Source organism: Lygodium microphyllum, chromosome 10, assembly GCF_053477565.2.
Source record: "Lygodium microphyllum isolate KBCC chromosome 10, Lygodium_microphyllum_v1.1.10, whole genome shotgun sequence".
In the NCBI taxonomy this organism is placed as follows: domain Eukaryota; kingdom Viridiplantae; phylum Streptophyta; class Polypodiopsida; order Schizaeales; family Lygodiaceae; genus Lygodium; species Lygodium microphyllum.
Genome location: NC_141144.1, coordinates 156,517,224 through 156,589,312, shown reverse-complemented (window position 1 = coordinate 156,589,312; position 72,089 = coordinate 156,517,224). Strand labels below are relative to the sequence as shown.

General features: G+C 38.7%; 2 protein-coding genes across 8 annotated transcripts; both read left to right on the top strand.

Annotated features, from left to right (window-relative positions):
* The first annotated feature begins 42,146 nt into the window (after nucleotides 1–42,146).
* LOC148030721 (uncharacterized) lies at nucleotides 42,147–43,119 on the top strand. The gene is made up of 2 exons (XM_087687067.1): nucleotides 42,147–42,271; nucleotides 42,399–43,119. Exon 2 carries the CDS (start codon nucleotides 42,406–42,408, stop codon nucleotides 42,940–42,942), a length of 537 nt encoding a protein of 178 aa, XP_087543193.1. The 5' UTR covers nucleotides 42,147–42,271; nucleotides 42,399–42,405; the 3' UTR covers nucleotides 42,943–43,119.
* Nucleotides 43,120–48,885: 5,766 nt separating this feature from the next.
* Nucleotides 48,886–65,327, top strand: LOC148030720 (uncharacterized). 7 transcript variants are annotated; one of them, XM_087687063.1, is made up of 4 exons: nucleotides 48,886–53,433; nucleotides 53,499–53,891; nucleotides 54,050–54,434; nucleotides 63,071–65,327. In XM_087687063.1, exon 1 carries the CDS (start codon nucleotides 51,362–51,364, stop codon nucleotides 52,499–52,501), a length of 1,140 nt encoding a protein of 379 aa, XP_087543189.1. In that variant the 5' UTR covers nucleotides 48,886–51,361; the 3' UTR covers nucleotides 52,502–53,433; nucleotides 53,499–53,891; nucleotides 54,050–54,434; nucleotides 63,071–65,327. The 7 variants fall into 7 exon arrangements, with proteins under 7 accessions (XP_087543189.1, XP_087543188.1, XP_087543187.1 ...); XM_087687062.1 differs by lacking the exon at nucleotides 63,071–65,327 and adding an exon at nucleotides 55,065–61,561; XM_087687061.1 differs by lacking the exon at nucleotides 63,071–65,327 and adding an exon at nucleotides 54,558–61,561.
* The last annotated feature ends 6,762 nt before the right edge of the window (nucleotides 65,328–72,089 follow it).

Genomic DNA, 72,089 nt, shown 5'->3' with positions numbered 1-72,089 from the left:
CAATTACTTCTTGCTTCAAGAGACCATTATACAAACATCCTCAACAAATGCCTCACGTCATCCGTCTCTTACATTGAACAGCTCACAATTATCCATGTTGAAGTAGACTCCTTTAATCTCTACTTCTAAAGATATGGAAGCAATGCAACTTGCTCATGAGTTAGGATATCAAAAACATTTCATAAATGGTAGTGCAGCTAAACGTTTTATACAAAATCTACAAAATTTGTATTTTTCCAATATACACGATGTAATAAGAAGGCGCTGACTCTATATGGACTAATTTTGACTTTCATAATAGATATATCCCTTACATTAAAGGCTTTTACATGGCTATGAAATATATGCTTGTTAAAAATTTAAAGTGTTTTATGTAATTACCTTGGTGTTTCTAAATACCACCAATATCAATGAGAGAATCTACTTGATGTTTTTTATTGTTTCAATAACATTAGTTAATTGTGTTGAAATTTCTTATAAAGTGGTTTAAATCCTATTTTGTAATTTATGATAGTCTACTATACAAACATACTCAGCAAATGCCTCGCATCGTCTATCACTTACATAACAACTCACAATTATCCATGTTGAAGTAAACTCCTTTAGTCTCTACTTTGAAAGATATGGAAGCAATGCAACTTGCTCATGAGTTAGGATATTAAAAAAAATTCATAAATGGTAGTGTGGCTAAATGTTTTATACAAAATCTACAAAATTTTTATTTTTCCAATATACATGATGTAACAAGAAGGCGCTGACACTATATGGACTAATTTTGACTTTCATAATAAATATATCCCTTACATTAAAGGATTTTGTATGGCTATGAAATATATGCTTGTTAGAAATTTAAAGTGTTTTATATACTTACCTTTGTGTTTCTAAACACCACCAATATCAATGAGAGAATCTACTTGATGTTTTTTATTCTTTTAATAACATTAGTTAATTGTGTTGAAATTTATTATAAAGTGGTTTAAGTCCTATTTTGTACTTTATAACCATCTACTATATACAAGCATACTCAACAAATGTCTCACATTATCTATCACTTACATTGAACAACTCACAATTATCCAAGTTGAAGCAGACTCCTTTAGTCTCTACTTTGAAATATATGGAAGCAATGCAACTTGCTCATGAGTTAGGATATCACAAACATTTCATAAATGGTAGTGTAGCTATCTACAAAAGTCGTATTTTTCCAATATACATGATGCAACAAGACAATGACTCTATATGGACTAATTTTGACTTCCATAGTAAATATATCCCTTACATTAAAGGCTTTTGCATGGCCATAAAATATATGCTTGTTAAAAATTTAAAGTGTTTTGTGTAGTTACCTTGGTGTTTTTAAATGCCACCAATATCAATGAGAGAATCTACTTAATGTTTTTTATTCTTTCAATAATATTAGTTAATTGTGTTGAAATTTCTTATAAAGTGGTTTAAGTCCAATTTTGTACTTTATGTCTTAGCTAACAAATAATTCTTAATTGATAATAAAATTTATGTCTATTTCTTTGGAAACACAAACCATTGGTCAAAGGCTAAATCTTTAGTCTTAGAAAAATCATAAACTTCTAGCTTGGTATATAAGTCTTTATTTTATGATATGAAAATTCATTTAGCTAGTCAAAGTGTGAAACTAGTTAATTATGGCCAAAGTCAATATCCATCTTGTCCATATATTGTCAAGATAGATAGAAATTTGTAATAAAAGATATTTATATATCATGCATATACATACCAAAAATATAAATGGGGTGAGCAATTATTTGACATACTTGTGTCTATTGGTTTACACAAAAAAACAACCATCGCATCATAGGTTATCCAAACTTATTACGATATGGTATTAGATTAAGTTATTAAACCACACCTCGTTAGTGGTGACTCTTTTAAGGTCCTAGTTCATGAAACTTATACATGTCACTTTAAATGATGCTATATCTAAAAGAAAAAACTCGTATTATAATATCTTCAAATCCATAACATTATAAATTTTGGCCCTGATAATATATTTTTATACAATGTTTAAGGCTCTTGTATTCTAAATTCTCTCTCCACTCCATCAAACCTTTGTATTCTTACATTAAACTTGGAAATTTCCTAGGTATATACTAGTTAAGCCTCCTTGATGTTTCCACCACCATACAACATCATATTTTGTTAGTATGCTAGAAAAGATAGAGGTGAAATCCAAATCTCGTAACAGCCACATAGCTTACATTCATCATTTAAGCTCTCAAGATGTGTGATCTCATATTTGTAACATACAAAGTGCCCTTTAAAGATAAACATAAACATAGTGCTCTCTTTCATTCACAAAAGTAAGACATTCATTCAAAGTGGGACTTGGGAAATTCCCAAAATCTCTAATATGGTGTTCCTTTCAAAAAACGCAATCTTTAGAAAGATCTTGGAGTTCTTCCCTATAGCCCCATAGAGCCTTTCAAGCTCATCCCACTTCTCCTTGTTGGCAGTGGAGAGTTGGTCAATATGTTGAATTAAAGATTCATCCAAATGAAGCATGATGATGGCCTGAACCCTTTTAGCATCTTCTACATCAAGAGAACTAGATGGGTCAGTAACTTTGGTCCCTTTTATGAAGGGCCAGTAGCCTCGTTCGATCATTTTATATTTTACTAGGTCTTGCCAAGGATGGAAATCTTTTCCATTGAACTTGCAAATTTGAGACCTTACATCTGCATGGGTGTTACCTATTTCCTTGAGCAATAGCAGTGTCTAATCCTTTACAGGTGGCCAAGTACAAACCAAATAGCAGAACTGATAGCCCTACAAACAATAACCAACTTTAAAGCTGTAGAGATGAAAAAGGTTGGAAATTATACATATGTAATATCTCAAGATATGATTTTGGAGTTCATGTTCTTTGAATAACCCTTGATTTAAGCTTTACTATTTTTCTAGGTTTTAATGAGGTGAGTTTTGACTGGAGTTTAGGCTCCTCCTGATAATGTGGCCTATTGGAGGAGTTCTTGGTGGAGCACGGCTTATCAATCAACTCTATGCTGTGGGATGAATCATAGGAGAGCACAATAACACTCATTTCTCTGATTTACTAGTAGCAACTCATAAGGAGCATCAGTTGAATTCATTAGTAGTGCTAAGAAGCACTCTTACCAATATCCATTCTAGTAATCATAATGTAGGTTGATCTTTATACCCTTAATATTGTCCATGGAATGAGAAGTACTTTGTATTTAAGCTCCATAGGGCAGGAAAAAATCTTGACAAGTGTTTTTCAGTTATTAAAATCACTATTGATAATGCCTAGGTTGAGAAAAAATGAAAATGAGTGAGCTTGAAGCTCCCTGGCTATGGTTGCCAGAAACCCATAGTTAGGGTTTGACTGATTGCAACCACCACAGGGGGAATTTCTCCAAACCATCTTAGAGGGAGATAACCTAGTGGGGGGGCTTTGAAAGTCCTATGGTGGCCCTCATGATTTCGCCTTCTACAGGAGGAGATTCATCTTGTGGTAGGTCACTGTCAGAAACTATGCATCAAATTTGTTTGCTACAATGTCATCCTTTTGCATGGCCAATGTGGGGGTTTGTGGTGCTAGGCTGCTACATCTTGAGCTAGGAAAGAATTCCTTAGAAGAGCCCTTGAGCTTAAACCTCCTCCTTTTTTCTCCCCAAGTCTTCCATCATAGGTGGGTCTGGTTGTGGATATGGTGACATGCTTTTACGAGCAAGGTTTGAAGATGAAGAGGAGCTAATGGAAGATGAAGAGGATGACATGACAGGTGCTGAAAATGACTTTAAGATAGCATGGAATGAGTGTGCAACTGCTGTTATTGTAGGTACAGATCTGAAAATAGCAAGTACATGTATCATAAATGCAAGTACAATTGTTAGTAATGCAGGTACAACTGTCATTACAGCAAAGACAACAGGTAAAACTGATGTAACAAGGATTTTAGCAGTAAGAAAAGAGCTTACAACCATGGAGAAGAGATGGGCAGTAGAGAGAAAGCATCATCTGTGTTATGCTTTAATAAGAACGCAATTTTTGGAAAAGTTGTATAAGGATGATTGGCTGAAAATAGGTCAATATCTCAATGACAAAGAAGGTTGAGTGGTTTGAAGTTGAATTCAAAAGGATTAAAAGAAAAGCTTATGGGTTTTTCTTGAAAGACGGATATTTATGGAATCATGTAAAGAAAAAGAGAGGAACCCCAATAAGTGTATTAGAAGATATGGCTTCTCAACAATAGGTGATGTAGGATCATGAAAGCTTATAGATTGGACATAGAGGAAATCATGCAGTGTTTGTCAAATGTATTCCATGGTAAAGCATAAAGATGGGTTGCAACCGATTTATCCATTGTCTATGCATTACAAATGGGTAGTTAATTTGGTTACCATGCCTACATGTTTATGGAATATGAGATATCTTGTGCTTGCATGAGAACACTTGACAAATCAGGTGAAGGTTGAGCTCTTAGTACAAAGACTACTCAAGCATTTTGCAAGTTCTTATTAGAAGAAGTTTTTTGCAGCTATGGTTGTGTTGGTAAAGTAGTTCCTAATAGAGGAGAATTGGACGCGGATGAGGCTTTGGATATCAGGTTGGCTTTAACTTTAGCCTGTAATCCTTAAGAAAATGGAAAAAGTGAAAGGGTTCATCAACCTATTGTTGGAAATTGCGAGGAATACGAGAGATGAAAGGAAGAGAGAAGAGAAGAGAGATATGAGACACCAGAAGTGGAACCCCATAAGTGTGTCAGCTGAGCACACATGATAGGAATATATAGAGGGGACCTGGGGCGCTATATATAGATAGACTATATATAGCTAACATCTATATATAGCTAACACCTACTATCATTAAGGCACTAGCAAATTCATGCAAGGACAGAATGAAAGAGTGGCCAAGAATGTTACCCTTTGCTTTATGGGCTAATAGGACCACTCATAGTGCAGTTACAGGGTATATACATGCTGAATTAATGTATGGACAACAGCCAATCATGCCTATTGAGGAGATTGTTGCTACTTGGAGTGTGCTACCATGGAAAGAGGGTTTAAATAGAGAAGAGTTGCTAGTCCTACGCATTAGACAGTTAGAAGAAGGCCTGAAGACATTGAGACAACCATGAAAAAGCTAAAGATGGCAAGGATCAAGAACAAGAAGAGGTTTGACAAGTGACACAGACTTTGACCATGAGCTATACAGGAACAGGACTGGGTGCTGGTTTATGACAACAGTTTGGAATATCAGCATAGTGCTAGTCGGAATATTTCAAAGCAGTGGTTTGGTCCCTCGGGGAAGTTACTATATGTATATCCTCTACATCACGTGTGTTCAAGGCTTATTTATAAATATCTTTATCTGTGAATTTTTTTTGAATAAAACATAACCATTTTCTATTCAATTTGTAAATAATCCCTATATATTGCACCCTTTTGTATGTAAAAAATGGTATTTTAAAAATACATTATTTTGAACCCACGTGATGCACACATATATTCATGAGTAACTTATTCGAGTTTGGTCCATATATGGTAAGGTTTGTTTTTCTAGTGGCTAGAAAATGTATCAAGCTCTTTAAACATAGGGAGTCTTCAACATATAAGTTGAAGGAGTTGGATATTAAGCATGAACATGAGAATATGGAAGAAGAACAGGTAGAAGATGAAGGCATTGACATGGCAGAGGATTCTTCTTCTAACACTACAGATCCATAAGACTTTGGCACATGCCGGGAGATGTGCAGGTTAGGAGGGGGTGGATGTCATGGGATTTTATGTTTACAGTGTGAAAAATTGAGATGTTGTGGATCATGTAAGTCTGCATACTTGGTCTACAAGAGCTTCAAGATAGGTTACACGACACAATACAGTGACTCTTTAAGTTCATTTTTCTTGGATGTCACTTAGTTCAACAAGTCTACTAGGTTTGAACACGGGACATGGTATATGCCTTTGTTAGTGACTTAGGTAACTTAAGTATGATGTGTGAAACTTTGGAGTTATGTGGGAGAGAACAGGGCCTTCAGCGTGATTTGCGGCATTCTCTCCCACATAAGTCCGAAGTTTCACACAGCATACTTAAGTTACCTAAGTCACTAACAAAGGCATATACCATGTCCTGTGCTCAAACCTAGTAGACTTGTTGAACTAAGTGACATCCAAGAAAAATGAATTTAAAGAGTCACTCCATTATGTCCTGTAACCTATCTTAAAGCTCATGTAGACCAAGTATGCAGACCTACATGATCCACAACATCTCCATTTTTCACACTGTAAACATAAAATTCCATGATAATTCCAAACAAGTGGGCCCAATTGAATGTTCACCTAAGTGCATGTGCATCTAAGTACACATGAGTGCTCTCAAGTGCATACAACTACACGCAAGAGTATGTGGGTATAGACAAGTGTATACAAGTGCACAATGATTGGCTTAGTGTAGCCTTACATATACTAGTTTTAGGTATCATTACAAGGATACGGAGGCATAGCGACGGCACTTTCCGACGCAAAATAGCGGCGTCGCTATTTGCGTTGCTATTAGCATCGCGACGCAAATAGTGACGATGCTCAGATGAAAAATACAGGCCGAAACCCGAGCGCGTTATTTTGCGCGAACAAACGAAAGAGAGAGCGAAAGGGAGAGCAAACTCCATCTTGCATTTGAGAGGGAGAGGGAGAGAAAGAGAGAAAGCGGGAGAAGGAAATCTTCTCACCGCCACCGCCACCATTCGCGAAGAAGAGGAGGAAGTGTACGGAGGGCGAAGAGGAGCCGCTGTCACGAAGAGGAGCTACCGAATCCATCCTTGGGCCTTTACGGTGAGTGCATTGTTCCTTCTTGCTTTGTTTTTGTTTTTTATCTTTTTCTTTTACTTGTTTTTGTTAAAAATCATGTGTATTGAGAGAGGGAGAGGAAGAGAGAAAATGAAAGAAGGAACGAGAGAGAGAGGGAGAAAACATTAAACATAATAGGGAAAGAGAGAAAGAGAGGGAGAGGGAGAGGGAGAGAGAGAGAGAAGGAGAGAGAGGTTGTTGTTATTGTTGTTGTTTTTTTATTTATTCTTTTCTGTTTTTATTATTTGTTGTTGTTGTGTTTTGTTGTTGTTGTGGTAGTCGTAGTCGTCGTAGTCATGATTGTAGTAGTAGTACTAGTAGTAGTAATAGTAGTTTTCTTATTTGTTATTGTTGTAGTAGTAGTAGTTTTTTTTCTTTTCTTGTTTATTGTTGTTTAGTTTTCTTGTTTGTTGTTGTTATTGTTGAAGTAGTAGTAGTTTTTTCTTCTTTTCTTGTTTGTTGTTATTGTAGTAGTAGTAATTGTTGTTGTTGTTTTTTTTTTCTTCTTTTCTTGTTTATTGTAGTGGTAGTGGTTTGTTGTTGTGGTAGTCGTAGTCGTAGTCGTAGTCGTTGTAGTCGTGGTTGTGGTTGTAGTAGTAGTAGTGGTGGTGGTGGTGGTTTTTTTGTTTGTTGTTGTAGTTTTTTTTCCTTTTCTTGTTTATTGTTGTTTAGTTTTCTTGTTTTTTATTGTTGTAGGAGTGGTAGTAGTAGTAGTTTTTTCTTCTTTTCTTGTTTGTTGTTGTTGTTGTTGATTTTTCTTCTATTCTTGTTTATTGTAGTGGTAGTGGTAGAGAGAGAGAGAGAGAGAGTTGTTGTGGTAGTCGTAGTCATCGTAGTCGTGATTGTAGTAGTAGTAATAGTAGTTTTCTTGTTTATTGTTGTTGTAGTAATAGTAGTTTTTTTTCTTTTCTCATTTATTGTTGTTTAGTTTTCTTGTTTTTTATTGTTATTGTTGTTATTGTTATTGTTGTAGTAGTAGTTTTTTCTTCTTTTCTTATGTGTTGTTATTGTAGTAGTAGTAGTTGTTGTTGTTGTTGTTGTTGTTGTTTTTTCTTCTTTTCTTGTTTATTATAGTGGTACTGGTAGTGGTTTGTCGTAGTCGTAGTCGTAGTCATAGTTGTGGTCGTAGACGTAGTCATAGTCATTGTAGTAATGGTTATAGTAGTAGTGGTGGTTTTCTTGTTTGTTGTTATTGTTGTAGTAATAGTTTTTTTTGTTTTCTTGTTTATTGTTGTTTAGTTTTCTTATTTGTTGCTGTTGTTGTTGTAGTGGTAGTAGTAGTAGTTTTTTCTTCTTTTCTTGTTTTTTGTTGTTGTTGTTGTTGTTGTTGTTTTTTCTTCTTTTCCTGTTTATTGTAGTGATAGTGGTAGTGGTAGTGGTAGTGGTAGTGGTAGAGAGAGAGAGAGAGAGAGAGATGTTTTGTTAAAGAAAATTGGTAGTAGAGAGAGATATATGTTTTGTTAAAGGAAATGAGAGAGGGGGAGGAAGAGAAAAAGGAAGAAGGAACGAGAGAGAGAGAGAGAGGGAATAAACGTACAGCATAATAAAGAAAGAGAAAAAGAGAGAGAGATGGAAGGACAGGAGAGAATGAATGGATAAAAAACAAAGAGAGAGTGGTGGCAAGGTCCGGTGAGGTCCGGTACAATACCACGAGACGAGAAACACTCCAACATATGTTAATTTGTGGGTGGGTGGAGACTTTACATACGTTAATTTTTGCTGAGTTACAAGAGAAGAAATCCCTTCTCAAATAATTTAAGAAAGAAAAAAAGAATGATAACAAAAACAAATTGTTTGTCGTAACGTAGACAAAATGGAAAACAATGAAGGTCGTGGTGCTCAAGATCGTGAGCGTATCTTAATCAATGTGTCCCATGTCCTTGCTCTCAATGTAAGCTGGCAATTAGACGAAAACATCGATTGTCTATAAAACACGTATGACGCTTCAACGAGTTTCAATCTGAGATCATTGATCAGGCGATCTTAGATTTTGAGCAAAAGATAAGAAAAGTTTATATCAATCATGCATTGTATTCGCAAGCTAATTCAATACCATATACAAAAAGATTGGGTGTGGCTAGTAAATTTTCTATCCAGGGAGGTGACATCTCGTCCCAAGGAGGAATGCACCCTTTGCGGCCAGTTAGAAGAGTTCGTGGGTGTGCGATGAATGGAGTGCCTGAGCCAATCCACCACTTGGAAGGTACTACCCAATCTATACCGTCAATACCAGAGGAGACAGACAGCCTTCGAGACTTACCTACAATCTTGGAGCCTGAGATGGAAGTGCACACATGCATGCACATGTGCGTCAATGTTAATGTTAGTATATGCTAGTTTTAGTGCAGGCATGCTTAAGTGTACTCAAGAATCAAGTGAATACAGTGCAATGCAAGTACACAAGTATATGAGTGCACACCATGTGTGTGTCAATGCAAGTGCAAGGTTGTACACTATTCAATGCTCACAAAGATAGAAGAAAAAATTCAAATTCAACCAAGATTCATAGCCTAGAATTTAACCATAGTATTGACCTTAATCAATGCAACACATGTAGTATATCTCAAGCCTTGTGTATCAAAGGGATCTATCCCTCTTCCCACAAAATCGTTCATAAATGCAATGCACTCTCTTGCCAAGCAAATGTATGCATCAAGCATAAATTTAAGTGTAATCTTAGCTTTATAGGGGCTAGACTAAGGTTCCCTTTGGCTCTCCTCTTGGTGGCTTTTCGCTTCATATGGTAGTCTCTTTCAATTGCTTAGTGGCTCTTGTTTCTTCTCAACCACTCCTCTTTCTTTTGAAGCCCCCTAGGTTGTACTCAAGGCCAAGCACTTTTGCTCCTTGCATGCATGATAGATGAAGAAGGAGATGGTAAAGTTGTTGAAGATGATTCAAGAGAAAGGGCATATGATGAGGTTGTTAGAGAGCCTATGGATTGTAGAAAGCTTTGACATGGGCTATTCTATGATAAGTACAAGAACAACAAAGATCTTTGTTGTGGGAGAGACCAGTAGGAACAAAGCAAGTTCAAGCACAAGATCGTTGAAGCAATGGGTAGCCATGAGATGTTTGCCTTGCAAAGACTTAAAGCTTAGTATGTGCAATCATAGAAGAAGATGTAGGCTACCTTGCTAATGCAATTCACGGCAATAACAATCACAATGATGGCACATGCAAGTCATGTGTTTGCTGCCCCCTATGATCTACACACCATGCTTTCTTCCTTGCACCCTATGGGTTGCTCTTTGGAAGATTGCTCATCAAGTGATTGGGCTTTGATGAAGGAGCAGAAAGAGAAGATAATAAGGTTGCTTGTGCCCCAATGATGGGCTGAATTAAACACGTAATGGGTAGCATCATCAAGCACTAATTCTTATTGGTTTTCAGGCGCTAACAAGGTAGCATGCTCTTGGTTGTGTGTTGCCTACTTTATGGTCAGTAAAGGCTTGATTTATGTTTGCAACAACTCACAAATACTTGAGCAACTCTTCAGCAATAGAGAGATCAAGGATAGGAAGGAGATTCACCATGTGGGCAATCAACAAACACTTCTCCTAATTATGTCTTCTATCTATTTACATCTCATGAGTAGTATAGGTCAAAAGCTTGCTATTGCTACCTTGGCCTTAGCTTAATCCTTGCAAGAAGGAGAATAGATTGCATCAATAGGTTATAGCAGAAATTGTGTAGTAGAGGTAGTTGTTCTACATGTGAGCAACAAGGCTTCTCTTCCTTGATTAAAAAAAGATAGGGTTAATACCCTTTGAACTCAAGCCTAAGGTTTAAACCAAAAAGCATGATTGCTTTCCCAACATTGTTGCTTTTTCCTCTTATTTTAGCTTTTCTTATCTATTTCTCTCCTTGACATGGTGAACCAATCATTGGAAATATTTTCCAATTCAACTAGCTATCAAGGCATGCTATAGACCAAGTCCAAGCCCCAAATATATGCCTTGTCATGCATTGGGAGGTTTACTCGTAAAGAGAGCCACAATAGTTTTCGTATTAAAACGAGAAACATTTGCATATATCTTGTTGGCGACCAAAACCACGTTTTAGCACACACAGGTGACTAGAAAATCAAACAATAGTTATGGATTTGTTTTGATGCAACTCTCGCATCCGTCATGGGTATCAGTAGAACGATCGTCAGGTTTATGGTGTCACTTTGATGATTAGATGAAGAGGTTTCCCTTCATGCAACTTCCAAGCCATCACAATTTCACTTGCCTATGCTTGCAAGTGATCGAATGCTACTAATTAAGGTGCCATTGACTTCAATACTCTCTTCCATGGAGACAGTTCCTATTGCAAGAGTCTCATCACCAATGAGAGCTTGGACCACACCTCCCAAGCGATTAAGACGTGGCCACGTCCTATTAACTTTGATGTGTCATTTGACTCACTCGTCCAGACTTAATTAGACCATGTTCTTTCACTTTCTTTATCTTATACATAAATTTTGGCACAAATTGCTTATCTATATCTATACTATATGAATTTCAATATAGCTTTGGAATTTTTTCAAACGTGCTTTTTTGAGGTTGAAGAAACAATTGAATTTGGAATGCGGGTTAATCGTTTGGCTGCTGGCGATCATTAGGCATTAGGCAATAATGATTAGTTAGAGGCCATACGTCGTAATGAGACAGCGGAGGTTGCGGAATGATAAATCCGAGTTAGTGGGACTTGAGGATCTGTTTGTGTAGCGGCCGCGATGGCGGTACCGGAGGCGCGTCGGTCTGCGTCTCTGAGTGGCGGGTAGAGACTATACGTAGTAATGAGACGGCGGAGGTGGCAGAATGATGAATCCCAGTTGGTGAGACTGGAGGGTCTGTTTGTGTAGCAGTGGAGGTGGCGGTACCGGAGGCACGCCGGTCTACGTTTCTGAGTGGTGGGTAGGGTGGACCTGTGATACGGCGGATTGAATTCCTGACGGTGCGCCAAGAGCTGACGACTCGCGAGCTTTCGGTTGGTGGAGAAAGCTGTTTGCAATGTGAAGAGGTAAAAGCCATGCGCTACATGCATTTTTCTCATTGTCTCTCTCTGTGCGCAGTGGTGCAGGCGGCGGGAAGGATGTGGGTGCACGTCTATGGTGGCGACATCGGAGGTGGCGGCTCCTCGGTGGTGAAGAAGCAGCAAGAAAGCGAAGTTCACAATGTTACTTCTCGGCAGTTGCCACAAAACGACCTACGATTCCTTGCGTACAAAGGAAACACTACTTTGCGCATCGAACATAGTTCACATAAATCACTGTAGAGGTCAGGACAGTGGAACAGGGGCATCTTATCACGTCGCTGAGAAAGGCAAAGAAGACCCGGAACAGGCCTCAGAAACTCGCTCTTCAAAATGCATGCCGGTTAATATATCGATCACCAACTCGTTAAGTAAACAACTTGCTGCAATTAAGAAGCTTATGATGAAAAGCAATGAATGAGAGAGAGAGACAGAGAGAGAACGGACGAAACAATCAGCGTAAGAAAAGACCGTGCAACAATTGGTAAGAGCAGAAATAGACGGACGTCGAAAGTCTATCATATTCATGGAAAGATGGAATACATGACACTCGGTGAGATCAGCATGACAGAAGACGTCCACCTTGTGGGCAAGGTTTAGCCAAGGGTAATTTTTCAACAAGAAACTTGGCAGACGTTACAGTTGTACTGACAACGGCCAGACCGGGAAGAGAGGCCACGGCCTTGCACGCGACCTCCGCCGCCACCGCCGCCTCCGCCACCGCCAGGGTTGCGTTGAGAACTGCCACCGCCACCGCCACCGCCTCCTCCTCCGCCAGCCCGATTAGAACCCCCACCGCCGCCTCCACCACCACCTCCAGAACGGCTGCCGCCTCCTCCTCCTCCTCCACCACCACTGCCCCCTCCCCCGCCTCCGCCTCCACCTCCAGAACGGCTGCCGCCTCCTCCCCCACCACCGCCCCCGCCTCCGCCTCCCCCACCACCGCCCCCGCCTCCGCCGCCTCCTCCTCCTCCGCCACCGGTATTGCGACCTCCTCCTCCTCCTCCTCCTCCACCTCCCCCTGTGTTCCCACCTCCACCACCGCCTCCTCCGCCTCCAGTGTTACCACCTCCACCACCGCCTCCTCCGCCTCCAGTGTTACCACCCCCTCCCCCGCCGCCTCCGCCTCCACTGTTCCCTCCACCTCCTCCGCCGCCTCCGCCACCACTGTTCCCTCCACCTCCGCCGCCACCTCCTCCCCGGTTGCTACCTCCCCCTCCTCCTCCTCCCCCCCGCTCCCGCTTCCCCTCCCCCTCCCTCTACCAAACCCGAACCCAAATCCCCCGCGCAGCTCCCTAAACCCCTTCCTGCCTTCTTCTTCTTCTAGCACCGTGCCGCAAACACTCGGACACCTTAGCACCACCCCTGCGCATTTGCCCTCGCCTAGACACTTGGCATACTCTACGCCGTCCTCCGTTTCGTGCAGCTCAAAGCTGCCTCTGGAATGCTTGTTGTCATTCAAGCTTTGGCCTGAATTGAGTACGGAAAGAGCGAGGCAAAGGACTAAAGCCACTGAGAGAAATGTTCTCGTAGTTGCCATTCTCAAAGTTACTGAGAGGGTTCACAATCAGAGAATAAACACCGGCTGGTATTTATAACGATGTGAGGGAGAGGCTCGACTGTGCAAGTAGGTACCAGGTAGATAAGATTGTGCAGGAACCACCCGGTCCCCACTCGCCGCGCTGCTAGAGAGTCGACCCTCTCCAACTATGGCACGGCTTTGGCACCGAATAACCGATGAGAATCTGGGGTGATAAGTCCACGGACCACGCCTACTACGCGGTATACGACGAGACGCTGATTTGGCGGTGCGTAGTCCGTGACAGTATTGTCGTTTACTTTCTTAAATGCACCCTTGACTTCTCACGTCTCAGTCACCGTCAGCTGATCCGCTCTATCTTAGAGCCCCTTCCCACGCAGCGCATGCCGGGGTTTCGGGCGCCCCACTAGTGCCACTAAAAAGCTGTCCCGCCATAGTGGTATTGGGGACCCAATAAAATAGGGCCATCTAATCAACCTAGCAAGCTGATGAAAGAGGGCAGTGACACTGGAGCCATTCCATGGTTTAAAAAACGACTTTTTGTTGCAGGTTAATAATGCTCCACAGAAGCTAACGAACCTCATCTGAAAGCCAAAGTGGAGAAAGTTGCAATTCTTTTACTTGAGCTAAGAAACAAGATCCGATAAAAGAAGAATGAAAAGTCTTTTTTGTATTACCAGTTGTTGCCCTATGATATCCTACAATTGGCAGCTTCTTTGTATTGAAGCATAAATTCTCTCTATCTTAACAACTGTTGTAAAAAACCTTTTTTTCATTTAATACATATTTCAAGCTTCCTCCAAAAAAAGAGGCAATGACATCAAATTACTTGGAGTGCTTACCTACACCAGCTTTTAGCCTCCTAAATAGCTGTTGGCAATGTTTCTCTTGCCATGCATGATGCACCATTATTCATTCCTACAATGGCACCTTCTTCTATTCTCTAACCTATGGCCACCATTCATGGTACTTGATGCCACGACAAGCCCCTTTCATTTTTCGAAGGAAGGTGTTGTATACATGTAGCCAGTGCAATCCTCTTCCACAAGTCTTTGGGTCTTCCCTCTACTACATATGTACTGCATGTCATGCATTCCTCTTCATCGATTGTTGCATGCCTATAAATATCATTCTCTTACATCACAGATATTGTTTCATCTCTAACATTTTATGTTATAGCCCTAATATGATCTGTCCTTAGCTCAAGAGGCAAAAATTATATTCGCTTCGCTTCCATTCATTTTGCCAAATATTGTGCCTATTTCATCATGCAAACAAATTGCTTAAAGTAGGTCCAAATTTCTCCTACACAAATAAATATTGTTGTTGATGTTGATGTCTTATGTGTCGATAATGTGCTTATTTCCTTATGTATCAGTAATGATGATTGTTGGTAGGCTTTGGACAATTAAATTAATGAATAGAAGGTTAAAAAAGATTTCCTCTATACATCAATGGAGCGAGAGAAACGATTTTGTGTGTCTCTAATCTAGGCAATCTAAACAACTCATTTGGTGTATTGAATCACTTAATGGCCAAGCAAGGTTATAAATCGCATGGTCTTCCAAATGGGTTTCCAAAAAGGGGGAGGGGTGTCTTGACAAGCAACCCTCTACAACCTCCTCTATGAAAACTGAGTCTCCTCACAGTTGAGCTTTCACGTAGCCTGTGTATGCACAACTCAATGCTTATCTAATGCCACAAAAATCCCCTTTCATTCTTCTAGGTAAGATGTTGTATAGCATAGCTAGTACAATCCTCTTCTACAAGTCTTGGGGTCTTTTTCCTACTACATATGTGTTACATATGATGCTTTCCTCTTTATCAACTATTGCGTGCCTATAAACTTCCTTCTCCTCTATATCATGGGTATTGTTTTGCCTCTGATTTTTCATGTTATAGCCCTGATATGATCTATCCTTAGCTCTTGAGAGCCAAACATTCTATGCAATTTGCTCCCATTCATTTTGCTAAATGATGTGTCTATTTCATCATGCAAATAAATTTCTTAAAGCAAGTTAATGTGTATTGTTCCCTATGTATCATTAATGTGCCTAATTCCATGTGTCATTACTATTGCTACTATTGATTTCAAATATGTCATTAATGTGCCTATTTTCTTTTGTATCATAAATGTCAATTTCTAGTAGGCTTTGGAAAAGTAAATTAATGAACATAAGGTTAAAAAATATTAGCTCTACATATGAACTACGGGGGAGAATCAATTTTGTGTGTCTCTAGGTAGTCTGAACAGCTCATTTAGTGTATTAAATTGCTTGGCAAACAAGTATGGTTAGAAATTTCCCACTCTTCTAAATTGGTTTTCAAAAAATGATAGGGTCTTCACAAGCATCCCTCTATAGCCTTCTCTGTGCAAATTGTATCTCTTAACAAATGAGCTTTCACATAGACTATGTGTGCATGACTCAATGCTTGTGTCCTAATTCTTTGTTTCAAAATTGAGTTACACCTTGCTAGGCATGTAATCTATGCAACTATGCATATAAGTTAAACATGATATGTCCCTCTGCTATGAGGCAAGTGCTATTCAAGGGATTGGTCTTTGTAAGCTTAAACAACAATAAAGGCTACTACATTCCCAACATTTTTAGTCTCATGCATGTACTTTTTTCTTGAGTGAATGAATCCCAATTCTTAGATAATAACTATCTATGTGTCTTTAATTAAAGATGTGATCATACTTGTCTTATGTGTTCTGTCCCTTGTTTTGTAGTTATGAGGTTATTCAAAGTAGCCGCTTGATTCTACTCTAAAATCGCTTCATTGTTAGATGTTTTCCTTCACTAGTGCATGCTTATTATTGTCGAATATTCTAACTGTAGGTGACTATATTAGATTAACTTAGTCTTTTACTTGTATGCGATTTCTTTGATGCTTCTAGCTTTTCTCTTGCTTAACTTTCCATTACAAGTCAACATTGTAGTTCAACACTATTGACTAATGGTAACACCATGTTCAATGCATCTTGTTGCTTCTAGCAAGCTTTCTATCATTGTTATTGTCTATTTCTAAATGTCATTGAAGGAAATCCTTGCAAGCATATGTATTAATTTTTAGTTGTTTCAAGTGCAAGTTGAACTCATCATTTGGCTAAGACTTGCTTATTATATTGGAACTCAATCAAACTAACAATTGCACTTGAACTTTTAGCAAGTTAAAGACATCCTTGTGACTTGGACAACTTATCATCTTTGCTTATTCATGTGAGCTTGCTTCAATAATGGGCATATCATCATTCAGTAAATCATACGCATGCATTGTTGGGAATTGTTCTCAAAACTTTATCATTTTATTGAACTAACTTTAGGAGTGCTTGAGTATTTACAATTTCTTTCTGACTAGTGTGAAGTCTCCTTCAATAAACTACCTATTTTAGCCTAAACATATCTCAATCCATGCACTTTCTAACTTTAATTGTAATGTTTTCTCTATTGTTTATCATGTGATGATTATGCACATGCTTGCTCTACTACCTGTAAAGTGATAAGGGGAGAGAGAGGTAAAACAACCAAGAGCACACACATAATGGATACATGAGTACATAGAGAAGTAGGGTGGGAATCTTCTTCTTCTTCTTTCTTCTTCTTCCACACAAAGGAACTTACTCTATAACCTAATAAAAAACCAATATGAAAGTACCAGAACATATATGCAAATGGTCATTAAGTGTAAACCTACTAAGGATAGATGAGGTTGCATAATAAATGTGAAAGTACTAGAACATATATGCAAATGGTCACTAAGTGTAAACTTGCTAAGGATAGATGAAGTGGCATAATAAATGTGCCATAACCAAGAGTGGACTACATGGGTGTAGTCCAGCTCTAGAATCATTGGCATATCCTCCATGTTGATTACCTAACCTGCCAAAGAGTAAAGTCCTACCACATCACTAAGGTGTGTAGTGGATGCCATCTCATGTGCAGCTTGACATCTCAACACTACCATATTCTCTAAAGTAATTTTAGCAAACTTTATGTTGCAATATTTTCTTCTTTGCATGGAGTACTTGCTTTCTTCTTCTATCATGTCATGTAGAAAAAGTCCAAGTGTAATATACATGACTATTTGCATGCATTGAAAGATAGAAATGTGATAATGGATGAGCACGATTGACAAGTTTGGATCTCTTGTCCTTGACATGCATAGGCTAACAATCACTAATATGTGATTCTCTTTTTGATTTCCTATAAATCAAGTGCCTCAAAGGGGCCCTTGACCCATTCTATCTCTAATAGCTAACAGCGGCTCCTCATCACCAATGACGAGGTTGTGTTCAAATCACAACAAAACTAGCCTTCATGCCCTCACTTATACCCTCATACTCTAGGAGATGTATATGACTCACAAGCATCAAGGCTCACCTTGTCACCTTGACTTTCATCTCTGCATAACAATAATTATTGGAAATTTGGTCCCCGTAGGATTGCAACCACCTTTTGAAGAAACTCTACTTTTTCCCTTCCATCTTTTAGTAGGATGTTGTTTAAGCATAATGGTTCTCATGGTAACTCTACAATTCATCTACTTTATATTGGGCCTACCATTCCTCCTTCTGCACTGAACATTGCTTCTCGAGTGGACCCAATAATAAACCTATGATATCATACCATGGCATGTCTTAACAAAATAAGAGAGTCATTCTCTCCCATTGGAGAGGTCAATGTTGAACCCATTTCTCCTCCATCATAAACAAGGAATGTGATTGATGGTATGCAATAAGTTATTCCTAGTGTGACAACTACACCAAGGACAACCACATAGTCTCAAGTTTCTCAAACATGAAAAAGGTGTCAAAAGAGTCAAATGCTAACAAGACTCCAATTGCCTCTCCTACTTAGAGGGAGAAGCCAACAAGTGGTCGATATCATTAGGACTTGAGATACCAAGTGGCTCTTATAGAGAGTAAAAAGACCTAGGATGAGAAACAAAAGGAGGGGAACCTACATGATAAGTTCCTATTGTGACAACTACACCAAGGACAACCACAAAGTCTCAAGTTTCTCAAACATGAAAAAGGTGTCAAAAGAGTCAAATGCTAACAAGACTCCAAATGCCTCTCATACTTAGAGGGAGAAGCTAACAAGTGGTCCATATCATTAGGACTTGAGATACCAAGTGGCTCTTATAGAGAGTAAAAAGACCTAGGATGAGCAACAAAAGGAGGGGAACCTACATGATAAGTTCAAAACTAGTGAAGAGCAATGGAAGGATGTTTTAGCTCTTTGTGCACCTTGACTCAATCATTGTCAATTGGAAGCAAGCATATGACAAATGGAAAAGAACGATTGGGAGAGGAACATTCCTATTGGGAAAAACAATTATCAGCAAATGATCAATAATGATCATTTGAAATAATAATGACTCTTGCACATCAATCTCAATGTTGATCTCTTTGAATTGATGGAGCGACTTTTTGATGTTGAAAGAATCATTGATCCAATTACTTTAATTATAGACACAAGTAAGTGTAAGAGAATGTTTCAATCTTATTTAACACACGTGTTCTCTTTGTAACTTTATAATTATCCTCTTTGCAACTCATGAAGGTGTCCCACAATCTCAATTGAAGACCTCTGCATAATCAATTATTATGGCTTCTAATGATGATGCATCCTTTGAATAGATAGCATAAAAGTCAGGTGTTCAAAAGAAGGCAAAGACTAGAACCAAAAATTTTGATTCAAATTCTACCTACAAAGGATCCCATGAAAGGGCTCTAGTTAATGGAGAAGGAGAGGACGACATGCCAAGATGTTCTTCTTAAGGTTGAAAATGACCAACACAATGAGTTAGTTGAGGTAGAGAAGAAGAAGTTGGAAATATCTATTTTATATTCCCGTGGCCTTGGACATGTCACAAAAGCCTTGGGAAAAATGGCAAGCAAGTTGTATGTGCTTTATCCTTTTTAGGAAACATTTGATTCTAGGCTCATTCCATCTTTGTATGGGATATGGAGAAGTATATATGGCTTCCCCTAAGACATCATCTTTTTATATCATGTTTTGCAAGGCCATCATTAGTTGTTTATGTCCCCTCATTCCAATACAAGTGTAATTGCATTTTTAAAGCTTCCATCCTCGTAAATAGAGGTGATTGGCCCCTCTCTTTAGCTCTCTACTCTAGTTTAGAGCGAGTTATATGATTGTGGGCTAATTGCAATCAATTGGATGCATTGTGGAGGGCTAAGATTGGCATGGAATAAAGTTAATTATTTTCTACTATTGTAATCGATAGTTTTTATTAACTTTCTCAGTCTTAGTCCGTATAAATTGTAGTTTTGGTAGTTTGAAGCCTTAAAAATAGGATGTGTGCTTGTTGCACCCAAAAACATGCTTCTCAAGCTCTATGTAGAGCTTGAGAACTAAAGTTCAATCAAAGCTTATTCTTCTTCTTCTCCTTATATTTTCTCATCTACTAAGGTATAAAGATTATGTGGGCTACTCTTGAATGCATATAATACTAATATTTTATATCTAGACAAGCCAATGATAGAGGTAGACAACTTGGAAATACCTTAAGATCTCATGTAGGAGTTGAGAGTTAGATTCTTAAAAGGAGATGGTATGGGTAATAAGTTAAATTCATGGGATTATTTTAATAGCTAGGATAGATTTAAATCATTACAAAAATATTGTATTAAGTGATATCAATCATGCATACACTACATTTTTTTGTTAGACAACTTTAAATGCACTACGGATTTTCGATAAAGGTAGAATAATTATAACTAAGCCATATAGAATAAATACATTTATGAGATTAGCTTAACTTATCAAGATGAGCTTAAATAAGTTGGGTTTATTTGATAAAATAGGCTTAAAAACAAGTACATTATAGATTGCATATTCTATTGTTGAATTTGTACTTTTCATTATGATCCAAAGAATTTAAATGATTATTGGATTCTTTCAAAGAGTTGCCAATTTTTTGTGGCTATCATTGATTTTCATCCCTTGAATTCCATATCAATTAGATAATATAGAATCCACATCCAAATAGTTGGTTACTCAAAGTGATAGAGCAAAATGTGTACTTGAGTTGAAAAGCATATTCAAATACAACTTCCAATGGTTGTAATTGCAATAAAGAATTGTAGAAATTCTCAATACACTAAGAAATAGAACCCCATTCATGTTGTGAAAAAGTATCCCACTATTGTTGGGGATATGAATTTAAATAAGATGATAAGAAGTATTCTACAACCTTCTTTTGAAAGCGTCCAATCTAAGTGACTTACGAATGCTTTCATGATGAGTAAGGTTTGACCACAAAGAGGCTCCATCCATAATATGATGAAATGACCAATCATTTTCCCAATCTTAATATCTTATCAAAGTGATATAATTGTCAAACTACCTAAGCCATGCAAGAACTTTAGGATCACCTTTAGCACCATCAAAACTATATGAGTAAAAGCATCCTAGACATGTTTTGCTATCTTATGAAGAGGTTTTTCATTTAATGTAGCATTGATGATGCGGGAAACTTGATTGTTACACTTTTTTGTGAGGATGTTTGAGGGTAACAATATGTTGTTAAAGAATTATGTATTGCACAACATTCTCCTTGGAGTTCCATGACCAATAAATACATCCTTAGTCAGTAATGGAGATTCATCTCCATCTTCTTCAATATAATAGGTTGTGCACAATATATTCAAGGATATTCTTCTTCACAATCGAACATAATGATGCTACTAAGGAAAATATGATTTCTAAATATTAACTTGCTAGAAATTTAAATAATAGAACCAAAATAGTTTATAAACTTGCTCAAAGTTATAAGATATGTCAAAAGCCAATTGTAAACAATAAAATAATACAGTTCATATTATTTTCATAACAATTATCATAAATGTTCATGTGTGTATGTGTGTGTCTCCCCTCACATTATAAACGCAAACACGTGTGCATCACACCTGGGGGTTCCACTAGGGTTTACCATATGGTACCATGTGAGTGTAAGGGAGGGGGGTTATTTAAGGGAAGGAAGGTACATTTTATAAGGTAAGGTCCGATAAATAGGGGGTAGATAAGGGGTATTTTCATATATTTCTTGCATGCAGGTGACGTCTCCTTATTACTACTAGCGAATCCCCCATGGCACCACACACACACGCGTGCACACGCACATATGCACGCATACACACAAAAGTGATAAAGCAAAGTAAGAATGAAAATTTATTGGATACAATCTCCCCTTACTTTAAGCAGGGGTAATCCTTTGGCACATATTGAATTTATTGATTGATATATTCTAACGCCGCAAGCTATCGCTTTAGAAAAATGCAATAGTAATCCCACAAACTAAAGCATTGCTTGCATTCTAATTTAAAAAGTGCTACTATCTAAAACTTAGTCTTCAGAATAGTTCTATGATTTTTAAAAATTGGCATGTTTTTGAAAAAGAGCAATGGATGATGTTATGAACTAGATTCAATAGATGATAAAAATTATAATCATTAGTGAATGTTCAACTTAAATAATAAGCCATTCAATCCTAAAGCTATTTATACACATTAGTTAGATACAAATCACAATAACTATAAAAGAAAAACAAGAATTTTCTTAGATACTATAATGCACCATGGACACCATAACTATAAGAGTATTGATAAAATTCCCAAACATGTATAATACGAAATTGTTACTAGCATGTATAAAATGAAATCATTCTCTAGTTAAAATCACCCATGTGTTTACTGATGTGTGCCATCTCTGAGAAGGAGAAGTACCCCATCAACTTTCTGCTCAAGGGTGAACCATAAGACTCTCATCCCATTGAGGGCATAGGTCCTTGGAATCATGAGAGAATTATTTAAGGCTATCATCCTCTTGATGTTATAGGTGAGAACAATTTAAGTCTGTGATCCTCCTTATGGCAGTATGCATAGCTTGGCTCCTCTACCTTCTATTTTTTGTTATCCTTTGTTGAGATCAAATATGATTAGTGAGGTCGATGTGGTTGATGTGGATATATGGATACAAAGAAATTTCAATCTGATTATCTAACCTACATGACATAAGTAATACATGACATGGATAACTTATGTACTACTTGTCTTGTTATTGAGATTTTGACCCTAATGGCTTTTGATATCATTCAATCAATTTTGAACATTTTGACTCTAATCAAGTTTTTTAAGACTTGATTATCTTGATTTTCTTTAACTTTGGTTATGGATGTAGCTTACTTATACGACATGATTCTTGCAACACAAGGAAAATCTGGACTAGCATTTGTAAACCCATGCCTTGGTTGTGGAAGTAGTTTCTCCTTAAGGGTTTTTACCCCAATAAATGAATGGAAGGAGAGAATTGAAAAATCTCCCCCATAGTTGCATTTACATGACCACACCCATAGTGACATTGAGTACACATGAAATGTTCAATAGGGGAGACACAAAATGTTTCAATGGTGAGTTTGCAAGCAAGCACTTTGTGCTAAGGATATTTCTGTCACTTCTTTTATAACCAAAGTATATAGAACAAGTTGTTATCCCTTTTCATGCATCATCTAGTGTTTACCCTTTCCATCTACTTTTAAGATGTCCTTTCCACCTTATAATGGTAGTTTCTCTCTTGCTTTGTTTTGGCATCTTGCAACCTTTGCCCTTTTAGATGAAAATCAATCATCCTTGTTCATATATTGTGCCCCACCCACATTATAAGCCTTTAATTATCAAATTTCTAGCACTTTTATGGTATTAGAAAGTGGAGTTCAATTGGTTTGATTGCATGCTATAATTTTCAATATCACAAGTTCAAGTGACTCTAGAACTTCTTAATGGCATTGATATCTTTTCAACAAGGAGACAAGAGTGTAGGCGTGTCCTTGGACATTGGTATGATTGAGTTGGTGGATATGTCTCCTTATGTTCATGTATCTTCACCTCGAGATATTATTTTGTAGCCAAGGAGCCATATCACGAAATTACCAAATAGTAGTTCCACACATTAAAAGACTAATTGGATAAGACCTACCTCTCTCCTCTATCTATGGTAACAGGTCATAATCATGTGGATCTCATTGCATAAACTTGATGGCATAAACATGCATGAACATGTGATTGGGGCAGTACCACCCTAGGAATAATTAGAGTTAGGCCATGTGTAGGCCTAATTCTACCTACACAAGCACATGGAGTAAAGGTTCTAACGCATATCACTGGTACACAATAATTACTACAACATTGTTAATAGTATTTTGTGAATACTAAAGTAAAAGAAGGTCAAAGCAAAGTCAAAGTGCAAGTGCTTGCTACTACTTTTTGGAAGGATTATAATTTTGTGGAGCTTCATTATATTATTTTGGACACTTGTGTTTTGTACTTTATAGAAATCAAATTCTAACGGATGTATTATTTTGTGAGAGCCACGTACACGTTGTATTTATCACTCGTAGTTGTATTTGTCATATCCACAAGTATTGTGTGGATTGCGCACATGTAATTGTGATTAGATTAGTATAGGCTTGGTCTATTTAGACTAAGGGACAAGCATGCAATGAGGATTGACCAATGTAGATTCTGTAAAGGGGATAGGACACCCAAAACAAGGCGCAACCCCTACTTCATAGTGGTAGAAACCCTAAAATGAAAATTGGGGTACAAATCCTAACCTTAAATTGTGTCTATATAAGGGTGGGAGGTCTCAGTTGTATTTGACCCTTTTGGTACATCCATGCTACGGAACCTCTATTAGTGCAGTTACTGAATCTTTCCACTCTCTTCTTCTATTCTATCATCTCACCTCCATTGCTAAGAGTGAATGAGAGAGAGTGAGTGAGAGGTGTTTTGAGTGAGGGACTAAGGGAAGATGAAGCTCTTTGTCATCTTCTTTCTCTTCTTCTTATTCTCTACTAGCTTCTCAACTCATTGGTATGCTTGGTCTTGGATGCAATGACGACATTGGATCATGTTTCTTGGGTCATGAAACCATCTTCCAGCCTTCAAGTTTTTAGACTACAATGTGAGAAGGTAAGTTGGTGAGTTCACTTCACCTCAAAGCTAGTCTTATGTTCTTGCTTTCTTGGTTTGGAGAGAAGGATACATGGTTAGTTAGAGTGGAATGTTGAGAGACAAGGTGAGAGATTTTTACCGAAGTGAGTTGCAACTTATGAAATAATAAAAGTCCATCCAAAGTCTCGATTGTTGGTGTGTTTGGCTCAATGTTTTGGTTCTATCTTTAGGACCAAGGATGGTGCAAATGCTAAGGTTCTCACACTCCTACCATGCAATGGAATAGGAGGCTTGTGCATGGGTGTGGATGGGATTGATGGGGTGCTAATCGTCTGCATTTGTGGCTAGCATTTCAAAACCCATTTAGCTAGGTTCGGATGGCCAAATTGGAAGGAACACGTTTATTGGATTAAGCTTGAAGCAATCAGAATTGTTAGGATAGGGGAAAGTCAAAATAAAAAACACAACAAAACACAAACCCTAAACTCAAAACACAAACACAATATGCAAAACTCAAAACTCAAGGCTATTTTTGTTGGACCTCTTGTGTGGTTTTCTTGCAAGCTAAAGGTACGTTTGGCTTTGTTATCTAACTTATATCTCACTCTTATGGTCTTCGTGTTAGTCATTAGGGTTGAAGGGGGTGAAGAGGTATAGCTCACTCTTGGGGTCTTCTCATCAAACCTTAGGGTTGGTGAATGGTGGCAGGAAGAAAAAGGTGAAGAAAACGTAGTGGAGATAGAGAAGAAGAGTAAGGAATAAAAGGAGAAAGAGAGAAGAAGGAGAAGAGTAGGAAGGAGAAGAAAGAAAAGAGGAGTAAGAAGTAGAAGGAGAAGGAGAGAAGAAGAAGAAGGTGAAGAAGAAGATGGAGTCAAGAAGAAGGAGAAGAGTAGTGTAAGAAGAGGCATAGGAAGAAGATAAGGTAGAAGAAAAGAAAGAAGAGAGTGAAGAAAGACAAAATAGTAGGAGAAGCAGAGTAGAAAGAAGAAGGGGGTGAAAAAGAAGATATTAGATAAGGAGAAGTAGAAGAATAAGAAGGGGGGAGGAAGAATAAGAAGAAGTAGATGAAGAGGAAGGAGTGATTGAATAGCGAGGAGGAGAGATATATATACTCTCTCTCTCTCTCTCTCTCTCTCTCTCTCTCTCTCTCTCTCTCTCTCTCTCTCTCTCTCTCTCTCTCTCTCTCTCTCTCTCTCTCTCTCTCTCTCTCTCTCTCTCTCTCTCTCTCTCTCTCTGTGTTTTGATGGACAAGGCGGGTGGTGCCTGGCTAGTTGGCTGGGATTGGTTTCTATTGGGCGACAGCTAGGGTGGGAAGCAACTATAAAGGTAAGTTTATTCTCTTTTTTTTCCCTTTCTTTCTTTTTACTTTGTTTTTATTTACTCCCCATTCCCACACTCACATACACACAAACTTACATAGCATCCTATTCACACACACACACACACACACACACACACACACACACACACACACACACACACACACCCCTCTATCCACGCACACACTTACACACACATACACTAACACAAACACACAACACCCAAATATACCCCCTACACCCCATACTCACTTACAAAAATCTTACATAAAACACACACCCCACCACACTCAAAACCCTAACACATCTCACCTAACTCACACTAGGCCCTAGTACACATGCACTTAGGCTTGCACCACTCCATCTTGTAGCACCCTAGGTTTTCCACTCATTAGTTGTGCACTACCTGCCTTTTGCATCCCAAGCTCACTCATCTAATCCACTCGTTTAATTCACTCATCTCTGAGCTCATTCATATCCCTATTCACTCATATAAGGTTCACTCAACTTGAAAGTTCACTCACACTCACATCAAGTTCATTCATATCCAAGTTCACTCACACACTAGCTACCACATGCCCACTAGGCACTTGTACACTAGAATCCACCTAGCACTTGCACCACCTAGGTTTGCACTATCTAGTTTGCACCACCTAGTTTGCACTACCCAAACTTGCACCACCTTGTTGCAGTACTTACTTAGTTGCATAACATTTGCACCACCTAGGGCTTGCATTAAGCTTACATGGACTACCTTGCATCACTTAGCTTGCACAACCTAGTTGCACCACCTCACAAATTGCACCACCCACTTGCACCACATAGATCACATTGCACTTGAACCACCTCGGTCACATTGCACTTGCATCACCCACTTGCACCACCTAGGCCACATTGCACCACACACCCACTTGCACCACCTAGATCACATTGCACTTGCATTTTTTCAACTATCCTTGTAACGAACATCTAGAGTGCCATAAGAATTAAACAACAAGCTTGTGTCAAGTAAACCTATAAACACCTTCTCATATCATACAACCCGATCCATAGAAAAAATATAGCACTCTCTTGCCTCAACTAAAAGATCAACTTGACTTCGTTGTATGCTCTTACAAAATGGCAATGTGATTCCCTATCCTCCTTGAGAGGAGACCCCTAGCCTCGATCCTATCCAACCCTAAATCTCCTCTTGTTACACGTTCAATCCTAGAAATGACATCCCTCAAGAATCTCATCATTGATTGAGAAATTGACCAAGTCAACCAACATGCCTTAGGTCACCAACCTAACACAATGGAAGAGGCCACATTTGTAGACTCTCTTCCATGAGATGTCTGAGAGAGTCCTCAAACAGCTACTAACAAGCTGCATGCATTGATCATGCTCGACTCTTCCCTTCCGAATTAGAGAGAAAAATTATTGCCCTTAAAGATCAAGGAGCTACTACTTTTAGCAAGACACTCGAATACACCATGGACACAAAGCAAGAACTTCTAAACATGAAATCCAAACTAGATGGGATCAAGAACATGCTGTTGAATGTGGGAATGTCTAGAACAACCATTGACACCTTAAGAGACCTCATTCAATGTAGGTTCTTTGATCACACAGATCTACTCATTGTAGGAGCTCATATGGTACAAACATTCCTGATTGGGATAGTAACACACCTATCTAGCTAGACCAGGCTAAGGTACCCCTAGTGGCCAAGTAAATTGATAAATATCATGTTGGAGATGACCCATACAACTTCATAGAGAAATTTGAGTAAGTTTGTGAGGCTAATAACCTTTAAGGTGATGCCAAGAAAGCTCAAGCCTTTGGGCTCTACATGGGTGAAAAGGGTCATACTTGGTTTATTGGTCTCAATGCAGTTGAGAAGGCTTTCTTTGTAGCTCTTAAGATTCTCTTCATTAAGTGATTTGCAAAGACAGGCTACAAGGACAATTTAATTGTCTGACTCATGAACATAGAGCAACAAGATGAAGAGAGCATGTGGGATTATGTATCTAGATTGAGAGGACTATACAAGAGAATCCCATTAGTAGATAAACCAACTTCCAAAGCAATTACGAAGGCTTTTATCAAGGGTATCCATGATGAAAAGATCTATGAGGCATTGGCTAGCAATTTTGTGCTAGATCAAACAAATCTCAATGGACTATTAGATGAATTAATTTGAATAGAATACCTATACAAGGAGAGAACTTGAGACAAGAAGGAAAGGGCCCAGAATCTGAAGCCCAATCCAATGGAGGAAAAATTGAGATAGGAAACACCCAAACTCAGAATCTCATGGCTGATGTGATGAAACAACAACAAGAGCTCTTGAAAATAATCAATTCATTCAAGCATAATCAACCATAACATCAAAATGTGTAGTGTATACATTGTGGTGGTGATCATTTGGCATCTAAATGCTATTGATAGAGCAGGACCTACATAAATTGTGGGCGGTTTGGTCATGAGACACCTACATGTTGAACCCCTATGCGTCTTCCCTATGGTACACCTTATGCAAATCATGGACTCCCATATCCTTGACCATAATAAATGGCTCTTCATGCTCCCCTAGATCAAAGACATGTAACTCCTCGAGCTGACATTAACCCATTTGACATACCATGGCCTCTAGCCACTCACCTACCTACTAGTGTGATGGCCCAGTCCATTTTTTTGAAGAGCCGATTGAGGAGGACGATTATACCAACTCGTATGTCTCATATGATGAAGAAGGAAATGCGGTGCATATGGACTATAGACCAGTCTCAATCATGATGTTAGGATGAGACTGAGGGTGTGGCATGATGCAACCTCATGAGACCCTTGCATGTTGGACTTGTGGCCAACCCTGGTCACCTCTCCACATAATGCCCTAAAAAACAAGAACAACTAAAGGAGAATGAAGCTGACCAAAGGTGCCCAGAATGTGGAATCACTCACATGTATCCCGATTTCCTAAAATAGAAAGCTAGCTCTAGCAAAGCTATAGCACCGATGTTCCCTTAACTCTATTTGCAATCAAAATGCTAAATGATGAGGATGTGATATCCATTCAAATTAATGCCATTACATAAGCACAAGCTAAGTAGGTCGAGTCAGTATCCCTGGCCAATCTTTGTTATTGGCCCTGCCAATTGGAAAGAAGAATGCGAAGAAGAAAACTAAGCATGTTGCTCTCAAGCTCAAGAATGATGGTGAGACTTTTGTTCTCGCAATTGCTTCGAGTGTTGATCAAGCTACATTTACCCCACACACAAAAGTGGATGCATCAGCCAAAGTAGGTGAGTACCCTAACCCCAAGCATCAACTTAATTTGATTAGAAAAGTGAAGAATTAGATGGAAGAGGCTCAAGTTGAAATTAGGGCTAAAGAAGCCAAGGACAAATTGCAACTACATGACCTCAATAGTACACTTCCCTTGGTATCAACAATTGGACCTAACATGTTTGGAAGATCTGCTACTAAAATCAAAGCACTTCAACCTATTCTTCCAAAGACACTTGTAGAAGCTAAGGTATCAAGAAGTAGACCTTGGGATTTTAGATACCTTAGTGTGTACAAGTGTCTCCATCCCATTGAGCATGCTCTTCCAAGAACAATCCTACCATTTGGACAACTTTCAAGACTTGGATGGATGAAAGTAACGAGACCCAACTACTTGAGGACAATCCACAAAATCCATGCCTAGCTTCCCACCTACCCCCATCCTTGGTGCTCTCAAAGTTTCCACATTCTAGGAGAGTGCTAAACAACATGCCGTTTTGCCTATGGATGTTCTAGGTGACTCCACGAGAAGAGGCATTAGTGATACATGAGCCTGGTGTTGGAATTGTGAATCAAGCAATGCTTAAGACTTGGGGCAACCCTCTGATTGAACCTATCCACTTTGATCTCATTGTCACCGATGGTTCTAAGGTCTAACCCCTAGGTGCGTTGAAGGATTGACTAATGAACATTGTTGATGTCAAGTTCTTTGTCATATTTGTGATTATGAAAGGAGTTGACTATAACCTATTGCTTAGTTCCTAGATGCATGCACGACTTATTAAAGATTGGGAAAATGGTCTGGTGTTTTTGGAAAATCGTACTACTAAGGCTATATGCATTGCAAAGGATAGTTGGAAGACTATCTCAATCGACCTAGATGCTATTTCTAGTTTATTGTAGGGTGATACCATCTATCCCCCACCATAGATGCCCTTGAACAAATATGTCCCATGCCCCGAGGATGAGAAAGATTGGCTTCATATTCTTTTTACCTTGAGTCGCCATTCAATGAAGAAGGAGAATACAAAGAAGGCAATGAACATCCAAGTCAACATAGAATTAAGGAAGCCCCCAGTAAACAGGCTTGATATTCTTAATGAACTTACTTCTGTGCTCTTATTGATGATGCATGTTGGTCCATCCCAAATATCTCAAGTAAAAGGTTTCCATACGCATAGCACTAATAGACTTGAGCTTCATAAACTCCTCTCATTATGGAGCCGAACCTTCAAGAGTGTGGGTGAGGCTAACCTACTTATCTTTGAAGAGCTCTTAGCATGTCCCATATAGCACTAGATTGAACTCCATCAAGTTTTCTTTGATTATCACAATAACCTTTTTGTCTCCATGATACCCCCTTGATGAATCTAATACAGAGGAGGACAGTGACTTTGAAGATGAATCAACTGAGTATGAAAGTGCTATAATTTTGACATAGACTATGACTTTGATGGAAGAAAAATTGATCAAATCACAATAGACCAAAAACCCTCTAAATACCCTACATTACTTGTTGATGTTGGCCTTGTTCGTGTTAAATTTCACTTAGAATGGTTTGAGTGTCTAAAATCCATGGATTATGACCTGTGGGAATCCCGTACTTCTGACCTTGCTTCTAGCTATGATTCTATTGACTACTATACCCTCAAAAGACCTACCCTTTGATGCTCCATTGACATCAATGGAGTTTGATTTGGAGTCTGATGCTAACACTGACTCGAATATCCTAAAATACCTCAGCTTCCCATTCCAAGATGAACTTGTCAGTTCACTTGAGAAGAAAGCATCTTAAGGAAGCTCAAAAGAACCCTAACTTTGATACACACTCTCAACATAAGCCCTAGGATCTCCCTAAACACTTTATTGAATTCAAGAAATGGGATTGGATTGTCATTATGCTTGGTGCCAAATGCCAGCAGGGTGCAAATAGTGAATCTATTGAAGGCCTAACTAAAGTAAAGAAAGTTGACATTGCTGTGGAGGGGAAAACACCAAAACTAGCCTTTATTTTTGCTGAGGATTTAAGCAAGAAAGATGAGGAGGCACTCATTCAATTACTCAAGGAGCTCCATGATATGTTTGCCTAGAATTATACAAATCTCAAAGGAGTGCCACCTCAAGTACTTACACACACTATTCCCATATGGCCAGATGCTAAACTTGTCAAGCAGCGGCCCTATCCCATGAATTCTCACTATGCTCAACATGTGAAGAAGGAGTTGGACAAATTGTAGAAAGAAGGATTCATTTATGAGAAAAAAATAATGGAAAAAATCGAGTATGTGTCAACTATACTCAATCTCATAAATGAATCGAGTATGTGTCAACTATAAGAAGGTCAATGCAGTGACCAAACATGATCATATTCGCTGTTCTTTAAAAATTACATGATTGAGAAAGTGGTTGGGAAGGAGGCTTATAGCTTCCTTGATGGATTCTCCAAATATACAATCAAGTTCAGATTCACCCATATGACCAGCATAAGATTTCTTTTTCCATTGAATGGGGCGTCTTTAATTGCATTGCCATGTCATTTGGGCTGACCAATGCACATAATCACCTCTCAACGTTTGATGTGTACCATCTTTAAAGAAATGTTGCATAAGTGACTTGAAGTCTTTGTTGATGACCTCTGTGTCCATACCAATTGGGAAGAGAACTTAGCCATGCTTTCCTTGTCTTTCAAAGATGTTGACAGTACTAGCTTTCCCTAAATCCACTAAAATATCAATTATGGGTAAAGCATGGCATTATTCTAGGACATGTTGTGTCCAGGAATGGCATTTCCACTGATACAACTAAGATCAAGGTTATTATGGAGCTTCCACCTCCCACCAAATTGAAGGGTATTCAATGCTTTCTTGGTCATACTGGCTATTATTGCTGCTTTGTTCTAAACTACATTGCTACTATCAGGCAACTTTATAAGCTTTTGGTTGTATGGGAATGGGCTGCTAAATGTCAAGATGCCTATAAGACCATGAAGAAGGCTCTTATCTCTACATCCATTTTATGCACCCTAGATTGGACAATCATGTTCTATCTTCATATTGATGCATCCAAAATTACCATTGGAGCTATTTTGCGCCAACCTAGTGAATATAACATGGACTTTTTGGTGAGCTTTTCAAGCAGCTAACTCACTAAGATTGAGATAAAGTATTCCACCATGGAATGGGAAGGATCGGCAATGGTTTATGCAATTAAGAAGTTTCAATATTATTTGCTTGCTACACCCTTCACACATGTGTGATCAAGATCTACTTTATCTTGTGAACAAGCCATGTGCTAACATGCAAAATTGCTAGATGGTTGTTGATTTTGCTTGAGTTTGACTTCACTATGGTTGTGCAGAAATAAAAGGATCATTACATAGTTGATCGCATGTCTTGATTGACTATTGGAGAAAAAGAAATAGGCATCGATGATAATTTACCCGATTCCCATTTGTTTCGACTTCAATAAGAGGCCCAATTGTTTAAGGCTAGCCTCACAACCCATTGGGAAGATGATATTATTGCTATTTTAGAGAATGGAATTCCTAAACGTCCCATTGAGAAGGCTCATCTCACTTGCTTATTGATTAAGTCCCGATTGACCCTACCAAATGATTGCTGGTCAACTTTATCTACTAGGGCAAGATGGTCTCCTTTCACGATGAATGTGTGAACATGACATGGATCATGTGCTCTAAGAAGCCATGGTAGCATTGTTGGTGGACATTTTGATAGTCACGCTACAACACATAAGGTTTTATAGGCCTAGTTGTGGTGACCCACCTTGTTTAAGGATGCGGCATGCTTTGTCAAGCATTGTGATGAGTGCCAGCACACCAAACTTCCTATTCACAAGAACAAGATGTAACTATCACTTGTCATTGCTAGACAACCTTTTTAAAAATGGGGGATTGACTTTGTAGGATCTATCACTCCAGCTACCTAGTATTCACAAGTGCTACATCATTATGGCAATCAACTATCTAACTAAATGGGTTGAGGTGCGAGCCACGTGCAAGAATAATGCCAGTTCTTGTGGGAACAAGTGTTTTCTCACTTTGGCTACTCAATTGAGTTGGTTAGTGACCAACACACTTACTTTCTGAATGAGGTCATTAAGCATCTACTCTCTACCTTTCTAATTATCCACCACAATTCATCTCTGTACTATCCTCAAGCTAATGGCTGTTGAGAATCATGGGCCTAGAACTAGATGAGCTATGGTGGATGCAAATCAAACACACAATACATGATAAAGAGAAGAGATTGTAATCAGGTGAATTAGGTTCCAAGATAGATTAGCTTGGACTCATAAACAGAATCTTGAGTGACTCAAACTGAAAGTTCCATTTCGTTATGAATGAGAGTCAATTACATGGTTATATAGATTTTTGGATAGTACAACTTTCTTCTCTGTGCTTATGGGATTCTAGATATCTCTTCTTAGAGCTTCTGGAGCATACAACTTTTGTCATATATCTTATACAAAGCCTCTTCTAGGCATACATTATTTTATTTCTCAACACCTCCCCTCAAATGATGAGTCTCTACCCTTGTTGGCTTTTGCCCCTCCCCCCTACATGATGTCATGGCTTGGGAGACTAGCTCTCTAGCAGCCTAGTCAAGTTAAGGCTTGAAACTTTACATTTTTGGTAGGGTTTGTTATATCCAATGTGGGAAGCAGATCCATTAAGGGAATATAAGATCCACTATGGGACATATCCACATGATCCATGATGGGAAATTTTTCAAGACATTTTGTTTGTTGTAGCAACAGAGTATTTTATATTCTTCTTGGTCTTTTGCTCCAATGTTTGATCTTCTGGCATTTTGGTCTTCATGGTGTAAGATTTATTTGTCTTCAGTTGTGCTCTTTATCCCTTTTGTTGATGCGTGGTACATGCTTTTTGCTCCAGTTTTCTTGACACGATCTTTGTGCCTTATAGGTACATGGCTTTCTCTTGACAAGCTTTCTCTTCCCCATACATAGGATTGGCCTTTGGCCTAGCATGAATGTTGCAATGTTTTTGGCATACAAGATGAGCATATTTCTCTTTGGATATCTCTCGGATTTAGAGTACATGGCTTGACATGGCATGGTATAAGCAAATCATTTTGATTTTGGGATATGGGAAGGTCTTACCACAAGTATACTTGTGCAGTGTCTAATCCCGATTTACAAAATGCTTTAGAGTTATTGATAAAGCACATAATGCTAATGTCAAAAGTCTAGATAATAAATGTTGAAACATATAATGTATGTGTGAGTTATTTTTAATTTGAGAAGCACTTTAAATATGTAGTGACCTTTGTATTAAGGCAAGGTGTGAACAGGGGTGATAAGGAACCAAGTTTGAGCAAAGGTTCAAGTGTGAATGAGCCTTCAAAGGCAGTAAGGTTCAACCCTTAGGTTTTTTTCCGTTTGAAAGCTTGGATTAGGAGATTAATTTGATGTCGACCTGCTACCATGAAACATACTGGAACGTCGAATCTGATTTATGTTGTGTTGATCTATGTCAGATCTTCTACAGGTTTCTTTCCGTCATTCTGGTCCTAAAGATCTCTTACAATGGTGGAGTCTTTGCGATGCTAAATGTTGCAAGTGGGAAATCCTGGACCGAGTTTTGATGCCATGTGTTAACAGTAAAGCGCCACTCACATCATCCTTTCTCTCCAATTCTGCAAGGCCCATCATAGCCTTGTCCTTCATGTTTTGGGCCCTGCAACACACCATGCATTGATAGCTCTGCTCTAAAAGAGAATCTCTTCTTATGCTAAGCAAAGTCGGTTTTGCTCTTAGCTTCTTCCTCTTCCTGTTGGCGATCGATGTGGGATCACCATACAATTGATCAAAATCCCTCCCCCTTTCTCTGTTCAATCATCTACGCCATTTGTTGTATGTAGGGCATTTGACACTATAGATCCGTAGCAGAAGGATATAGTCGGATGTAATACCTGCAGTACTGGGGTTGTTCTTTCTAAAATTTTGTAGTGCATGCTTTGTCTAAAGCATTATCTGAAAAGATAGCATCTCTGCATTAATGGTCTGACACATATATGATGGATTCATGAAGCTTAAGTGTATAGAGAGAGAAAGAGAGCGGTGAGGAACTTGAGAAGTAACAATACCTATGATCCATTCACGAAGAAATCACACTACTAGTTACCTAGCTCAGCCATGGCTCTGATACCATGCTGAGAATCATGGACCTAGAACTAGATGAGCTATGGTGGATGCAAATCAAACACATGATACATGATAAAGAGAAGAAATTGTAACTCAAGTGAATTAGGTTCCAAGATAGATTAGGTTGGACTCATAAACACAATCTTGAGTGACTCAAACTGAAAGCTCAATTTCATTATGAACGAGTGTCAAGTAAATGGTTATATAGATTTTTGGATAGTACCACTTTCTTCTCTGTGCTTACAGGATTCTAGATATCTCTTCCTAGAGCTTTTGGAGCATACAACTTTTGCCATCTCTCTTATACAAAGACTCTTCTAGGCATACACTATTTGATTTCTCAACAATGGCCATGCTGAGTTCACCAACAAGATTTTGTCTAATGTTTTGATCAAGACTATTTTTGCTTCATGCTTTGATTGGAATAATAGGCTTATGGTTTCCCTTTGGGCCTACCATACAGCGTTTAAGACTACATTTGGTTAGACTTAATTTTGACTTACCTATGGCACTAATGCTATTATGCTAGTTGAGTTTCTAATCCTCGGTCTTTGCATTATTGGAGTACAGGAGTGTTGGGAACGCACTAGCGCTTGGAGCAACTGCCTTGTGGAGTTACAACGCCTCATTAAATCTCCCTTTTTGGCCACACATGCCCTCCTTGTTGAAAAGGTCCAACACAAGGCTTAGTTTGATAGACATATGCAATAGCACTCCTTTGATAAAGGTGACATGGTGCTCTTGTATTCTCTTAAAGGCCATAAGAAGAAATTGGGACTTCAAGGTCTAAGACCCTATTCTGTTTGCCAAATAAGCGGGATAGGCAATGCTAAGCTTGCGACCCTAGAGGGGAAAGGCATTGGACACTTTAATGGCAGCCATGTTAAGAAGTATTACCCCCCAGGCCATTACTTACATGAATGCCCCATGCATCCTCCTGATGTTCTTATCAACGCAGTCATGGTGGTTGAACAAACATGGTATGACCAACTTGAGCAAAGGGATGATGCTCATAACTCCTTTCTATTTTTTTATGTACAAGCTATTTCCATCTCTTTGATTGACCTCAAGGATGAGCCTGCAGACTTTCTTTGAATCTTGTTGATTGTTGCGAAGTAAGTTACTACTGACACACTCATGGATGAAGGTTCTGACTTCAATACCCTTCCATATAATCTTTGGATGGATTTGGGCCAATCCACTTTGGCACCCACTAACACTAAGCTTAACCCCTATAGTAGCCAACCTACTCAATATTATTGGGTAAATGTAAGCTCTTGCATACTATTGCAACTAAGGGATGCAACTATGTTGATCAACACATTACATTGCAATTTCCAAGTGCCCATGTTGTTTGTGTTTTCAATAAAGGTGATCTTTTTGTGAGGAAAAAGCCAACTTCTCTTCCCACCCCTTCTCAATCTCGTATGTCCTTATTTCATCAATTGATCCACGCCCAACGTCACCCTACTACCCTGTAAGTCGAACCTCAAAACCCACACTTGAGAAGCCTACTAACTTCTAGTGGCGACCTCACCTCCTATTAGCTATCCCATCTCCACCTTCACAACTCTCACATTCATTGCATATGATGCCAATTCAACATCACAAGCCTCCTCTAAAGCCAACAATTTTCCTATGTTGGGTGGCACACACTCTCTTGGAGGCTCGAGACTATTACCAGGATAATGCCTCCATTTGGGTTTCCAAATTGTCTTAATTTTTCCATGTCACTTTTCCTTAGGTTTTGCACATAGTTGGTCCATGCAAATCCAAGAGCCAAATGCCCTATCGGTGAGCTTCTCATTCATTCCCATCCCCTAGCCATGTCGTCTCATGTTGAGTTGGATTCTCCATCCCCTTCCTCCTCACTTACACAACCACTTCCTAAGGAGTCGCGTGTGCTGCCTTTCCTGTGCCTTTCCCTGACTCATTGTCTACCTCTGTTGCTCTGGATCCACCTACTTACCCTATTCCCATACCCACCCTTGAGCCCTCTGAATAATTTGAAGTGTCCTCCTCTTCCACTATCTTTCAACCAATCCGCTAGTTGGATCACAGAGCCCAAGCTAAAATCCAACATGAATGCAGCAAACTGATAGAAACTCATCTTCAGATTAGTTCCACCGTTCCTAGTCCACCTTCTAGTCTAAAACATTTGCTAATCTATCACTCTCTCAATGACATGGTAATGAACTGGTAATGAACTTGACCATGAAGGAAAACTTCTCAAATGCTAGCTGGTTACTCTGATTTCATTCTATGTTTACCACCTTTGTGAAATTGTTTGCTATGATTGACCTCGGCCTTGCCAACAATGAGGCACTTGAACTTGCTACAAGATGGCATCCCACTTGGGAGGAGCATTAATGTCTCTTTCGCAAGAGTCTCTTGGTGTAGGCTAAATATGTCAAGACTCCTCCTCCTTAGAAGTATCTCCAATCCTCTCGTTTCATGTCTTCTTATGCTCCAATGGTGGTGACCACATGTGATGATGCTGTTGCAATTGTAGATCTTACAGCTAAATGCACCACTTCTAGTCATTTCTTGTGCCGCTACTATGGACATGGCTCAAGATCACTCATGTTGGCAGTCATCTTATGACTACTATTGAGCAACATCATGCCATTAGTAACCTACAAGTTGTTCCTACCTATCATTCTAATGTTTTACTCCATGCTATCATTTTGGCTCATGAACTAGAAGTGCCAACCAATATGTAGCACCATCCATTTTTTAACAAGATTCTTATGGAGGAGGAACTCTGTGTGGTTAGTCACTTTGCTAGTCCTTGTCTACTCACTAATCTTACCTCTTATGTGTGCAGTCTATCTATAATGAGACCATTTGAACTAGATGCATTTGTTGAATTAGAATATAACCCCAGCTTTTATACTTGGTGGCTATCCACCCTTCCCTCATCTTCACCCTCCATCTAGTTTGCTTTGGATTTTCTATGTACATAATCATTCTCACACAAATAAATAATCTCATGCAAATAAATAATTAAAATCAAATAAATAAATTGTGCATGTGTGTATAAAGAGCGTTGAAATATCTCAAAAATCACTAATCATTGGAATATTATGATCAAATAAAGCCTCGGGATTTCACAACAATCTACAAAATATAACAAGAACGCTCTAAAAACAAGGGACAATTGAACAAATCAATACTTGAAGATGATGAGAGAGCATAATGTTGGAGCAAATTACAAAATAGGACTAAGAGGCCAACTTTGGATATGGTTAACCCTAAAATTTATGCATATTTAGTCTAAGTCATCTCTAATAAAAGTTATAATTATATAGATAATCTAAACATTGGTTTAAACTTGGAATTTTCACCAAGTTTGGGTCATATCGAATACCTCCTTTTGATGAGAAATAACTTTCAAAATATAAAGAATTGGTTCAACATGATAGCTATAGATAAGAAAAAGCTCTAACTTCATATACATATGGTGGGTTGCTAAATTTGAACCTAAGATCATCAAAGCAAGGGCCCATAGTGGATCATAGTTTGCTACCTTCTCCTATGAAAAATATCTTTAGGGTCATTTTAGGGCAAAAATATATAACTTTATATTTCAACATTGTGAAACATGTGAGTTTTAACATCTTATTATAGACTAAAATTTTAAAAGAAATACCATTTCAAAATTTATGAACTAGGAGAAAGTTGAAGTACCTAGAAAATAGCTACATAGGAGCTATATAGGAGGACTATAGACCCAAATTTAGACAACAAGATGGTGACTTGACACTTGTGGGTGTGCGATTGATTTTGAGGCTATCTTAGAGGAAGAAGCTTTACAACCACATTGATGGAGAGAGAGAAAATCTTAAGTCTACAAACCATTGTATAGAAGCTTAAATCAACAAATACTAGTAAGTCTCTTGATGTTGATGTTGATGATACCCTTCATGCATGGGACTAAGCTATGGTTGAAAATGACCACTCCACCAATAATAACCAAAGCTATAATACCAACGATGTAGCACTTCACCATACAATAGCAAATATGATCTAAAACTTAAAGACAACACAATTTGAAGAAGTTAGAAAATAGAGATAAAAAGTGCACGACATAAGCATTGGATATAATCCCCCCCCCCTCTGCATGGGTGAAGCACCTTCGCATGAATGTATTTATGGATTTTGCATTATCTTTTTGTGCTTAAAAATTATCTTGAAAAAGCATCCTTTTTAGGCTTCTTACATTCTTTCCTTGAGATCAATCCATTTGGTATGAAAATATCTATATAATAAAACCTATTCTAAGATTTACAAAAAGTAATTATCTAGCCCTTTTGGATTTGCATAAAACATGCAATAGATAAATAAATTTCATGTGTGGACATATAATAATCTCAAGCTAGAGAGTATCTAAAGATACAACAATCCCATGCTAATGAAGCATCGAAAAATATATAAATCTTGTGTATTAAATTGTACTCCACTCTAAATAGTTAATCCTTATAGCTCCTCTAATAATCTACTTGCCACAATAGAAAACACATGAATTCTTACCATCTATCTACCTGACATAATACAACAAGCACTACACATGTGTACCTATGTAACAAGTCACAAATCACATAACAAATATACAATAGAAATCCATAAAAATAAATAAATAAAATTCATACTGTTTTCATAGCAATTATCATAAATGCGTGTGTGTCTACCCTCAAATACAGAAAAAGAAAAACATGTGCATCACACACACACACACACACAAAAGTGACAAAGCAAAGCAAGAATGAAAATTTAGCGGATACAATCTCCCCCTACTCTGAGGGGTAATCCTTTGGCACATATTGAATTTATGCCCTAAGGTATCCCTTTAGAAAAATGCAATAGTAATCCCACAAACTAAAGCATTGCTTGCATCCTAATTTAAAATTGCTACTATCTAAAACTTAGTCTTTAGAATAGTTCTAAGATTTAAAAAGAATTGGCATGTTTTTGACAAAGAATAGTGGGTGGTGTTATGAACCAGATATAATAGATTATAAAAATTATAATCATTAGTGAACATTCAACTTAAATAATAAGCAATTCAATCCTCAAGCTATTTATACACATTAGTTAGATACAAATCACAATAATTATAAAAGAAAAACAATTTTCTTAGATACTATAACACACAATGCACACCACGACTATAAGAGTATTGGTAAAAACTCCCAAATATGTATTAATTATTACTAGCATGTATAAAATGAAATCATTCTCTAGTTAAAATCACCCATATGTATACTGATGTGTGCCATCTCTAAGAAGAAGAAGTATCCCATTAACTTTACACTCAAGGAAGAACCATGAGACTATCCTCCCATAGAGAACATAGGTCCTTGGAATCATGAGAGAACTATTGAAGGCTATCATCCTCTTGATGTTATAGGCAAGAACCATTTAAGTCCATGATCCTCCTTGGTAGTATGCATATCATGGCTCTTCTATTTTCTATTTTTAGTTATCCTTTGTTGAGATCGAATATGACTAATGAGGTTGATATGGTTGATGTTGATACATGGATACAAAGAAATTTCAAGATTATCTAACCTACATGACACAAGTAATACATGACATGGTCAACTTATGTACTACCTATCTTGTTATTGAGATTTTGACCTTTCTCAATGAGTGCAAAGTTATCCTTTAGCAAATTGTGATTGCCAAAAAGTAGTTTCATGTATTAAAAGACTAATTATAGGATAAAGCCTACCTCTCTCTCTATCTCTGGTAAGAGGAATAATCATGTGGATCTCATTGCATAAACTTCATGACATAAACATGCATGAACATGTGATTGGGGTAGTACCACACTGGGACTAATTAGACCTAGGCCATGTGTAGGCCCAACTCTCCTACACAAGTACATGGAGTAGAGGTTATAACACATGTTGTTGGCACACAATAACTATTGCAAGGTATGTGTGAGCAATTTGAGAGCCGATGGAGTACCCTCTAAAGAATGAGGGTACTCCACAAACATGTTGGATCTAGTTCATGAGTTGTCAATTGGAAATTGGTCCATTAGACTTTCTCTCTCCTCCTTTACACATTCTCTCTCTTCCTTTTCATATTCTCTCTCTATGACTTGTACTTGCATGTGGCTGTGTAGACCTAAAGTCCTCACATCACACTCGCAAGTTAGTATACTTGAGTGTGGTGTGGTGCTTAGACATGCTTATTTGGCGAGTGAAGTGAACTTAGGGCTGAGTTGCGCTCGATGCTTTCACGGGTAGTGGAGGTTTACTTGACAAACGGTGCCTGGGTAGTGGCGGTTTACTTGACAAACGGTGCCTTGTTGTCACACCTTGTACTTCTAAGGGGAATACAAATTATAGGTCATTTGTCCAGAGAGGTCCCAATTGTCAGAGAGGATTTGTGATTGGCTAAAGGAAAAAGACTCATGTGGTCCAACTCATCTCAGCCAATAAGGAGTCATCGCTACGGAGTCCCATATTAAATTGTGTTTTCATCTTGTGGTAGTAGCGCTTACAACGAATCCCACTAACCTTGCTGGCAAGCACTGAATTCTTGTGGCACAATGAGGTGAGATGGGGGGGAGTGGGGGTCTCTGTCCCCCAATGCAACCGGGTGCGACATGGCTCTTACTAATCTTCTAGAATGTTTGCCGTTATATGATTTATCTCTTGACCAAGCGGAAAGGGACTTTGAGGTCTGGAAAGTTGAAACCATGCATGTACGTCAGTCAACGATAGGAAGTGGGGTCGGAAGTAGGTGGGTTACGTTGAAAGTTGATACCCGTATTAAATGACGGTCTTCGGGCAGTCAGGCGAGTAGATATGCACGCGGTGCGGCCCGCGGGGGTAAGAGGAGCTGACGTGTTCCGTGCCACGTGGAGTCGGTGCTGTGTCAGAATCTGCATCTGACGTGACTCGTGCGATGAGGTGAGGCGTTCGTTTTTATGCGGCAGCAAGGCGCATGCTCTCGGGGTATCATGTGGTAATTTCTTGTCTATATAAACCCCCCAGAGGACGGAAATGGAAATACAGGATTCCGGAGGAAGGACATTGGGTCATCACAGGCTTGACAGACGAGAAGCTCAGTGGATCTGAGTGTTTAAACAGCGCAGGTATGTGTATTCACTATGTCATCTCGACACAGTCTGCTTCTTCAACGTCTACGCACTGCATGCTGTGTGAAGAGCTTTGACGGTTGTCGGATAACGTGTGTTGTTTCGGATGACATGTGCTGGGCAGGGATACGATGGCAGCTCGAGTAACGTGGGTGGTGGCGCTGGTGGCTTGCATTGCACTGGCGGCCACGTGGGTGGGAGAAGCGACGACCAAGAGCGCGGGGATCGAGCAGTCGGTGAGGTGCAACCAGCCGGGGTGCAAGGCGGTGCTGACGTGTCCGACGTTCTGCTACACAGCGGGCGGCCACGGCTCGTTCAGTGGGGGCCCGGGAGGTGGGGGAGGCGGGTCGGGAGGGAACGGAGCGCCGGGGGTGGGGGGCCGCGGCGGGAAAGGGGGCCGGGGCGGCGGCTTCGGGGGCGGGAGGGGTGGGAGCGGGGGCGGCTTCGGAGGCGGTAGCGGCAGCCCTGGCTTCGGAGGAGGGTTCGGGGGCGGAGGCGGCGGGGGAGGCGGGGGTGGCGGAGGAGGAGGAGGCGGCGGAGGTGGAGGCGGGGGTGGAGGCGGTGGAGGCGGAGGCGGCGGATTCGATGACAGCCTCGGCGTGGCCGTCCTCCGCCGTAATCCCTGCAGTTTTGACTGCGGCGCTTGCCTCGTCTCCTGCCAGTTCTAGCGCATCATTGCTCATGTAATCCGCTGTCGTTGATCCATCCATTTGCGGTGTGTGTGTATTACTGTGTAATGATGTAAAATCCACTTCGGTTGTTTGGGCGGACAATGTCGTCAAACGCTTGGTTTTGTGTTTGTAGTGCGTTCCATTTTAAGTGGCTTTTTTGAGTCCGCATTGAAACCCTCTCTCTCTCTCTCTCTCTCTCTCTCTCCCCCCTGCAATGCGGTAGTGGTATTTCCCATGTCAATAGCTCGCCTTTTTGGAGTCCGAATTGAATCTTGAAATGGCCTCGTATCAGAGCAGAGCACGTCATACGATCCCGACTTCCCCACACAGGTCTTTCGACTTGACATATTGACTCTTCCAATGCCGCTAAGTCCCATTAGTCATAAATGAACAGTATGTATACATTGTCCCCATTAAGAAAATTGATAGAAGAAAGAAAAGTTTAATAGTGCAGTACCATTCGTATCATCAAATAATTAATTTAACAGTATTAACTTCAGAAGGCTTCTAGCTCGACAAGAAGTATATGATAGGAATATTGTGGTCGAGATACTATCTTAGAAGTGAGGTAAATTGAAAAACCTCCTTAATATTCAAGCCTCCTTAAAACTTGGCCGGGTACACAATCCCATATTTGTTTTTGAGAGAGTTCCTACCCCTCAAGTAGGAATCCCAAGAAACTTAAAAAAACATTCGCACCTTCAATGACTTTGCAATTTGCATCTAGTAGCTAATTAAAGACCAATGAATGCTAAGTAGGTGTAATCCTAGCCTTAGCAAATTGAATTATTGGTTTAGGATCTATTGAAGTTGTCTCCATCTTGAAACCCAAAATGATTGTATCAAGGCATCCTAATTTCTTATGAGTACCTTTGGAGGGCTTCTAGCAAGAAATAAATTGTAATTGTAATGATTGATGGTTGAGATCTAGTATCTATCTTACTTATTATCTTGGTTGGAGGTTGGGTTATCTCCCGAACCTCCATTTTTCTCCCAAGCCTCCACTTTTCTTCCAAATCTTTTTTGAATTTGAATTGCATGCATTGAGGTGGTTTTATTTGAATTGCATGCATGGGGTGGCTTTAATGCCCCACGTCTCCAGGTCCTCCCTCTCTCATGATGAGATAGATTACTTAGATCTATCTTAGATATAGATGAGATGAAGGTGAAGGCTTGTGTTCATTGAGGAATTTGTCGAGTAGCCTTTGTTGAGGTGGAGATTCAGAGCTTCCCTCCCTTCTGCTGGCGTCGAGGAGCTTCGTCGAGGAGCTTCGTCCAGGAGATTCAGAGCTTCCCTCCCTCCCGCTGCCGTCGAGGAGCTTCATTCGTGATAGTGAAGGTCCATCTCTGTCTCTCTCTTTCTCTCTCCACCTCTACGAGCTTGCCGTGACGCCCCCCCCCCACAATTCGCTGGCCCCTCCCCCCCGCCAACTCATCTCTCTCTCCCGCCTTCCCTCCCGTTGGCGGCTCCCGCCTTCTCTCTCTCTCCTGCCTTTCCTCCCGCCTTTTCTCTCTCCTGCCTTTCCTCTTGCCTTCTCTCTCTTCTGCCTTCCCTCCCACTCGCCTTCCCTCCCGCTGTTGCCTCCCGCCGCCATTCCGCCCGTTGCCGCGTCCCACCGCCATCCCGTTGGCTGCCCCCCCTCCCCTCGCGCGACTGACTTATTAATTAGTTTAATAATTAATATATTTAATAATAGTTATTGTTTTGTTAGTTCAATAATAGTTATATTGTTAGTTTAATAGTTATTGTCAGTTATAGTTATTGATAGTATTGTTAGTTTAATAGTTATTGTTAGTTATAGTTATTAATAGTTATTATTTGTTATTAATTGATTAATAGTTATTGTTATTGTTAGTTATTGTGAATTGTTAGTTATTGTGAATGAATGAATGTGATTGTTTGCAATGTTAATGTTAATGTTAATGTTAAATAGTTAAATGGTTAATGTGGATGTGAAGTTAAATGTTAAATGTGAATGTGAATGAATGTGATTGTTTGTGATGTTAATGTGAATGTTATTGTGGATGTGATTGTTAAATGTTAAATGTTAAATGTTAAATGTTAATGAATGTGAATGAATGTGGATGTGGATGTGAATGTGAATGATAATAATAATGAAAAATAGTTAAATATTAAATAGTTATAGTTAGCATTATTATATATATATGATTGATGATTGTGGTATTATTTAGATTAGATTTGATGAGATTAGATTAGATTAGATTAGATCGATTTAGAATTTAGATTTAGATTTAGATTACATTAGATTTAGATAGTTAATAGTTATAGTGTAAGATTTAAGATTTAAGATTATTTATTAGTAATTATGATTAACATTTTTTTATTTTATTATTATTGTTGTTTATTGTTTATTTTTATTATTGTTGTTTTTTATTTAGATATATTATTAGTTAGTTTATTATTAGTTAGTTTATTTTTATTTATTATTGTTTAGATAGATTTTATATCTAAATCTAAATCTAATTAGTTTATATTAGTTTATTAGTTTATTAGTATGATGATATATGATGATTTTTATAATTATATGATATAATAATAATAGTGTTATTATATTATTATTAATTTTTATTTAGACATTATTAGTTTATTATTGTTTAGATAAATAAAATTATTAGTTTATTTATTAATGTGAATGTTAAATAGTTAATATTAAATTAAAATGTGAATAATGTGAATGCTAATGTGAATGTTAAATAGTTATAGTTAATGTGAATGTTAGTTAGTTTGTTTATTATTATTTTATTATCATTATCATTATCATTATTATAGTTTATTATTAGTAATTATGTTATGATATGATTATGATGTTATCTATTTCTATTTATTATTGTTTAGATAGTTTATTAATGTGAATGTGAATTATTATAGTTTATTTATTAGTAATTATGTTATATTATGTTATGATATGATTATGATGTTATTATTAGTTTATTATTGTTTAGATAGTTTATTAATGTGAATGTGAATGTGAATGTGAATGCTAATGTGAATGTTAAATAGTTAATGTGAATGTGAATGAATGTGAATGTTAATAATTTGTTTATTATTATTATTTTATTATTATCATTATCATTATTATGTTATTACGTTTTTATTATTGTATTATTTTATCATTATTATATTATATAGTTATATAGTTTTGTTAATGGTTGTTATTTTAACTTTGTTATTGTTAGTTATTATATTTTATTATATTATAATTATAAATATATATTATTAGATTGTTGTTGTTATTATTATTATTATTATTATATGATATGATGATGTTATTATGATATGATATAATGACGATATTAGTTTATTAGTTTATTGTTAGTTTACAATTTATTTTATAGTTGTGGTATTATTTTATTTAGAATTAGATATTGTTTTAGTTATTATTATTATATTTATTATTATTATTATATTTTATTATTATGTTGATAGTTAATAGTTAATAGTTAATTATTGTTTTTTTATTATTATTAGTTAGTTTATTGTTGTTATTATTATATATTTTTGTTATTACTTTATTTTTGTTATTATTATTATTATATATTATACAATAAACTAACTAATAACAAAAATAACAATAATACACTATTAACTATTAACTATTAACATAACATTAACTTTATTGTTGGTGTTATTATTATATATTATATTATTATATTTAGAATTAGAATTCAGATTTAGATTTAGATTAGATTAGATTTGGATAGTTAATAGTTATAGTTTAAGATTAAGATTTAAGATTTAAGATTATTTATTAGTAATTATTATGATTATTTTTATTTTTAATTTATTATTATTATTGTTTGTTGTTTATTGTTATTATTGTTGTTTTTTATTTAGATATTATATAATATAAAATATAATGATGATGATTGTTGTTGTATTGTTTATTAGTTTATTGTTAGTTTGTAGATTATTTATAGTTTGTTGTGGTATTTATTTAGATTGATTGATTTAGTTTATTATTATTTTATTAGTATAAATATTAGTACAAAAGTATATATATATATATAAAAGCTAATAATAATAATATAAAATAATGTGAATAGTGATAGTGATAATGATAATGATAATATAAAATAATTAGTTATAGTTGTAGTGAGTAATGATATAGTTGTAGTGCACCACCTAAAATACCAACTCATTGGTCATTGTGGCGTTGGCTTTGATCCTTGATTGGATACATCCATTGTGACAAAAAGCCTAATCCAATCTCAACTAGAGAGCCATTAGAATTTGCTTGAAATAATCCAAATGCATCTTGAAGACCCACTTGAGTCTTATGTGTGGGATAAACAAATTGAAACCTCACTTTAGATGCTACTTACTATAGCAAATTCTATGGTAGTCAATCATATGGTCTAATGCACGTATGTTTAAATTTAATGCATTGGAAGTTAATCTAATGTTATCTAATGTTAATCTAATGTTATCTAGGATTTTTCATTGTTTCTAATTTTTATTTTTTATATAAGACAAGGATAGTTGATATGCACCTTGATGTTGATGCATGTGTTTTGCGCAGCATGAAGGAAAAAAATGTGTCTGTAGCAAATGTTGTGCAGTGCGCTCCCAGTGTGCAAATGAATGTGTGCAAAGGGAAAGAGGTAATAAGGAAGAAGATAGTTCGTCATGCACTTAGGCATGTTGGAGGATATGAAAGTTCTGTTCATTTTTTGAGAGTCATTCATCACTTGGAGGGGCTTGAGAAGCAAGTTAAGGCACTATTTCGACGTCAAAGGGCTTCAATTTCTCTTGGTGAGAGCATTGATAGCCGTCTACAAAGGATTGAGAGAATTTTGGAGGAGAAATTCGAAGGAAACCTTTGTGATGGGGTGAGGATATAGGATGAGTTGGAAGAAATCAAGGGTTACATAGGGGAGATATATGAACACGTCCGAAAGTATTGGCCACGTATTGGATCCTTGGATGATCATGATGAGAATATGAAAGATCTTATTGACAGTGCTGGTCATATAGAGGATGGCGTATGTGAGTTAATTGCTCACAAGAATGAAAATGTTTCCCTTGATGTGCAACTTTCCGTGTGGGGTCATTCCCTTTCACTCGAGAGCATTGCCCTTGATGTGCAATTTGCTTCTTTCAAAGTTTATCTAGATTAGATAGGTTTTTGACAATGTTAACTTGGATGAGTCGTCGCTGTGTCAGCATGTCCTTGAAAATCTCCATTTTGAAAATATTGTCTATCTTTTCCAAATTGAAAACGCCACATGCTTGATATATATATATTAACTTTGCAAGACTTTTTAAATGAGTTGTGTCTTATTTGAATAATGAAAATCTCCATTTTAAAAAACATTTTTTATCCCTTTCAAATTATTAAGATTTTTTTATCTCATTTTAATAGTTTGCATCTTACTTGAAAGTGCTTGGACCAATGTTGATCTATTATCATAATAATAGTTTATTAGTTGATCTATTATCGTCTCACTTAGATAGATATATTAAGTAAGATAGATATAATAATGATAATGATAATGATAATAATGTTAGATGATAATGATAATGATAATGATAATAATGATAATGATGAAATGATGATGATGATGATGATGATTGCTGTTGTATTGTTTATTAGTTTATTGTTAGCTTATAGTTTGTTTATTTATTTATTTATTGTGGTATTATTTTGTTTAGATTAGATATTGTTTTATATTATTGTTGTTGTTATATTTATATTTATTATTATATTATTATATTATTATATTACTATATTATTGTATTGTATTTTTATTATTGTATTTATTATTATTATTATTATTGTTATATTATATATATTATATATAGTTATATAGTTTTGTTATTTTGTTAATGGTTGCTATTTGACTTTGTTATTGTTAGTTATTATATATTGTATTATATTATAAATATGTATTGTTAGTTTGTTATTATTATTATTATGATTGTTATTATTATGATTATTATGATATTATGATATTATGATTATGATATGATATGATGATGGTAATAGTTTATTAGTTGATTTATAAAAGTGCTTGGACCTTTAACGCATTCAAGCCTTTGGTAAGGCGTATTAGTAGGGCTTGTACAGACACAGAGAGAGAGAGAGAGAGAGAGAGAGAGAGAGAGAGAGAGAGAGAGAGAGAGAGAGAGAGAGAGAGAGAGAGAGAGAGAGAGAGAGAGAGAGAGAGAGAGAGTTGGAGGAGAGGAGGTAAGGCATGGCTATATATTTGGTGAGTGTCATGTGCTCATGCATGATTAATTACACGTGTTTGTGCATGACTATTCTTTTGTCTTTGAGTCCAATACACTTTCGATTTAGGCTTTGAGATTTCTCTGTTGGGACTCTTATACTCTATTGAAAGTTTCGTGTAGTCATCATGGAACAAAGCAAAGCTATGGACGATGTTCCAGACATAGTGCATTTGACTCCATTGAATGCAATTGATTTGGTTGAATTAAAGAAAACAACCACCACATCATCTCTTCGACGCTTGCCTACTTGGAGCCGTTCGCATGGGTATGGGAGATAGTTATTCTAATAATTATATTTTCACCAAGGTATTGTGTTCTGGTTGGGGAGATAGTCATTTGTGTATTTTGTTGCGGCCAAAATGTGGAGTTTAATGGAGTCAATAAAGTTAATGTGCGAAAGATGAAAGAAGTGGCGAGGCAACAGGGAGGGCATGTTAGTAAATCCACAAGGACATCAACGATGCGAAGAAACCCAAAGGCTACTTCAAGTTCTTTGGAGTTTAAACGCCTCGAGACCAAGATGAATGAGTTGATGGAATTGCAGAGGACTTTATCCACACGTGTCGATCATGCACTTGCTATTTACTCTGCAAAATTGCATGAACAAGCTAAGGGTTTGCATGGTGTTGTGTGCGAGACAAAGCACACCCAGAGTGTTCTTCAACAAGTCTCGAGTGGTTTGGGTGTTGAAGTGAGGGAACTTTTAGCAATTGTCTCTGAGACAAGTAGGTTGATGAATTTGTTGTTGAATGATATGTGGGCATCGTTTTGGGGGCTTGGAGATGACCACGAGCCTGTTATTTGCCAGAGGGGTTGTCGACTACCATTTTTGCAGTTCCAAATGAATGTTAATAGGTTCAATGCCTTGCTACAACAATTGAGTCGTCAAATGAACGGTCCCAATTGAGGAGGATTTGCTTGGCTGAGGCTTATGATCTATTATCGTCTCGCTTATATCTTACTTGAAATTGCTTGGATCAATGTTTTTTTTGTGATGTGTGCTTCCTTTTTGTGAAGCTTATATTGTATATTGGTTTTAATGTAACGATGTGATGTGATACCTCTTTCTTGAGGTTTGATCTCTCTTTGTCTCTCTCTTCAACATTTGGATGAAGGTTATGATCTATTGTTGTCTCGCTTATGAAGATATGAAATGCTTAGGCCACTGCTTTTTTTGTGATAATGTGTGCTCCCTTCTTTTGTAACGAGGCTATATTGAGTAAACTGTATTGGGTATCTACAGTGTGGTGTGATGTCTGTTTCTTGATGCTTGATATCATATCAAACAATGTGGATATATAACTTTTTTCATTTTTATGGTGTAATGCATGTGAGTAATATTTTCTAATTCTATGGTCTAATTGTAATATTCTCTCTCTCCCTGTCTCTCTCTCTCTCTCTCTCTCTCTCTCTCTCTCTATTTCTCCAGTGTTTGGTTCAATTTATTGGAGGTGATGCATTCTTCTTTCTTTTAAAGAGTTTGTAAACATTGATCTATAGTAGTTTATTTATAGATATAATTATTATGTCTTGCAATGTAGTACGTATCAAAGAGTAATATTTTCTATAAAATACGTTTCAATGTCTAGGTACTTGCTATGGATTGGAATAAGATTGTGTATTCTTTCTCTTTTCAAGAGTTTGTAAATATGTGATTCTAGATTGATTCTGCTTTTAAGTCTTTTTGGAAATACTAATCCCAATCAAGTCTCTGCTTGAAAGAATGCATGTTTTCTCTTGATGTGCAGGCTTTGTGAGAATCCAAACAATATGGGATTAAAATTAAATAATCAGAGAACTAGCAGGGATTATGTGTTGCGTATTCATAGGCATAGACTCAACTCTACACGATATAGACGACGATAGATTGCTAGGCTTAGGGCTCAAATGGCAAGACATGACTAGAGGGGGTATAAAGAGATGTGTTCTACTATAGTTGAGTGTCGGAATGTTTTGCAAGGAGGGACTCTAAATCATGATAGCTTGATTCGTGAGGGACTTCACAATTTGATTGAGCAGCAATTTGCTAATGATTATGATTGTGATGCTGAAAATCACCAAAACCTAGGAAATGTTGTGATTAATGAGTCACGTGTCAATAATGCTCCAACCTTTAGTGCTTGAAATGGGGGTTTTTGCTCCATTTTACATGCTTTGCCTGCAATGAATATTCATCCTGCAGCTACAATATTGCTATTTCAAGACCCGATTGTGCATTCCATGGGGAGTCTTTCTGAGATGTGTGAGCGATGTTCAGCTAAATTGTGGAGATGTGAGGCTCAAGTGCAGGGGTCAGTTTTGTTTGGTAAACATTGTTGTCGAAATGGAGAAGTAATGTTACCACAGTTGCAATATCCACCACAACTATTGCATGATTTGTTGCATGGTATGCATCCTCAAAGTAGAGTACTTAAAAATAATATACGAGCATATAATAGTGCTCTTGCATTTGTGTCGCTTGGTGCCAATGTTGATGACCTTTTGTCTGTTGTGGGAAATTCTTATACCTTTAGAGTGCATGGATCCATTTATCATCGTATAGGCCCTTTGATTCCTAATGTGCAACGACAAGAAAGGCCAAGATTTGCACAACTTTATGTTTATGATACTGAGCATGAGTTATCTAATCGGTTGGATGCTATGCCTAATTTATTGCCAAGCTTGCTTGGGGAGCTTCAGTCTATGATGCATCAACACAATGCATATGCACAAGCTTTTAGATCCGTGGGTATGCAATTGCAAAACAATCCCTTGCATGATTTGAGAATGACTATTTTTGGGGTTCAACATGCTAATAGACAATACTCATCTCCAGTGGCAACTGAGGTTGCAGCTATCATGCCAGGACAAGGCGATGAGAATACTCTTGATCGTCGAGACATACATGTTTATAGTCAGGATGGACGATGTATTGCTATTTCAAACTTGCATAGGGCATATATGCCAATGCTATACGGTCTTCTTTTTCCTATGGGTGATGATGGTTGGCATGTAAAGGTACCTTATAGTGGTGTTAATGTTCCAATTAATATACATGGATTGTCTAATAAGGACTGTGTTACTCAGATGCAATTTTATGCATTTCGACTACAAGTGCGTGAGGACACTGAGGTGTGCATGTTGCGGGGTGGCCGATTGTTGCAGCAATTTATTGTTGATGCTTATTGTAGTATAGAGCAATGTAGGTTAGCTTGGTGTCGTCAAAATCAATCAGTTTTACGCTGTCGAAGGGTTTCGAAAGCAATGTCGCGACTTCAGAAGTTCTTTATAAATTTCAGGATAGAAGATCAAGCAAGTGAATGAAGTCTAATCTGTTATGACTGCAATTACTTCCTATGATGTTGATCAGTTGGAAAGAACAATAATGTTCACGATCATACAAAATTCTTTGTATTGAATGAACCAGTAATTCTTCAAAATCATGGAAGAGTTCTGCATGGTATATATCATGTGTTTGCTGTAATTTCACTATCTTTTCACTCAGAATTCTATGCAAAAATTTTGTATCAAGTAACCATGAAATACTTCAGCCAGTTCTTAAGGATCAAAATTTGACACTACAGGACTCTCTAGCTTTTATCAAGCTGTCAAAGCTATTATCCGATCAGTGATTGCACTCCAACAAAGTGGACATTCTTTACATGTTGCAGCGCAGTGTTTATATACAGATATGTTTCTGTATTTCTTGACAGTTTGGATAGGCTTCATTTCCATGGATTTAGCAAGTGTGGTTACGAGTATAGAGAAGTCAATACACCAAAAAATTGGAGCTGCTGAATCCCCCAGTCTCCAACTCTGATGCAATATTTTCTGTTCAATGAGATGCTGCAATATTTATGCAGGAAACCAGGCTCATCTCAGCTTCATCAATTTGAGGAGGTGTGTCAAATAACTGGTCCAAAAGAGGCTCATCCTGTGTATATGGACTTTTCATTTGTGTCTCTGCTTTTTTTTTTCTTTATCTGCACTGCTGTCAGAATAATGTGTGTGCTTTGGTGATGGAGGAGATGGGGTAAAAGAACAACTTGATTCAGATGCCTTCTGCGATGCTGATGCCTTTGAAAGCAGCAAGTGAAGTGCCCTTACAGCTGAAACATTTGCACCAGAAAAAGGAGGTGTAGAGCTTCGACCAGTGGAGCTTATAGGTGGTGTTCTCCGTGCAACATTTGAGGGAGATGTACTTTGTTTGGGAGTGGCACTGCGTGATACGGGCAGAGGGGTTGGGAAAGGAAGAGGTAATTGTGGTGAAAGAGATGCACTTGAAGCAAAGAAGGCAAAGCTAACTGCCGTGATTTTGCAGGGCTTGCTTTTGACAACGACGCCCCAGACGTGCTGGAGAAGCTTGATCCTTTCTACAAGTGGGGTTTTTCATCGAGGTCCCAGACAATTGGGGAGAACTTTCTTTTCTTGGGTATTGCAGCAGAGTTGGGGCTGTCTCCTTTGCTCACATCATCGTCAATCCTGTGTATATGGACTTTTCATTTGTGTCTCTGCTTTTTTTTTTCTTTATCTGCATTGCTGTTAGAATAATGTGTGTTCTTTGGTGATGGAGGAGATGGGGTAAAAGAACAACTTGATTCAGATGCCTTCTGCGATGCTGATGCCTTTGAAAGCAGCAAGTGAAGTGCCCTTACAGATGAAACATTTGCACCAGAAAAAGGAGGTGTAGAGCTTCGACCAGTGGAGCTTATAGGTGGCGTTCTCCGTGCAACATTTGAGTGAGATGTACTGTGTTTGGGAGTGGCACTGCGTGATATGGGCAGAGGGGTTGGGAAAGGAAGAGGTAATTGTGGTGAAAGAGATGCACTTGAGGCAAAGAAGTCAAAGCTAACTGCTGCCGTGATTTTGCAGGGCTTGCTTTTGACAGCGACGCCCCAGACGTGCTAGAGAAGCTTTATCCTTTCTGCAAGTGGGGTTTTTCATCGAGGTCCCAAACAATTGGGGAGAACTTTCTTTTCTTGGGTATTGCAGCAGAGCTGGGGCTCTCTCCTTTGCTCACATCATCGTCACTGCCTCCTTGATGATGTTGGGAATGCTTCGAGGCCGACCGTCCTGAGGAGCGCTGTCCTGCAATGGCACCATTCCCTGCCTCCCTTCGTCACATTCCTTCTTCGACTTCGTCTTCAGAGATCATCTCCAGTTCACCGTCTTTACTGTTGCTGCTGTTGTCTCTTTCTTAAGGAGAGAAGAATCGAAAGAGAAGACTCTATTACTTCTGGGTGCATCAATTTTCCAGGTGCGTCAGTCGTTGTAGTTGAATTGATCCCCTCGTCGACTGAGAATAAAATCCCCATCTATCTCTGTTTAATTCGCATCATACCGATCCTCTTCTCGTGACGTTTTTTTTTTCTTCCCCCAGGCATTCCCCTAATTCACCGAAAAAAACTCTCCCTTTTTCTCTAGATTCCCTTAAAACTCCTTTCTTTCCGTTGCTGCCATTCGTGAGATTCGTTTCCTCTTTTTCTCAACTTTAGCCCTTTTCCCTCTATAAACAGGACTTCCCATATTATCTCTGCTTTTCCCTCCTTCTTCTCTGATCACCATGTTCTCTCTCTCCTTCTAAAAAAAACTTCACCTTTTCAAAAAAAACAACGACCTTCCCCCCTCCATGTTTTTCTGCACTCCTCTCCATTAAGCCCCCTTTCCCCCCCCCCCCCCCCCCAAAAAAGGCCCTTTCAAAAATAGTCCTCTTCATTTCTAGTGAAAGTAATGCTTCCCACCATTGTTGCATCAATTGCCACAAAAACCATCTTAAACAATCAACTTTCTTTTCTACGAGAAGATCCTTACATAAACCAAACCCTTTCCAAATTCCTTGTTGTTGACGATATTGATTACATGCTTATTGTCTGTGAAAACATTGCAGTATTTGCTATTCACAGCAATAGGATTGACCGTGTACAGATGACCAGGCACCATGATATTCTTTCCAATGACTCCACTGATTGGCATGTGAAACCGATGGTAATCCTGTGTGAGCATCTGCATGTAATGCTCGGAAAATTCCCCAAGAAACTTTTCTTGGTTTCCCATCCATGCTCATAACATCTTCCTTCTCAATGAGGGCACCACATGCTTGAAATGTGATCTTAAATGTCTACTGATTTGAGAAAATGCCCTCCTCTTGCATCTGTTTGTATAGTTGTAATGTCTTCTCTCCTTGACCCTATTCAACATAGACTGAAAGCAACCCTTCATGCTCGCCACTATACTCATACGCAGAAAATAAATGTAAACACAACAACTAAGTATGTACAAAGTATCAAATCACACACACAACTTTTGGGTGGTTTTCACACCTCAAATGCGCAGCAATACGACATCCACCCCCTCTAATCCTGCGCATCCTCCGGATGGGCCAACTACCCATGATCGTTATCATCGAGATCCACAAACAGATCAATCTCTTCGTTATGCATTTTCGGTATATCAACAAGATTATCTGTCATATCATCTGTCTCTTCCATTGGAGTTTCTTCTCGTTGATCTTCTCTTGCAAATTCTTCCAATACATAATCTTCATCATCTCTTTTCTTGAAAATCTTGATTCTTTTTCCAGCAATAGGCACTCTAAGCACTGTCCCATCCAATTCTGTCAATTCATATGTTGCATTATCAAAAACATGTCTGACTATGTACGGCCCAAACCATCTTTTCACCATCTTCCGAAGTGCAGTATGCTGATTTTCAAGGTTGCTATCAAAGACCAATACCCAATCTCCCTCTTCTATTGCTTTAGGTCGCAAGCGATGCCTGCTGTCAAACCTGCCCTTATTTCTTAGTCTAGCAACCTTCAACCTGTCAATAGCTAGCTGAATATCCTCTGGTCTTCTCTCCAACTGTCGAATCCGAAGAGCTAAGAGCTCCTCTCTCGTCAAATCCTCCTGCCAAGGTAAAATTGACCAAGTCAAAGCACAAGTCTCAGTCGGCATAACAGGTTTTTGACCATACATCAACTCTGCGGGCATATATCCTGTGGTAACACTGTGAGTCGTACGATCAGCCCACAAAGCAAATGGTAGAAGTCTCGGCCATTCTCCAATCCGTCCTCTGCATGCTTTGGCTAATGCTTTCACTATCGGCGGATGCCCTCTTTCACTCTTTCCATTTCCCTCTGGATTATATGCTGTAGTTAGAGCCAACTTGATTCGTAGCTGAGAGAAAAACTCCCTAGCTTCATCTGCATCCAATTCACCACGATCCGCAGTGATCTTACCCACACAACCATACCTGCAGAAAATTTCCTCCAATAAAAACTTACACACTGCACTAGTGGTCTTCGTTCTCAAAGATCTGCCCTCAACATGATTGGTAAGATCCTCTCTAGCCAAAACAATATACCTCATCTGCCATAGACCCATAGGCATAGTAACCAAATCAACTACCCACTTATAATGAATGCATAGCGGATAGGTCGGATGAAGCTAATCTCGATGACGCACTACTGAATACATCTGACAGTCACTGCAAGTCTCAACAAAGTGAGAAACATCTCTATACATGCCTTTCCACCAATATTTCTCCTTGATTTTCTCATAAGTAGCCCACACTCCTCTATGACCAGCCCAAGGACTCTCATGAAACTCCCTCATCACCTGTAACTGTGTCTCTCCATCGCAGGCAACCCGCAAAGGTAATCCGCCTCTTTTCTTCGGATGCTTCCAAAGAAATCCGTCCTTGAGAAAATAACCATAGGCTTTTCTTCTGATCTTCTTGAACTCTTCATCTGTCCATTCATCTCTTTTGCTTAGTGTACTAAGGTACCTGCCAATCTGCAACCAATCTCCAACATAGAGTTCTTCTATGAAAGCCACAATATCATAGACATGACAAACATGATCAACCATAGTGGCTGAAATTTCTGCATCATCCTCTTCTGCAAGTAGAGTCTCCTCATCATCATATCTGGCTCTAGACAACATATCTGCCACTGGATTATCCTTCCCTGCTATGTGTTTAAATTCCGGATTTAATGACTTGATGTATGCAATCCATCTCAACATGGCTATATCCGGAGTAGAGCAACTCGTAATCATACCAATCAATGGCAAGCAATCTGTCTCTACCACAACTGAAGCTCCAATAAAGTACTTCTTGTCACATTTGAGAGCCGTAACAATCCCCAGTAGCTCCCTCTTGATTTGTGGATATCTCCTCTGTCTCTCGTTTAGGACTTTCGCCCCAAACCGAATAGCATACCTATTTCCATCTGCATCATCTTGACCCACAGCCCAACCTATGCCAATTGGACTAGTATCAACTGTCAATACAATAGGCTTTCCACAATTATAATTTGCTTTCCTGAGAGTAGGAGCATTCTGCAATAACTTCTTCAATTTCCGCATGGCTCTCATCCCAATAGGATTTCTGCCCCTTTCGAAGCAGCTGATATAAACAATCTGCTATGTGTGCAAAATGAGGTATCCAAATCATATAAAACACACAAGCTCCAATGAATCTCCGTACCTCTGAAGTGGTAGAACAATACTCCGCAATCTTGCCTATAGCATTCACCTTATCAGGTGAGGGTTTCCTGCCATAATATCCACACATATGTCCAACAATGACAACCTCATTCACTCCAAAAACAGATTTTTGCCCTGAAAGTGTCAAGTTCACTTCTTCTAACCTGGCCAAAATCTTCTCACATGCTGAAATATGATCAGCCACAAAGGATCTACATCCCTGCTCATTTAGACTCTCATTCTTCTCTTCTTCTGCACATCCCTTAATGGGCACATCGTCCAAGAAAGGCATGGTAAGCTGAGGTATGTAATCACGAAGGACCTTATGCATGGCATTCATCATATGCGCAACATAATTAGTGGCACCTTGAGGCAAGGTACACATCCTGACAAGCCCAATAGGAGTTCTCATGGTGGTTATGTCCCTGCTTTCCAAAGCCAGCTGAAATTGATCATATCTTGAATACAAATCACCTAAAGAATAGATGGCACGTCCAGCAAATGCTTCTGCAAACTCATCCACAACTGGACCTATACCAACATTCCTGATAGTAACTCTGTTCACTGGCTGCTGTCTTGAATAAATCGGAGAGTACCATTCTTCTTTGGAACCGTAAACCACCTGTTTGAGTATGGTGCAGATGAAGGCTCAAGAATTCCCATCCTGATTTTCTCATTCAATAAATCAATCAGCTTTGGTAGGTGTGCCTTAGGCACTGGAATAGGTCGAAAATTCCATGGAATATGAGGAATAGTAAAAATGACCATAGGAGCAACAATATCAGGATTCACACATCCAATCTCATGCGGAAAAAAAGCAAATCCCTTTCCATGTCGCTCAAGCATCTCCTGAAAGCATTGCTTCTCTATAGGTAGCAAGAAATCACCATTTCCAATTTTCAATTCAGCAAGAGTCTCTACTGAAAATTTATGACCAATATGCTCCGGATTCCTCAAAATTGGCTGTTTAGCAGCCCTCTCTATTTGCTGATCACTGTCAGGTGGAAGCGGTACAACAACTGGCTTCACCTTCTTATCCACAGTTTTGTATTTCGTGTCAACCGTGGCTTCATTATGCTCTTCTGCATTACTCAAATCTTGCTGTAAATCAGCAATTCTACACTTCAATGGCTGAATATCCTCAGCCCTCTGCTCTATGGACTGCATAGGAACAGCCCTAAACTCTGAATGCTGAAATATTTTAGTAGTAAACTCTGTTGGTTGAAAGTTTTCAGCCCTCTGTGTCTCTGCAAGCTGATCATAACCAGCTGGAAACTCTGTTTGCTGAATTTCTTCAGCACTCAACACTCTTTGCTGAGTTACCTCAGCCTCTGACTCAATCTGTGACACAAAATCTGCAATTTCATGAAACATGTCTAGGGACTGCACTAATACATTACTGTGACAATTCTGCATATCAGTTTTCAGCATATCTCCCATCTCTGTCATCGTATCTGCACAAATCACACTGTCATACATCCCATCTATGTGCTCATCATCCTCCAAAATTCCTGTATTTTTCAAATTTTTCTCCTTCCTGCATATATACTGCCTGGCAGCTCTAGGCAACCTAGAAGTCTTCTGATAGCTCATTGAACTGTTTGCTGAAATCCCAACAAAATCGGAGGAGAAAACACTGCTGCCAGGAGGTGAGAACTCCAATCTCCTCTGCTCTGTACCACAGTCGTCTCGCGAAACAGCGGTACCTAATGAAAACCCGAATCCCTCACAGTGGGCAAAGGTGCATCTCTGAGAGTATCCCTGTTTCTAACATGGTTCACACACACAGTCATAAACCGAACTGCTCTCATGCCATCTTTACTGCGAATCCGTGCATAAGCAGATTCATCATCCATTACCTTTGTTTCCATGCGCATCTCTGTGATGAATGGCTGACCAAGAATTATGGGATAAGAGCATGAATCCTGCACAAAGAAATGAAAATCCTCCTCTACATCACCAATAGAAACCCTGACACTAGGACAAGCAGCATACAAATCACCTGCAGTGTTATTGGCGGCTCTCATACGCCACCCATCCTCTACATCCATAGGCCATCTGTTACTCTCATAAACTCCACGAACTATGAGATTAATCTCTGAACCATGATCCACCAATGCAACATAAGGCACCTGTTTCTCTCCAATCTTTACCATCGTCTCTGTAGTTGCCCTAGCCCAATGGCTCCGTGAAAAGTGACTACGCGGTATCAAGACAGGCTCATCAATTTCAGCATAATGCATAGGCTGAACCCTCTTCTCTACTTGCGGAAAAATAGAAGCATTCTCAACCATAACCTCATCCTCATCCTCATCCAACTCCCCAATCAAAACTCCCTGTGTATCAGTGGTAGACAATGCATGTCTTTTCCTCTTCAGGACCTCCTGAAACTGATCCTGAAACTCTCTTTTCGAGATGCCCAAATCTCAGAAATAGTGAAAGTCACCTCACTGCCAAGTATCTTATCATTAAAGATTTTCTTCATGTTCGTAGATGTCTCAATATCGGACATCAATCTAAACCCTGGCTTCTTTCTCTCTCTAGGCTCTTGCCTCTTTTCTCTCTTTTGAGCATCTTCCATCTGTCGATCTGGCCCTGGTCTTGAAGACGGTCCTGCAGTAGGTGGAGAAACAAACTCACCCCCTCTAGTCTTCTTAGCTGCACTTGGATTTTCTTCATCCCTCTTACGCTTCTCCTCAACAAGTACATCTGCTCCATGAGACTTAGCCAAATAAGCATAAATAGAGTACCTGTCAACAGGCGAATCCCAACCTGTCTCTGATTTGATGCTAGAGCCTGCACTAGTCAAAATAGTTTGCTGAATTTTCCCCTTGTTTGCAGTCTCCATAGCATAAGTCCATAGTGCTGACTGAGTCTCTGATCCCTTCTCAATCTGGACTCCATATGCAGAAGCATCACCTCTAGCTGTCACATAAGAAGTACGCGCATCCATGTCATCCACTAACTTCTTCATTCCACCTTTACCAAAGTTGGTAGCAAGTGGAGCTCCTATCTCAGTCAACCAAATCTTACCATCTTGCCCCCAATATACCAAATTCTTCCTCCTTGCATCCTGAAAAGATTCACAATCCCTGTAATGCTGATGGTCCGTACTATCGCACCAAATACATCTCCGATCTCTCCTAGGTGCACTAGGACTCCTAGGTGCAGTAGGAGCACTAGAAGAAGTAGTAGGCGCAGTCGAAGCAAACTACTCTTTCAATTTTCCCACCAACTCCGCTTTAACTGATTCCAGTGTCAAATTTGTTATGCCTTTGATTATGTCATCAAGAGAGGTAGGCACTGATGGAGCGGATGGTTTTGGAGCAGAAGGTGCATGCATCGGTCGTGGAACAGGAGGAATAGGTGGAGTGGAAACAGTAGGCACTGGCATAGGCCAAGAAATTGGCTGAGGAGGAGAAGAAATAACAGGGATAGCAGCAGGCATAGGAGCTGATGATGGTGTAGGTGTCATGGAACCATTCTGTAGGTGAGTCTTCCATATCCTCCTCTTGGTCAAAGTCGAGACTGCATCCTGAGCATCCTGCCAATCCATTTTAAGACCCATAGGCTTCGTGCGATCCTCAAAAAGCTCACCCAATTCTTCTTGAAGAGCAGGATCTGCAGCTTGTAAGAAAAGCTCAACTTTTTCAACATCCAATGCTCTTTGTTCAATGGCATCAAGCTGACTATACCTCTCCTCAAATTCTCGAATCAACTCTGAAGCAGCTAGACCTTTGTTTGGCATGTAGATCCACTCTCGGAATGACCGCCGAGTAGCCATACCAAAGTCCTCAAGGAAATATTCTTCTTTCAAGGCCTTCTTAAAATCTTGCCAATGTGTATTTTGAATAAAAAGATCAGTCACTTTTGCCCTCAAAGCGGGTGTGACAAGACGAAGGAAGTACTTACTCATAAGTCCAGCTGGAACTTCAAAAAAACCCCATCTTGATCTCATATGTCTTCAAATATGCTGAAACATTACGGCCGTCAAATAGCTTCTTCTCATTCTTAACTGCTTCAATAGCCTTAGTCGCGCTATTTGCATTCTCCTGCTCCGAATAGAGTTGCCTTTGCTGAGTCAACTGCTGTTGATGCAATTGTTGCTGCTGCTGCATATACAATTGTGTCTGCTGATTTTGGAGCTGCATGTACATGGACATATTCTGCAAAATCTGCTTTAGATCCTCTATTGAAGTACTTGACGCAGCAGTCATTGATGGAGCTGAAGTAGACGCAGCTGGAATTGTAGAAGAGGCTGAAATAGAGGCTGAAGTATCTCCCATCCTGAAATTTATGCAACGCTTTCACGTCGGGTTCACCAAAGATGTCGAAGGGTTTCGAAAGCAATGTCGCGACTTCAGAAGTCCTTTATAAATTTCAGGATAGAAGATCAAGCAAGTGAATGAAGTCTAATCTTTTATGACTGCAATTACTTCCTATGATGTTGATCAGTTGGAAAGAACAATAATGTTCACGATCATACAAAATTCTTTGTATTGAATGAACCAGTAATTCTTCAAAATCATGGAAGAGTTCTGCATGGTATATATCATGTGTTTGCTGTAATTTCACTGTCTTTTCACTCAGAATTCTATGCAGAAATTTTGTATCAAGTAACCATGAAATACTTCAGCTAGTTCTTAAGGATCAAAATTTGACACTACAGGACTCTCTAGCTTTTATCAAGCTGTCAAAGCTATTATCCAATCAGTGATTGCACTCCAACAAAATGGACATTCTTTACATGTTGCAGCACAGGATTTATATACAGAAATGTCTCTGTATTTCTTGACAGTTTGGATAGGCTTCATTTCCATGGATTTAGCAAGTGTGGTTACGAGTATAGAGAAGTCAATACACCAAAACATTGGAGCTACTGAATCCCCCAGTCTCCAACTCTGATGCAATCTTTTCTGTCCAACGAGATGCTGCAATATTTATGCAGGAAACCAGGCTCATCTCAGCTTCATCAATTTGAGGAGGTGTGTCAAATAAGTGGTCCAGAAGAGGCTCATCCTGTGTATATGGACTTTTCATCTGTGTCTCTGCTTTTTTTTTTTCTTTATCTGCACTGCTGTTAGAATAATGTGTGTGCTTTGGTGATGGAGGAGATGGGGTAAAAGAACAACTTGATTCAGATGCCTTCTGCGATGCTGATGCCTTTGAAAGCAGCAAGTGAAGTGCCCTTACAGCTGAAACATTTGCACCAGAAAAAGGAGGTGTAGAGCTTCGACCAGTGGAGCTTATAGGTGGCGTTCTCCGTGCAACATTTGAGTGAGATGTACTGTGTTTGGGAGTGGCACTGCATGATATGGGCAGAGGGGTTGGGAAAGGAAGAGGTAATTGTGATGAAAGAGATGCACTTGAGGCAAAGAAGGCAAAGCTAACTGCCGTGATTTTGCAGGGCTTGCTTTTGACAGCGACGCCCCAGACATGCTGGAGAAGCTTGATCCTTTCTGCAACTGGGGTTTTTCATCGAGGTCCCACACAATTGGGGAGAACTTTCTTTTCTTGGGTATTGCAGCAGAGCTAGGGTTGTCTCCTTTGCTCACATCATCGTCACTGCCTCCTTGATTATGTTGGGGACGCTTCGAGGCCGACCGTCTTGAGGAGCGCTGTCTTGCAACGGCACGATTCCCTACCTCCCTTCGTCACATTCCTTCTTCGACTTCGTCTTCAGATATCATCTCCAGTTCACCGTCTTTACTGTTGCTGCTGTTGTCTCTTTCTTAAGGAGAGAAGAATCGGAAGAGAAGACTCTATTGCTTCTAGGTGCATCAATTTTCTAGGTGCGGCAGTCGCTGTAGCTGAATTGATCCCCTCGTCGAACTGAGAATAAAATCCCCATCTATCTCTGTTTAATTCGCATCATACCGATCCTCTTCTCGTGACGCTTTTTTTTTCTTCCCCCAGGCATTCCCCTGATTCACCGAAAAAAACTCGGGCCAAACATTGTCTGTTGTTGGTCTTTACTTAAAGACACCAGTATTTACACATGGACAGTTGTATGTTGCATTTTCAAGGGTGAAATCCTCATGCGGTGTGAGGGTGTTATTGGATGAGGATGGGAGCACTATGAATGTCACGACGAACATTGTGTACAAGAATGTACTTCAGAAGATGCAATGAGGTGCATTGCTTTTTTGCAAAGATGCATACGGAGATGAATTTTTTAGAGAGTGGAAGATATGCTTGCATTTTTTTAGAGATGTATCTATTGAATTTTGCTGGCTTTATAGTCCTTGCTTGGTGTGTATGTGAGATGGCCTCAAAGCTGTATTCGGTTGGCATATACTCGATGGTAATTGAGTATATATTCCCTACACTATATATAAGTGTTTGCTTGACTTTTGCATATGCCTACTCCAAGTTGGGGTTATTATCCAGAATCTGAGTATCAGAAGGAACTATAGTGTAACTTGCGCGCAGTGACAACGGATGATATTATAAGAAGAACTCTTGCAAGGGTCATCGAGCATTTTTATGATGATGCCAACATAGAGATTTTGCTTCCAATCTTTATTGAGGTGGTGCATTGTGGGTATACTCAGTGCTTTCGAGTGCATATGGGTGAAGCTGAGCAAAACAAGAGGTTTCGACGATCTCACACTGATAGGATACCGAGGGGTGGGCTGACATATGAATTTAAGGACCTCAGTTGTTTTGTGACGCTACATCAAGCTGTGACAATGCCTGCCAAGTGGTTTGCAAATATTAAGCCAGGTATTGTTATTCCACTGTTAAGTGATCTTTGTCAATTGTTGGATGTGTTCATGTTTACGTTGTGAGCTTTTAAAATTTTAGGCGCAAGAAAGATAGGAAAGACTATCATGTCCCTTGTACCATCACCAGGACGAAGTGTGGCAATGGGACTTGCTTCTCCTGAGTATGCTATGTTGGAGAATGGAATTTTTCCCAGTGGTTCCTCAAAGAAAAGAAAGCTTCATTTTGGTTAGGCCCGATGGAAAGTTTCAACATCTTTGTAGCGTTTGGATGTAGATGTATCTATATTTATTTATCATAGGTGTAATCAAGAAGTGGTACTTCATGGTTTGTTGATATTTGGATTTATGGTACAAAGTTTTCGGTTCTCGGGCAAGATTTGGTTGTGGGCTTTGCTTCACCTATCTGTATTTGATGCTTGGATATGCTTACACTTTGTGGTTCATTTCAGCGTAGCAATGTTATTTCTGATTGTAACATCAAATGATCGTGTAGAGCTACTTCTAGCTATTGCGCATAGCAGATATTGTTGTTTTAATGTTAAGTCCCATGTACCATCAACAAGATGAAGAGTGGCGATCGGACTTGCTTTGCCTGGTCATGCTATATTGGAGAGTGGAAATACTATTATGTCCCCTGTACCATCAACAAGACGAAGAGTGGTGATCGAACTTGCTTCGCCTGGCCATGCTATATTGGAGAGTGGAAAATTTCCCAGTTATTTCTCAAAGAAAAGAAAACTTCATTTTGGTTAGACCCTATGGGAACTGTAAATTTTTTTGTAACATTTGGATGTACATGTATAGGCACAATCAAGGAGTGACACTTTGTGGTTTGTTGATACTTGAAATTGTGGTGCAAGGTTATTGGTGCAGTCTCTAGAAGAAACTTTGGTTTCGGGCTTTGCTTCACCTATGTGGGTTATTAATACTAAGAGTTTGCATGCAATGCTTGGACAAACTTAAATTTGTGGTGTGGCTCATATATCTTTTTATTTGTGGTTCGTTTCAGTGTAGGAATGTTGTTTCTCATTGTAACATCCAAGGATACAAGTTGTTTCTAATTGTTGTGCAGAGGAAGTATAAATGCAAGTCTATAAGTTTGGTGCATAGTCATTGCATGTATATATGAGTTTATGTGCTCTTTGATGCAAATGCATATTTGGCCTTTTATACATGTGCGTAAGAGAGAGAGAGAGAGAGAGAGAGAGAGAGAGAGAGAGAGAGAGAGAGAGAGAGAGAGAGAGAGAGAGAGAGAGAGAGAGAGAGAGAGAGAGAGAGAGAGAGAGAGAGAGAGAGAGAGTGATTGAGTGAGTGAGTGAGTGTGGATACAGAGGGGGGAGGTGTAAATGGGATGAGAGATAGAGGGGTTGTGAGTAGAGGAGAGTAAAGCATGTGATGTTTTTGTGATAGCATTATCCACTATGCGATAGGGAAGTGAAGCTGTCGTGCGATACCTCGCACCCCGCTTCGCGGCAGCTTCGGATAGTGTTCCTTGCGCGCGAGGAATGCTAGTATTGGTAGTAAGTAAACTTGAAAATCTTCTAAATGTTCTTTAAGTTATATAAAACTTAGCTTGAGAGCCTAAAACCCATAAGAAAACTTTTAAGAAACTTGAAAACATTTGCTCCTTCAATGACTTTGTAAATGTAAATTTTAATTTGGGGACTTAATCCTAGCCTTCGTAAGATGAACGATTCTCTTAAGACCAGAGCAACAAAGATTAGGGAAGCTATAGGTTAACGTTTCCTAATTGATTTTCTGAGGGGAAATGAGTTAGAAATCTTATCATTCAGTATTACTCTTGCATTAACATTTCCACAAATTATCCAAGCATACTTGATGAATCTTTGCCTAATCCCATTTGATATAACATTTCAAAGATAAATTTTACAATCTAGTTTATCGTATGATTTATCAAAATCAATTCACACAATGAGAAATCTTTGTTAGTTGTTAGGACATGCCCCAAATCCCACCCAAAGGAGATGAACATAGGATAAACCTACCTTTAATAGGACATTTTTACTCCCTTTTGATCGGCCCATCTAGATGAGGGGAGAGCCTCTTGGCAATCATCTTATGTGAAGGCAAGTGTGGTGAGCCTCCAATCGGCTGAGTTGTCTTTGTTGATTCTTTCATTTGGCGACAAAGAAAGCTCCATTAACTCCTGTGCAAATTGTAAGACCTATGGGGAAGCCTAAAATGTCTTTTACACTTGTGTAAAATATCTTACAAGCTCAACACACAAATTTCATGTTTACTTCAACATGCTAGGGGCAAGTTGTTGAGGCATTTTTTTAAGGACATGCAAGGATCTAAAGATGATATGACACTATTAGAAAATAGATTGTTTGATAAGTAGAACATACATATTTCATACACTAAATAAAATATTATGGGTTCATTTATGTGTGTGTGCCTATTTATACATGAATTTTTCTCAAGCTAGAATCACATATATTTTGCATGCGAGAAGGGTGATTATAAACACATGTTTTAATGTCATCTAGCCCAACATTTACATGGAATCACATATCAACACATTAATAAGTACATGCATGCTAGTAAAAAGAACTAGGGAACCTTTAGGATCTTGAACTTGTCTCCATCTTGAAACCCATAAAATATCCTAGCAAGGCACTCTAATTTTTAAGGCCAACTTTGGTGGGTTCTTAATAAGGTTGATGAAAAAATGTGATTAAGCTTTTAATAAGGTTGATGAAATAATGTGATCAAACTCTATTGTACCAGCATTAAGTTAAATTGAAAGCCTTTTCAAGGCTCAAGATTTTTTAAAACTTTGCCAATCATAAAACACCATCTTTATTTCTAAGAGATGTTAAACACACAAGAACTTCAAGAATATTGAAAATTTTTCCCTTCTTCAATGACTTTGCAACTAGCATCTAGTAGCAATAAGGACTTATGAGTCCTATTGAGGAGTCTTAATCCTAGTTGTAGGTAGGTGAAGGGAACCTTTAGGATCTTGAACTTGTCTCCATCTTGAAACCCATAAAATATCCTAGCAAGGCACTCTAATTTTTTAAGACCAACTTTGGTGGGCTTTTAATAAGGTTGATGAAATAATGTGATCAAGCTCTACTGTACTAGCATTAAGTTAAATTGAAAGCCTTTTCAATGCTCAAGATTTTTTAAAACTTGGCCAATAATCAAAAACCATCTTTATTTCTAAGAAATGTTAAACATATAGGAACTTCAAGAATATTGAAAATTTTTTCTTTCTTCAATGGCTTTGCAAATAGCATCTAGTAGCAATAAGGACTTATGAGTCCTATTGAGGAGTCTTAGGTAGGTGAATGATTGGTTTATAGAAACTTCAAAGGAAAGTGATAAGAGCAAAATCATTCTTAACAATACCACTTGTATCACACAAAAAGTAACAGGAAATCATATATCTATTAGTCACACACAACTTAAATCTTTTGAGATTACCATTGTTAACCTTCAACAAAGACCAACCACCATGAAGCGTTAACAAGATGGAGTAGGGATTTTAATGCCCAATCTCACCTAATTTATCTTCTAATATAAAGGGAGTTAAAAAGCTTACTATTTAGTGCTACACTCTCATTAACATCTTCTTAAATTATCCCAACATACTTGATGAACATCATCGGGGAAGTTACTATATGTATATATCCTTTACATCACGTTTCAATCTATAAATAACTCATTTGTATTACACCCTTCTATATGTAAAAAATATGTAAAAATGGTATTTTAAAAATACCTTATTTTGAACCCACATGATGCACACATATATTTATGAGTAACTTACCCGGGTGAACATCCTACCTATTCCCATCTCATATAGTGCTTGAAATATAAATTCTTAAACCTTCTTATTATAAGCTCTATCAAAGTCAATTTAAAGAATAAGAAATATTTGTTAGCCTTTGAGGCATGATCAAATCCCTCCCAAAAGGAAATAATGGAGATTGAATTATCAAATCCGTAACGGAAATGATGGAGATTCAATGTAAGCGTGCCTCTAATATAACATTTTTTTTCCTTTTGATTCATCCATCTAGATGAGGGGAGAGCCGCTTAGGAGTTGTCTTGTGAAACACTTTTCAAGTTGAGGTGAAACAAGTGGAACTAGCCTTCTTCTTGGCAAAAGGTAGTAAATGACTCGTATCAACTTAAATTACAAGCATTTAATTCACAAATTTGAAATTACACACTTTTCTCCTTTTGATCCACCCATCTAGATGAGGGAAGAGTCGCTTAGTTGGCAATCATTCATGCTATCAAAAAGTGGCATCACTACTTGTATGGCAGCAGATTTAAGGTGAAAAGTGACCACCGTGTGCTCAAATACTTCTTGACTCAACCCAACCTCACTTCCAAAGAATGTAGATGGGTGGCTACCCTACAAAACTATGACTTTGAGATTATCCACACCCGTGGCAAGAACAATGTAGTGGCTGATGCACTCTCTCGCATGTGGGCATGTAAGGTTTCATCCATCACTGAACTCCACCATGATTGGATTGAAGAGCTCCAAGAGGCATACTTGCTTGATGCTGAATTCATCCCTCTTTTCTAGAAATTACAGCAAGGTGTCATGGATGACAACTCCCAATATCAGCTCCACAATGGCCTCATTTAGATCCATGGCCGTATTGTGATTCCCCATGCCTCTCCTTTCACCCAAAGGATCCTTGAAGTGATGCATTCTTTGGCGATTGCTGGCCACTTAGGGGTCTTCAAAACATATGACCGAGTTTCAAAAAGCTTCCATTGGAAAGGCCTATGGCGGGATGTTAAAGACTTTGTGTCTAGATGTGTGCCTTGTCAACAAAATAAAGATAGCACTCTTAAACTGGGTGGATTTTGCAGCCCTTACGTATCCCCGAAGGAAAATGGACCCACATTACCATGGATTTCATCACTGGTTTACCTACAACCAAGAAGGGTTGGGATAGCATATATGTGGTAGTTGACTGACTTCATCCCTATAAAATCTTAGTTTATAACATCTCAAGTTGCCACTCAGTTTATGGAGCATGTTTTCAAGTTGCATGGCTTACCCCACGTCATAGTACATGACCGGGACACCAAATTTATGAGTCAATTTTGGCAGACAATTTTCAGTTCCATGGGAACCAAATTGGCTTTGTCTACAGCCTATCATCCCTAAACGGATGGGCAGTCCGAGAGATTCAATAAGTGGCTTGAAACCTATTTGCGACATTTTTGTCATGACATGCAGAATTCTTGGGATGTACGGCTGCACCTGGCTGAATTTTCTTACAACAACTCCACTCATTTGAGCATTGGAGTCTCTCCCTTCGAAGCATTGTATGGTTATCGAGTGCCCCTTCCTACCGTGATCTTCAATGAAAAGCTCAACCCCCTTGGAAAAGAAGAGTTTGACCGCATGCAAGCTTTACTTCAACAATGCAAGGTAAACCTCAAAAGGGCTCAAGAGCACATGAAGCTCCATGCTGATGCAAAAAGAAGACCCCTTGACTTTCAAGAGGGTGAATTGGTACTCCTCAAGGTCCCCAAGTCCTGTTATGCTACACTAAAGGACGGTTCTTGCAACAAGTTGGCACACTGTTACTATGGGCCCTACAAAATCATTAAGAAGGTCAGGGACTTGGCTTACCATCTCCAACTCCCTCTGATGTTTTCCATGTGAGCCAATTGAAACCTTTCATTGGCACTCCCAAAGATCATGTAGAGGAGGTACCACCCATAAATGAGGAGGGCCTTATCCAGTATATTCCTGAAGCGGTCATTGGGCAACGTGAAAAGCAACTCTGCACCCATTCTATACATGAATACCTGATCAAATGGCAAGGCCTACCAATAAAGGAAGCCTCTTGGTGCCTAGCATCTATTTTGGATAAATTTCCACACCTCAAGGAGGCCGTATTGGCTGGAACTTAACCATGACACCTGTTTTGGGCTATAGTCTACATCTGGACAACCACCTGTTTTGTACTAGTTTTGGTCCTGGTCCGTTTTCAGCCCCATCCTCCATACATGGACTGAAAGTACCTTGAGGGCTCCGTGCCAACACCTTACTTGCCCCGATCGGAGTTCCCTAGTGGAAGTTATGGCTGTTTTTCTCCAGCCATACCATCTGGGACAGCACATTAGTAATTCCTGGACAGCCCTCTATTTTGTAACAATTTTGGTCCTGACCTGATGGTAGCCCCGCCCCACCCACATGGGCTGAAAGTACATCTCATGGGCTCCGTAACGACACCTCAACTGTCCCATTCGGAGTTTCTCACACAAAGTTATGGCTGATTTCCTACAGCAAACCCTTACAGTCCACGACTACATCCCTTGTTTTTGAGGACAAAAACTTTATGAGATGGGATGGTTTGTAATGAACGGGGATCACGGGAACATGGCATGGGAATATACCAGTCACACTAACGGTATATAAGGTGTAAGAGGGTATTTTAAGGCATCACAGAAATTATCAAGAAACTCTCTTTTCACCTTCTCAAGCTTCCATGGCTTCTTCTTCTTCTTCCCCTTTCCCTCTTTCTCTCTCTTCTTCTTGCCTTTCTCTCTCCTCTCCCTCTTCTCCTGCAGTCCTTCTCTCTCTCCTTCCCCTTAGTTAGGACAGTTAGGTCTCTTTCATTACATGGTCATAGTGTGACAAGACATGGGTAGTAAGATTTGTTTCCTACCTTAGTGAGAGGTAGTGATAGAAGAGGAGGGCTTCACATTGAGGTTTTACTCTCTTTCAAAGTTGTTAATACCATCATAATCTCTATTAGTGCTACCATTCAAAAGATTCTCTCTTTACCCAATATTGTATCTCATTTTCTATCATTTTCTTAGTCTTTCTTAGCATATTCTAGCCATTGGTGAAGAGTAGTAATGATATTTGTTGTTGAAATCCTAATTGGCAATAGTACTTAGGGTTTCTCCACCACCTTGGGATTCACGCCCATTTATTGAAGACCCCATACTCAATGTAGCAACTGAAGATAAATAATTTATAGTAGCATATCTGAGGGGTGAGCCCATTTTCTATTTATTGTGGCTCGTATGTAAGATATTGAAGCTCCAATTGTGCCTAAATTTTTAACTCGATCAAGTGGCAAATTGAATCCGAGAGTTTCTAATCATTTGTGACAACCATTGTATTGAATATTGAAGGAGAAAAATCCATATCTAATATACTTAAACTTTAGTAATACAAAGTAAAGAAATAACGTAACGAGTGCTAGTTATTGGGAATAATCATGTATCATTTGCCTAAGATTAATTGATAAAGTATGTAATCTTACATTTTTGAAATAAATGCTTGTAATTTGAGGTAATTTAGGTAATCTACCATCCTTGCAGAGAAGAAAGTTAGTTTCGTGGTCCATTGTCAACATATATCAACATTCTTCAAGTAGTTAGGTTCGTCGATCTAATTGCAAGCCAAAGTTATTGAACATTGCTAAATTTGTATAGGCTCAAGCAATGGTGATGCATCACAATCTAACATATCATAGAGCATAGAAAGGAATGCAATGACCAAATTGGCAAGTATGTCATTATGATACTCTAATGTTATGATTTCAAGCAATGGTGATGAATCACAATTTAAAATGTCAAGGAATGCAATGCCCTATCTTGGAATGGACAAACTGTATGGATAGCATGCTATGAATGTGGGATTTGATCATGAGTTCCTTCAAGGTCTCTAAAACATTG

Excerpts from the sequence above, each read along its gene's own strand:
- LOC148030721 (XM_087687067.1), top strand. The coding sequence starts at position 42,406 with ATGGCAGCTCGAGTAACGTGGGTGGTGGCGCTGGTGGCTTGCATTGCA.
- LOC148030720 (XM_087687063.1), top strand. The coding sequence starts at position 51,362 with ATGAATATTCATCCTGCAGCTACAATATTGCTATTTCAAGACCCGATT.